Source organism: Scylla paramamosain, chromosome 46 (assembly GCF_035594125.1).
Source record: "Scylla paramamosain isolate STU-SP2022 chromosome 46, ASM3559412v1, whole genome shotgun sequence".
Taxonomy (NCBI): Eukaryota; Metazoa; Arthropoda; class Malacostraca; order Decapoda; family Portunidae; genus Scylla; species Scylla paramamosain.
The window spans coordinates 2,306,772-2,378,860 of record NC_087196.1 but is presented as its reverse complement, the minus strand read 5'-3'; positions in this window follow the sequence as shown (position 1 = coordinate 2,378,860).

Below are 72,089 nucleotides of genomic sequence, written 5' to 3'. Positions count from 1 at the left end.
TATATATATATATATATATATATATATATATATATATATATATATATATATATATATATATATATATATATATATATATATATATATATATATATATATATATATATATATATAAAAGCTCCTTATATACCAAAACACTAAAACGCATGCAAAACACTCTTTATGGTGAAACAGAATAATATTACCAAAAACATATATTTTGAGTGTTTTTGATCATGTTACCAATGAAAACGCTAAAATACATGCAAAGAACTCTATTTTTAGGAAAGGAAAGGAGATTACGAGAAACGTGTATTATGAGTGTTTTTAAGTTCATTAATTACCAAAAAGCTAAAAGCCACAAATAACACTCTTTATTGAGAAACAATGAATAAATATAAAAAAATAGGATATTTTTTTTTTCTTATTCATCTTCACAGGTACCAAGATGCCAAAATTCGGGCAAAATTCAGGAAATTATGTGAAATAAGAACATTATCAAAAAAGAAAAGTTTAGTTTTTTTTTTTTTTTCGGACTATTATGTACCAAACCCCTAAAGTGCATGCAAAGCCACCCATATGGGGAAATTAAACGTCTTTGCCAGAAAACGGTCTTATGAGAGTTTTTCATTATCTTAGGAACCAACACGATAAATAACATGGAAGTCAATCTATATGGAAATCCAAAACAATATAACTAAAAACGTGTTTTTTCGGTGTTTTACGTAGGAAAATGCTAAAACGGATGCAAACCAACCAATATGAAGGAATAGAATAACATTACCAAAAAGGTATATTTTGAGTGTTTTTGAAATTGTTAACTACAAAAAACCTGAAAATAGATGGAAAGCTCTCTATATTGGGAAGCAAAAGGACATTACGAAAAACGTGTATAATGAGTGTTTTATAGTTTCACAAGAACTACAAGGCAAAAAACGCTAAAACTCGTGTATATAGAGAAGTTTCTTACATTCCAAAATGCTGAAACTCTGGAACAACACTTTTAATTGAGAAACAGAACAATCTTACTAAATGCGTGTATTTTGAGTGCTTTTCACATCCTTAGTTACCAAAACCCGAAATTGCATGCGAAACCAGCTTTATGTGGGAAAAAAATGACATTACCAGAAAAATGTCTTTTGAGTGTTTTTGAGCGTGTTAGGCAATAAAGCACTAAAAAGCAGGGCAATCACATTACATTGAAATAAAACCAATTTTTCACAAGAACTTGCCTTTAAATGTATTTGAGCTCCTTATATACCAAAACACTAAAATGCATGCAAAATACAATTTAGGGTGAAACAGAATAACATTACCAAAAACATGTATTTTGAGTGTTTTTGATCATGTTACCAATAAAAACGCTTAAATACATGCAAAGAACCCTATTTTTGGGAAACGAAAGGACATTACGAGAAACGTGTATTATGAGTGTTTTTAAGTTCATTAAGTACGAAAAAGCTAAAAGCCACAAATTACACTCTTTATTGAGAAAAAATAAATAAATAAATAAAAAAATACGATATTTTTTTTCATTCTTATTTATTTTCACAGGTAAGGAGGTGCCAAAATTCGGGCAAAGTTCAGGAAATTATATAAAATAAGAACATTATCAAAGTTACATTTAGCTTTTTTTTCGGACTGTTATGTACCAAACCCCTAAATTCCATGCAAAGCCACCTATATGGGGAAATTGAACGTCTTTCCCAGAAAACTGACTTATGAGGGTTTTTCAGCATGTTAGGAACCAACACGATAAAACACAAGGAAGTCAATCTATATGGGAATCCAAAAATAAATTATTGAAAATGCGTCTTTTCTGTGTTTTACGTAGAAAACGCTAAAACGGATGCAAACCAACCAAAATGAAGAAATAGAATAACATTACCAAAAAGGTACATTTTGAGTGTTTTTGATATTGTTACCTACAAAAAACGCGAAAATGGATAGAAAGCACTCTATATTGGGAGGCAAAAGGCACGAAAATGCATTTTAGGCACCAAAACGATAAATAATATGAAAGTCACTCTATATGGAAATCGAAAGCAATATTACTGGAAACGTGTCTTTTAAAAAGATTTACGTAGAAAAACGCTAAAACAGATGCAAACCAACCAATATGAAGAAAAAGAATAACATTACCAAAACATATATTTTGTGTCTTCTTGAGCTTGTTACATAAAAAAAAATGCGAAAATATATGCAAAGCACTCTATATAAGTAAAAAAAAAAAAAAAAGGCCATAACGAGAAACGTGTATAATGAGTGTTTTATAGGTTCACCAGAATCACAAGGCAAAAAACGCAAAAACTCGACTATATGGAGAAGTTTCTAAGGTACTAAAATACTGAAACTCATGAATAACACTCTTAATCAAGAAACAGAACAACCTCACTATATGCGTGTATTTTGAGTGTTATTTTACATTCTTAGTTACCAAAACCCCAAATTCCATGCGAAACTAGCTTTATGTAGGAAAAAAATGACATTATCAGAAAAGTGTCTTTGAGTGTTTTTGAGCGTGTTAGGCAATAAAGCACTAAAAAGCAGGGCAATCACATTACATGGGAATAAAACCAACTTTTACGAAGAACTTGCCTTTTAGTGTTTTTGACACGCATTTAGTAAGGTTGCTCTGTTTCTCAATTAAGAGTGTTATTCAAGAGTTTCAGCATATACACGAGTTTTTGCGATTTTTGCCTTGTGGTTTTTTGAACTATAAAACATTCATTATACACTTTTCTCGCAATGTCCCTTTGTTTTCCAATATAGAGTGCTTTGTATCAATTTTCGCGTTTTTTTTTTTTTTTTGTAGGAAACAAGCACAAAAACACTCAAAATATACATTTTTGGTAATGTTATTCTGCTTCTTGATATTGGTTGGTTTTTATCAATTTTAGCGTTTTTCTACGTAAAACACTAAGAAGACACGTTTTCAGTAATTTTCTTTTGGATTCCCACATAGAGTGAGTTCCTTATTATTTATCGTTTTGGTGCTTAACATGCTGAAAAACACTCAAAAGACATATTTCTTGTTAGGTCTTTAATTTCCTCATATGGGAGGCTTTGCATGTCTTTTAAGTGTTTGTGAGCGTGTTACGCAATAAAGCCCTAAATGCCAGGGCAATCACATTACATGGGAATAAAACCAAATTTTACCAAGAACTTACCTTTAAGTGTTTTTCAGCTCCTTACGTACCAAAACGCTAAAATGCATGCAAAATACATTTTTTGGAGAAACAGAATAACATTACAAAATACATGTATTTTGAGTGTTTTTGATCATGTTATGTATAAAAACGCTTAAATACATGCAAAGAACCTTATTTTTGGGAAACGAAAGAACATTACGAAAAAACGTATATTATGAGTGATTTTTAATTTCCTTCAGTACCAAAAAGCTAAAACACACAAATAACACTCTTTAAAAAAATAAATTAATTAAAAAAATGGGATTTTTTTTTTTTTTTGGTTATTCATCTTCATAGGTACCGAGATGCTAAACTTCTGCTAAAATTCACGGAATTTATGTGGAAAAAAAAATATTATCATAGAAGTTAATTATAGCTTTTTTTTCGGATTGTTATGTACCAAACCCTAAAATGCATGCAAAGCCACCTATATAAGGAAGTTAAAGGACTTTACCAGAAACCTGTCTTTTCAGTGTTTTTCAGCATGTTAGGCACCAAAACGATAAATAATATGGAAGTCAGTCAATATGTGAAACCAAAAGAAAATTACTGAAAACGTGTCTTCTCAGTGTTTTACCTACAAAAACGCTAAACCGGATACAAACCATCCTATATGAAGAAATAGAATAACATTACCAAAAAGATATATTTTGAATGTTTTTGAACTTGTTACCTACAAAAAATGCAAAAAATCGATGTAAAGCACTCTATATTAGGAAACAAAAGGATATTACGAGAAACGTGTATAATGAGTGTTTTATAGTGTTAAAAGAATCACAAGGCAATAAACGCAAAAACTCGTGTATATAGAGAAATTTTTTACATACCAAAATGAATAAATGCATGAATAACACATTTAATCGATTAACAGAACTACCTTACCAAATTGAGTATTTTGAGTGTTTTTCATATTCTTAGTTACGAAAATGCCAAATTACATGCGAAACTACCATCATTTGGAAAAAAAAAAATGACATTACCAGAAAAGTGTCTTTTGAGTGTTTTTCAGCGTGATATGCAACAAAGCACTAAAAAGTAGAACGATCACATTACATGGGAATAAAACCAACTTTTACTAAGAATTTGCCTTTAAGTGTTTTTTAACCCCTTATATACCAAACCGCTAAAACGCATGCAAAACAAACTTTATGGAGAAAAAGAATAACATTATCAAAAACATGTATTTTGAGTGTTTTTTATCATGTTATCTATAAAAACGCTAAAGTACATGCAAAGAACATTATGTTTGGGAACCAAAAGGATATTACAAGAATCGTGTATTATGAGTGTTTTTTTAAGTTCCTTAAGTACCAAAAAGCTAAAACCCACAAATAACACTCTTTATTTGGAAAATTTAAAAAAATAAAAAAAATAAAATAAATAGGATTTTTTTTTTTGTAATTCATATTCATAGGTACCGAGATGCCAAAATTCTGGGAAAATTCAGGGCAATTATGTGATAAAAGAATATTATCAAAAAAGTTAATTTTAGCTTCTTTTTTTTTCGAACTGTTATGTACCAAACCCTAAAGTGCATGCAAAGCCTCCTATATGAGGAAATTAAACGACCTTAAAAGAAATCTGTCTTTTGAGTGTTTTTCAGAATTTTAGGCACCAAAACGATAAATAAATAACTCACTTTATATGGGAATCACTTTTATATGGGAAAGAAAACTACTGAAAACGTGTCTTCTCAGTGTTTTACGTACAAAAACGCTAAAACGGATGCAAACTAACCAATATAAAGAAATAAAAAAACATTACCAAAAAGGTATATTTTGAGTGTTTTTGAGCTTATTACCTACACAAAACGCAAAAAATTGATGCAAAGCACTCTAAATTAGGAAATAAAAGGACATTGCAAGAAAAGTATATAATGAGTGTTTTATAGTTCAAAAGAACCAAAAGGCAAAAAACGCAAAAACTTGTGGATATGGAGAAGTTTCTTAGATACCAAAATGCTTAAACTAATGAATAACATTCCTAATTGAGAAACAGAACAACCTTACTAAATGCGTGTATTTTAAGAGCTTTTAACATTCTTAGTTACCAAAACCCCAAATTGCATGCGAAACCAGCTTTATGTGAGAAAAAAATGACATTACGAGAAAAATGTCTTTTGAGTGTTTTTGAGCCTGATAGGCAATAAAGCACTAAAAAGCAGGGCAATCACATTACATTTGAATAAAACTAATTTTTATCAAGAACTTGCCTTGAAGTGTTTTGGAGCTCCTTATATACTAAACCGCTAAAACGTATACAAAACAAACTTTATGGAGAAACAAAATGAAATTACCAAAAAAATGTATTTTGAGTGTTTTTGATCATGTTATCTATAAAAACGCTTAAATCCATAAAAAGAACTTTATGTTTGGGAAACAAAAGGACATTACGAGAAATGTATATTATGAGTGTTTTTAAGTTTGTTAAGTATCAAAAACCTAAAACCCACTCTTTATTTAGAAAAATAAATAAATGAATAAATAAATAAAAAAATCGGATTTTTTTTTTTTGTTATTCATCTTTATAGGTACCGAAATTCCAAAATTCTGGGAAAATTCAAGACAATTATATGATAAGAGAATATTATCAAAAAAGTTGATTTTAGCTTTTTTTCGGACTGTTATGTACCAAACCCTAAACTGCATGCAAAGCCTTTTATATAAAGGAAATTAAATGATCTTACCAGAAATCTGAAATAAAGCACTAAAAATCAGGGCAATCAATTTTCATTGGAAAAAAAAAAAAAACAATTTTTACCAAGAACTTGCCTTTAAAGGAAATTAAACGAACTTAACAGATATCTGTCTTTTGAGTGTTTTTCAGCATGTTAGGCACCAAAACGATAAATAATAAGGAACTCACTCTATATAAGAATCCAAAACAAAATTACTGAAAATGTATCTTCTTTGTGTTTTACATAGAAAAACGCAAAAACTCGTGTATATAAAAAAGTTTCTTAGATACCAAAATGCTGAAACTCATGAATAACAATCTTAATTGAGAAACAGAACAACCTAAGCAAATGCCTGTATTTTGGGTGTTTTTCATATTCCTAGTTAACAATACCCAAAATAGCATGCGAAAGTAGCTTTATAAGGGAAAAAAAAATGACATTACCAGAAGTGCCTTTTAATTGTTTTTTAGCGTGTTAGGCAATGAAGTACTAAAACGCAGGGCAATCACATTACATGGGAATAAAACCAACTTTTACCAAGATTTTGCCAATATATGTTTTTGAGCTCCTTACATACCAAACCGCTAAAACGCATGGAAAACAAACTTTATGGAGAAACAGAATAACATTACCAAAAACATGTATTTTGAGTGTTTTTGATAATGTTATCTATAAAAACGCTTAAATACATGCAAAGAACCTTATGTTTGGGAAACAAGGACGTTACGAGAAACGTGAATTATGAGTGTTTTTAAGTTCCTTGACTACTAAAAAGCTAAAACCCACAAATAACACTCGTTATTTAGAAAAAATAAAAAATAAAAAAATAATAAACAGAAGGATTTTCTTTTTTTTTTTTTTTTGTTATTCAACTTCATAGGTACCGAGATGCCAAAATTCTGGGAAAAATTAGGGCAATTATATGAAAAGAGAATATTATCAAAAAAAGTTGATATTAGCTTTTTTTCGGACTCTTATTTACCAAACACTAAAGTGCATGCAAAGCCTCCCATATGAGGAAATAAACGACCTTACCAGAAATCTGTGTTTTGAGTGTTTTTCAGCATGTTAGGCACCAAAACGATAAATAATAAGGAACTCTATATGGCAAACCAAAACAAAATTACTGAAAACGTGTCTTCTCATTGTTTTACGTAGAAAAACGCTAAAACGGATGCAAACCAATCAATATCAAGAAGTAGAAAAACATTATCAAAAAGGTATATTTTGAGTGTTTTTGAGCTTGTTACCTACAAAAAAAAAACGCGAAAATTGATACAAAGCACTCTATCCTGCTAAACAAAGGGACATTGCGAGAAAAGTGTATAATGAATGTTTTATAATTCAAAAGAACCACAAGGCAAAAAACGCAAAACTCGTGTATATGGAGAAGTTTCCTATATACCAAAATGCTGAAACTCATGAATAACACTCTTAATTGAGAAACAGAACAACTTTACAAAATGCGTGTATTTTGACTGCTTTTCACATTCTTAGTTACCAAAATACCAAATTGCATGCGAATCCAGCTTTATGTGGGAAAAATATGACATTACCAGAAAAGTGTCTTTTGAGTGTTTTTGAGCGTGATAGGCAATAAAGCACTAAAAAGCAGGGGAATCACTTTACATGGCAATAAAATCAATTTTTACCAAGAACTTGCCTTTAAGTGTTTTCAGCTCCTTATATACCAAAACGCTAAAACGCATGCAAAGCACACTTTATGGAGAAAGATAATAGCATTACCAAATCATATATTTTGAGTGTTTTTGATCATGTTACCAATAAAAACGCTTAAATACATGCAAAGAACCCTATTTTTGGGAAATGAAAGGACATTGCGAGAAACGTGTATTACGAGTGTTTTTAAGATCATTATTTACCAAAAAGCAAAAAGACACAAATATGACTCTTTATTGAGAAAAAAAATAAATAAATAAAAAAAATATACGATATTTTTTTTCTTTCTTTTTCATCTTCACAGGTACCGAGATGCCAAAATTTGGGCAAAATTCAGGAAATTATGAGTCAATTATTAAAAAAGTTAATTTTAGCTTTTTTTTTCGTACTGTTATGTACCAAACCCTAAAGTGCATGCAAAGCCACCTATATGGGGAAATTAAACGTCTTTGCCAGAAAACTGTCTTATGAGTGTTTTTCAGCTTCTTAGGCACCATAACCGTAAATAACATGGAAGTCACTCTATATGGGAATCTAAAACAAAATTACTGAAAACGTGTCTTTTCGGTGTTTTACGTAGAAAAACGCTAAAACGGATGCAAACCAACCAATAAGAAATAAAATAACATTACCAAAAAGGTACATTTTGAGTGTTTTTGAGCTTGTTACCTACAAAAAACGCGAAAATAGATGCAAAGCACTCCCTATTGGGAAACAAAAGGACATTACGAGAAACGTTTATAATGAGTGTCTTATTATTTTTGAGTCAAAAAAACGCAAAAACTAGTGTACATAAAGAAGTTTCTTAGATACCAAAATGCTGAAACTCTTGAATAACAATATTAATTGAGAAACAGAACAATCTTACTAAATGCATGTATTTTGAGTGTTTTTTTTCACATTCATAGTTAGCAAAACCCCAAATAGCACGCGAAACTATGTTGGAAAAAAAATGACATTACCAGAAGTGTCTTTTGAGTGTTTTTGAGCGTGTTAGACAATAAATCACAAAAAAACAGGGCAATCACATTACATGGGAATAAAACCAACTTTTTACCACGAACTTGCCTTGAAGTGTTTTTGACTTCCTTACAAACCAAAACGCTAAAACGCATGCAAAAAATCCTTTATGGAGATGCAGAATAACATAACTAAAAACATGTGTTTTAAGTGTTTTTGATCATGTTACCTACAAAAAAACGCTTAAATACATGCAAAGAACCCTATGTCTGTGAAACGAAAGGACATTACGAAAATCGTGTATTATGATTGTCTTTAAGTTCCTTAAGTACCAAAAAACTAAAACTCAAAAATAGAGAAAAAATAAAACACTAAAAAAATAGAATTTTTTTTTTTGTTATTCATCTACATAGGTATGAAGATGCCAAAATTCAGGCAAAATTCAGCGAATTTTTATAAAAAAAAAAAAATTTAGCTTTTTTCCGGAATTATGTACCAAACCCAGAAGTGCATGCAAAGCCACCTATGTGGGGAAATTACACGATTTTACCACAAATCTTTCTTTTGAGTGTTTTTCCAGCAAATTCAACAATATTACTGAAAACGAGTCTTTTTCTCGTCCTAAACCTTCTAAATCTTGGTTTAACACAGCTTGTTCTCGTGCTATACATGATAGAGAGGTGGCCCAGAGAGGGTACTTAAGCCTTCCATCACCAGAATCTCATGCACTTTATATTTCTGCCCGGAACCATGCCAAGTCTGTTCTCCAACTAGCCAAAAACTCCTTCATTAACAGAAAGTGTCAAAACCTTTCAAGATCTAACTCCCCTCGTGATTTCTGGCATCTAGCCAAAAATATCTCCAATAACTTTGCTTTTTCTTCTTACCCTCCTCTAATTCAACCAGATGGCACCACTGCTATCACATCTGTTTCTAAAGCTGAACTCTTTGCTCAAACCTTTGGTAAAAACTCAACCTTGGACGATTCTGGGCTTGTTCCTCCCTCTCCTCCACCCTCTGACTACTTCATGCCACCTATTAAAATACTTCGTAATGATGTTTTCCATGCCCTCGCTGGCCTAAACCCTCGGAAGGCTTATGGACCTGATGGGGTCCCTCCTATTGTTCTCCGAAACTGTGCCTCCCTGGCTTTTAGTGCTTTATTGCGTAACACGCTCAAAAAACACTGAAAAGACATACAAAGCCTCCCATATGAGGAAATTAAAGACCTTACCAGAAATCTGTCTTTTAAGTGTTTTTCAGTTTGTTAGGCACCAAAATGATAAATAATAAGGAACTCACTCTATGCGGGAATCCAAAAGAAAACTACTGAAAATGTGTCTTCTCGGTGTTTTACGTAGAAAAACGCTAAAACTGATGCAAACCAACCAATATCAAGAAGCAGAAAAACATTACCAAAAATGTATATTTGAGTGTTTTTGAGCTTGTTACCTACAAAAAAAAAAACGCAAAAAATTCATGCAAAGTACTCTATATTTGGAAACAAAGGGACATTGCGAGAAAAGTGTATAATGAATGTTATATATTTAAAAAAAACACAAGGCAAAAAACGCAAAAACTCGTGTGTATGGAGAAGTTTCCTAGATACCAAAATGCTGAAACTCATGAATAACACTCTTAATTGAGAAACAGAACAACCTTACTAAATGCAAGTCAAAAACACTAAAAGGCAAGTTCTTCGTAAAAGTGTGTTTTATTCCCATGTAATGTGATTGCCCTGCTTTTAGTGCTTTATTGCCTAACACGCTCAAAAACACTCAAAGACACTTTTCTGGTATTGTCATTTTCTTCCCTTATATAGCTAGTTTCGCATGAAATTTGGGGTTCTGGTAACTAAGAATGCGAAAAAACACTCAAAATACATGCATTTACTAAGGTTGCTCTGTTTCGTGATTAAGAAAGTTATTCATGAGTTTCAGCATTTTGGTATCTTGGAAACTTCTCCACACATACAAGTTTTTGCGTTTTTTGCCTTTTGATTCTGGTGAAACTATAAAATGCACGTTTCTCGTTATGTTCTTTTTTTTCCCTAATATACAGTGCTTTGCATCCATTTTTGCGTTTTTTTTTATGTAACAAGCTCAAACACACACAAAATATACTTTTCTGGTAATATTATTCTATTTTTTTCATATTGGTTGGTTTGCATCCGTTTTAGCGTTTTTCTACGAAAATCTTTTAAAAGACACGTTTTCAATAATTTTGTTTTGGATTTCCATATAGAGTGACTTTAATATTATCTATCGTTTTGGTGCCTAACATGCGTAAAAACACTCAAAAGACAGATTTCCTGTAAAGACGTTAAATTTTCCCAAATAGGTGGCTTTGCATACACTTTATGGTTTGGTACATAACCAAAAAAAAAGGTATAATTAACTTTTTCGATAATGTTCTTTTTTCGACATAATTTCCCTGAATTTTGGCAGAATTTTGGCATCTTGGTACCTATTAACATGAATAACAAAAAAATAAAAATGCTATTTTTTTATTTATTTAATTTTTTTCTCTATAAAAAGTGTTATTTGTAGGTTTTAACGTTTTTGTACTTAAGCAACTTAAAAACATTCATAATACACATTTCTCGTAATGTCCTTTCGTTTCCCAAATATAGGGATCTTTGCATGTATTTAAGCGTTTTTATAGGTAACATGATAAAAAAACACTCAAAAACACTTGTTTTTCGTAATGTTATCCTGCTTCTCCATAAAGGAGTGTTTTGCATGCGTTTTAGCGATTTGGTATGTAAGGAGCTGAAAAACACTTCAAGGCAAGTTCTTTGTAAAAGTTGGTTTTATTCCAATGTAATATGATTGCCCTGCTTTTTAGTGCTTTATTGCCTAACACGCTCAAAAACACTCAAAAGACACTTCTGGTAATGTCATTTTTTTCCCTCATAAAGCTAGTTTCGCATGCTGTTTGAGGTTTTGCTAAGAATGTGAAAAAAAAAAAAACACTCAAAATACACGCATTTGGTAATGTTGTTCTGGTTCTGAATTAAGATTGTTATTCATAAGTTTCAGCATTTTGGTGTCTAAGAAACTTCTTTATATACACGATTTTATGCGCTTTTTGCCTTGTGGTTCTTGTGAACCACAAATTCTTTTGCCCGAATATAAAAAGACACTCATTATAGACGTTTCTCGTAATGTCCTTTTGTTTCCCAATAGGGAGTGCTTTGCATTCATTTTCGCGTTTTTACTAGGTAACAAGCTCAAAAACACTCAAAATATACCTTTTTGGTAATGTTATTCTATTTCTTCATATTGGTTGGTTTGCATCCGTTTTAACGTTTTTTTTACGTAAAACACCGAAAAAACACGTTTTCAGTAATTTTGTTTTCGATTCCCAAAGAATATTGCCAGAATTTTTGCATCTTAGTACCTATGAAGATGAATAACAACAAAAAAATATTATTTCATTTATTTTTTTTTCTCTATAAAGAGCTTTATTTGTGGATTTTAGCTTTTTTAGTACTTAAGGAACTTAAAAACACTCATAATACACGTTTCTCGTAATGTCCTTTCGATTCCCAAACATAAGGTTCTTTGCATGTATTTAAGCGTTTTTATAAATAACATGATCAAAGACACTCATAATACATGTTTTTGGTAATGTTACTCTGTTTCTCCATAAAAGGTGATTTTGCATGCGTTTTAGCGTTTTGGTATGTAAGGAGTTAAAAAAAAAACCTTAAAGGCAAGTTCTTCGTAAAAGTTGGTTTTATTCCCATGTAATATGATTGTTCTGCTTTTTAGTGCTTTGTTGCATATCACGCTCAAAAACACTCAAAAGACACTTTTTTGGTAATATCTAGTTTTTTGCATTTTTTTGCCTTGTGGTTCGTATGAAACTATAAAACACTCATTATACACGTTTCTCGTTATGTTCTTTTGTTTCCCAATATTGAGTACTTTCCATCCATTTTCGCATTTTTTCTAGGTAACTAGTTGAAAAACACTCAAAATATATCTTTTTGGTAAAGTTATTCTATTTCTTCATATTGGTTGGTTTCCATCCGTTTTAGCGTTTTTCTTCGTAAATCACTGAAAAGACACGTTTTTAGTAATATTGTTAAAATTGCTGAAAAACACTCAAAAGACAGATTTCTGGTAAAGTCGTGTAATTTCCTCATATAGGTGGCTTTGCATGCTCTTCTGGGGTTGGTAAATAATTCCGGAAATAAGCTATTTTTTTTTTTATATGTCCTTTCATTTCACAGACATAGGGTTCTTTGCATGTATTTAAGCGTTTTTATACATAGCGTTTTTTTACATAGGTAAAAACACTCATAATACATATAGGTAAAAACACTCATAATACACGTTTCTCGTAATGTCCTTTCGATTCCCAAACATAAGGTTCTTTGCATGTATTTAAGCGTTTTTATAAATAACATGATCAAAAACACTCAAAATACATGTTTTTGGTAATGTTATTCTGTTTCTCCATAAGGGGTGTTTTGCATGCGTTTTAGCGTTTTGGTATGTAAGGAGTTAAAAACATTTAAAGGCAAGTTCTTCGTAAAAGTTAGTTTTATTCCTATATAATGTGATTATTCTGCTTTTTAGTGCTTTTTTGCATATCACGCTCAAAAACACTCAAAAGACACTTTTCTGATAATGTCATTTTTTTCCCACATAAAGTTAGTTTCGCATGTAATTTGGGATTTTCGTAACTAAGAATGTGAAAAAACACTCAAAATACATACATTGTGTAAGGTAGTTCTGTTTCTCAATTAAAAGTGTTATTCATGAGTTTAACATTTTGGTATGTAAGAAACTTCTCAATATACACGATTTTTTGCGTTTTTTGCCTTCTGGTTCTTATGAAACTATAAAACAATCATTATACACTTTTCTCTAAATGTCCTTTTGCTTCCCAATATAGAGTGCTTTTACATCCATTTTCGCGTTTTTTGTAGGTAAAAAGCATTATAAACGTTTCTCGTAATGTTTTTTTGTTTCTCAATATATAGAGATTTGCATCCATTTTCGCTCAAAACACAAAAAAATACCTTTTTGGTAATATTATTTTATTTCATGATATTGGTTGATTTGCTTTCTTTTTAGCATTTTTCTACGTAGAACACTGAAAAGACACGTTTTCAATAATTTTGTTTTGGATTCCCATACAGAGTGATTTCCATATTATTTATTGTTTTGGTGCCTAACATACTGAAAAACAGGCAAAAGACAGGTTTCAGGTAAAGTCGTTTAATTTCCTTATATAGGTGGCTCTACATGCACTTTAGGGTTTGGTACATAACAGTCTGAAAAAAGCTAAATTTAACTTTTATGGTATTCTTTTTTTCACATAATTTCCCTGAATTTCGCCAGAATTTTTGCATCTCGATAGCTATGAAGATCAATAAAATAAAATGCTATTTTTTCATTTATTTATTTTTTCTCTATAAAGAGTGTTATTTGTGGGTTTAAGCTTTTTGGTACTTAAGGAACTTAAAAATACTCATAATACTCGTTTCTCGTAATGTCCTTTTGTTTCCTAAAGATAAGGTTCTTTACATGTATTGAAGCGTTTTTATAGGTAACATGATAAATAACACTCAAAATATAGCTTTTCGGTAATGTTATTCTATTTCTTCATATTGGTTGGTTTCCATCCGTGTTTAGCGTTTTTCAACGTAAACATAGAAAAGATAAGTTTTCAGTAATTTTTGGATTCCCATATAGAGTGACTTTTATGTTATTTATCGTTTTGATGCCTAACATGCTGAAAAACACTCAAAAGACAGGTTTCTTGTAAAGTCGTTTAATTTCCCTATATAGGTGGCTTTGCTTTAGGGTTTGGTACATAACAGTTCGAAAAAAAGCTAAAATTAACCTCTTTCATAATATTCTTTTTTCACGTAATTTTCCTGAATTTTGCCAGAATTTTGGCATCTCGTTGCCTATGAAGATCAATAAAAAAAATGTTATTTTTTAAATTTATTTTTATTTATTTTTTTCTGTATAAAGAGTGTTATTTGTGGGTTTTAGCTTTTTGGTACTTAAGGAACTTATAAACACTCATAATACACATTCCTCGTAATGTCCTTTTATTCCCAAACATAGGGTTCTTTGCATGTATTTAAGCGTTTTTATTGGTAACAAGCTCAAAAACACTCAAAATACATGTTTTTGATAATGTTATTCTGTTTTTCCATACAGGGTGTTTTGCATGGGTTTTAGCGTTTTAGTATGTAAGGAGCTCAAAAAAAACTTAGTCAAGTTCTTGGTAAAAGTTGGTTATAATCCCATGTAATGTGATTGCCCTGCTTTTTAATGCTTTATTGCCTAACACGCTGAAAAAACACTAAAAAGACACTTTTCTAGTAATTTCATTTTTTTTTCCACACTTTTGTATGTAATTTGGGGTTGGACCACTAAGAATGTGAAAAAAAAAACAATCAAAATACACTCATTTCCTAAAATTGTTCTGTTGCTCAATTAAGAGTGTTATTCATGAGTTTCAGCATTTTGGTATCTAAGAAACTTCTCCATATATACGAGTTTTGCGTTTTTTGCCTTATGGTTTTTGAAAACTATTAACACATTCATTATACAATTTTCTTGTAATATCCTTTTGTTTCCCAATATAGACTGCTTTGCATTCATTTTTTTATTTGTTTTTTGTAGGTAACAAGCTCAAAAACACAACTTTTTTGTAATGTTATTCTGTTTCTTCATATTGGTTGGTTTGCATCCGTTTTAGTTTTCTACGCTAAAACTGAAAAGACACGTTTTCAGTAATATTCTTGAAATTGCTGAAAACACCCAAAGACACGTTTCTTGTAAAGTCGTGTAATTTCCCCATATAGGAGGCTTTACATGCACTTCCGGGTTTCATACATAACTCCGGAAAAAGCTAAAATCATTTTTTTTATGTTTTTTTTTTCACATAATTTCCCTGAATTTTCTCAAAATTTTGGCATCTCGTTACCTTTGAAGATGAATAAGAAAAAAAATCTATTTTTTTAATTATTTTTTTCTCTCTAAAGAGTGTTATTTGTGGGTTTTAGATTTTTGGTACTTAAGGAACTTAAAAATACTTATAATACACGATTTTCGTAATGTCCTTTCGTTTCACAAACATAGGGTTCTTTGCATGTATTTAAGCGATTTTATAGGTAACATGATCAAAAACAATCAAAATACATGTTTTTGGTAATGCAAAAGGTTGTTTTGCATGCGTTTAGCGTTTTGGTATGTAAGGAGTTAAAAAACACTTAAAGGCAACTTCTTCGTAAAATTTGGTTTTATTCCAGTGTAATGTGATTGTTCTGCTTTTTAGTGTTTTGTTGCATATAACGCTCAAAAACACTCAAAACACACTTTTCTGGTAATGTCATTTTTTTCCCCCATACAGGTAGTTTTGCATGTAATTTGAGATTTTCGTAACTAAGAATGTGAAAAACACTCAAAATACACACATTTGGTAAGGTAGTTCTGTTTTTCAATTAAAAGTGTTATTCATGAGTTTTAGCGTTTTGGTATGTAAGAAACTTCTCTATATACACGAGTTTTTGCGTTTTTTGCATTGTGGTTCTTGTGAAACTATAAAACACTCATTATACACGTTTCTCGTAATGTCCTTTTGCTTCCCAATATAGAGTGCTTTCCATCGATTTGCGCGTTTTTTTTGTAGGTAAAAACACTTTTTGGTAATGTTATTCTTTTTCTTCATATTTGTTGGTTTGCATCCGTTTCAGCGTTTTTCTACGTAAAACACTGAAAAAACACGTTTTCAGTAATTTTGTTTTGGATTCACATATTGACTGACTTCCATATTATTTATCGTTTTGGTGCCTAACATGCTGGAAAACACTGAAAAGACAGGTTTCTGGTAAAGTCGTTTAACTTCTTTATATAGGTGGCATGCACTTTAGAGTTTGGAACATAAAAATCCGAAAAAGAGCTATAATTGACTTTTTTGATAATGTTCTTTTTTCCAGATAAATTCCCTGAATTTTGGCAGAATTTTGGCATCTTGGTACCTGTGAAAATCAATATAAAAAAAACTATTTTTTTATTTATTTTTTTTTCTCTATAAAGAGTGTTATTTATGGGTTTTAACGTTTTGTTACTTAAGGAATTTAAAAACGGTCCTAATACACGTTTCTCGTGATATCCTTTCGTTTCCCAAACATCGGGTTCTTTGCATGTATTTAAGCGTTTTTATAGATAACATGATCAAAAGGACTTAAAACACATGTTTTTTGTAATGTTATTCTGCTTCTCCATTAAGGAGATTTTTACTTGCGTTTTGGTTCGTAAGGAGGTCAAAAACACTTCAAGGCAAGCTCTTGGTAAAAGTTGGTTTTATTCCCATGTAATGTGATTGCCCTGTTTTTTTTTATATAATTTATTGCCTAAAACGCTCAAAAACACTCAAAAGACCCTTCTTGTAATGTCATTTTTTTTCCAACATAGATTCGCGTTCTATTTGGGGTTTTGCTAAGAATGTGAAAAACACTCAAAATACACGCATTTGGAAAGGTTGTTCTGTTTCTCAATTAATATTGTTATTCATGAGTCAGCATATTGGTATCTAAGAAACTTCTTTATATACACGAATTTTTTGAGTTTTTTGCCTTGTAGTTCTTGTGAACCACAAATTCTTTTGCTCAAAAATAATAAGACACTCATTATACACGTTTCTCGTAATGTCATTTTGTTTCCCAATAGGGAGTGCTTTGCATCCATTTTTGCGTTTTTTTTTGTAGGTAACAAGCTCAAAAACACTCAAAATGTACATTTTTTGTAATGTAGTTTTATTTCTTCTTATTGGTTGGTTTGCATCCGTTTAAGCGTTTTTCTACGTAAAACACCGAAAAGACACGTTTTCAGTTATTTTGTTTTAGATTCCCATATAGAGTGACGCATGTTATTTACCGTTATGGTGCCTAACAAGCTGAAAAAACACTCATAAGACAGTTTTCTGGCAAAGACGTTTAATTTACACATATAGGTGGCTTTGCATGCACTTTAGGGTTTGGTACATAACAGTAGAAAAAAAAAAGCTAAAATTAACTTTTTTTGATAATTGACTCATAATTTCCTGAATTTTGCCCAAATTTTGCCAAAAACATGCAAAATGTATGTTTTTGGTAATATTATTCTCTTTGTCCATAAAGTGTGTTTTGCATGCGTTTTAGCGTTTTGGTACATAAGGAGCTGAAAACACTTAAAGGCAAGTTCTTCGTAAAAATTTATTTTATTGCCATGTAAAGTGATTCCCCTGCTTTTTAGTGCTCTATTCCCTATCACACTCAAAAACACTCAATAGACACTTTTCTCGTAATGTCATTTTTTTCCCACATAAAGCTGGTTTCCCATGCAATTTGGGATTTTGGTAACTAAGAATGTGAAAAACACTCAAAATACACGCATTTAGTAAAGTTGTTCTGTTTTTCAATTAAGAGTATTATTCAGGAGTTTCAGCATTTTGGTATCTAGGTAACTTCTCCATATACACGAGTTTTTGCGTTTTTTGCCTTTTGGTTCTTTTGAACTATAAAACACTCATTATACACTCTTCTGGCAATGTCCTCTTGTTTCCCAATACAGAGTGCTTTGCATCAATTTTTGCGTTTTTGTAGGTAAAAAGATCAAAAACACTCAAAATATACCTTTTTGGAAACGTTTATCTATTTCTTGATATTGGTTGGTTTGCATCCGTTTTTCTACGGAAAACACTGAGAAGACACGTTTTCTGTAACTTTGTTTTGGATTCCCATATAGAGTGAGTTCCTTATTATTTATCGTCTCGGTGCCTAACATGCTAAAAAAAACACACAAAACACAGATATCTATTAAGATCGTTTAATTTTCTCATAATGAAGGCTTTGCATACACTTTAGGGTTTGGTACATAACTCCGAACAAAAAAAGCTGAAATTAACTTTTTTGATAATATTCTTTTATCACATAATTGCCCTGAATTTTCCCAGAATTTTGGCATCTCGATACCTATGAAAATGAATAACAAAAAAAAAAACCATATTTATTTTATTTTTTTATTATTTATTTTTTAAATAAAGAGTGTTATTTGTGGGTTTTAGCTTTTTGGTACTAAAGGAACTTAAAAAAACACTCATAATACATATTTCTCGTAATGTCCTTTCGTTTCCCAAATATAAGGTTCTTTCCATGTATTTAAGCGTTTTTATCAATAACATGATCAAAAACACTGAAAATACTTGTATTTGGTAATATTTTTCTGTTTCTCCATAAAATGTATTTTGCATACGTTTTCGCGTTTTGGTATATAAGGAGCTCAAAAACACTTAAAGGCATGTTCTTGGTAAAATCTGGTTTTATTCCCATGTAATGTGATTGTCCTGGCTTTTAGTGCTTTATTTTCATAACACGCTCAAAAAACACTAAAAAAAAACATGCAAAGCCTCCCATGTGAGGAAATTAAAGACCTTACCAGAAATCTGTCTTTTGAGTGTTTTTCAGCTTGTTAGGCACCAAAAAGATAAATAATAAGGAACTCACTCTATATGGGAATCCAAAAAAAAAAATACTGAAAATGTGTCTTCTCAGTGTTTTACGAAGAAAAACGCTAAAATTGATGGAAACCAACCAATATCAAAAAGCAGAAAAACATTACCAAAAATGTATATTTTGAGTGTTTTTGAGCTTGTTACCTACAAAAAAAAAAAAAACGCAAAAAATTGATACAAAGCACTCTATATTGGGAAACAAAGGGACATTGCGAGAAAAGTGTATAATGAATGTTTTATAGTAAAAAAAAACACAAGGCAAAAAACGCAAAAACTCGTGTATATGGAGAAGTTTCCTAGATACCAAAATGCTGAAACTCATGAATAACACTCTTAACTGAGAAACAGAACAACCTTACTAAATGCGTGTCAAAAACACTAAAAGGCAAGTTCTTCGTAAAAGTTGGTTTTATTCCCATATAATGTGATTGATCTGCTTTTTAGTGCTTTATTGCCTAACAGTCTCAAAAACACTCAAAGACACTTTTCTGGTAATGTTATTTTCCCATATAAAGCTAGTTTCGCATGGAATTTGGGATTCTGGTAACTAAGAATGTAAAAAAAAAAAAAACACTCAAAATACACGCATTTAGTAAGGTTGCTCTGTTTCTTGATTAAGAAAGTTATTCATGAGTTTCAGCATTTTGGTATCTTGGAAACTTCTCCACACATACGAGTTTTTGCGTTTTTTGCCTTGTGATTCTGGTGAAACTATAAAACACTCATTATACACGTTTTTCGTTATGTCCTTTTTTTTCTTAATATACAGTGCTTTCCATCCATTTTTGTGTTTTTTTCTATGTAACAAGATCAAAAACACACAAAATATACTTTTTCTGGTAATATTATTCTATTTTTTCATATTGGTTGGTTTACATCCGTTTTAGCGTGTTTCTACGTAAATCTTTTAAAAGACATGTTTTCAGTAATTTTGTTTTGGATTTCCATATAGAGTGACTTTCATATTATCTATCGTTTTGGTACCTAACATGCGAAAAAAACACTCAAAAGATAGGTTTCTTGTAAAGTCGTTAAATTTTCCCAAATAGGTGGCTTTGCATACACTTTATGGTGTGGTACATAATTCCGAAAATAGGTAAAATTATCTTTTTCGATAATATTTTTTTTTTCCACATAATTTCCCTGAGTTTTGGCAGAACTTTGGCATCTTGGTACCTATGAACATCAATAACAAAAAATAAAAATGCAATTTTTTTTCTCTATCAAGAGTGTTATTTGTAGGTTTTAACGTTTTGGTACTTAAGGAACTTAAAAACATTCATAATACACATTTCTCGTAATGTCCTTTCGTTTCCCAAATATAGGGATCTTTGCATGTATTTACGTGTTTTTATAGGTACATGATAAAAAAACACTCAAAAACACTTGTTTTAAGGTAATGTTATTCTGCTTCTCCATAAAGGAGTGTTTTGCATGCGTTTTAGCGATTTGTTATGTAAGGAGCTGAAAAACACTTCAAGGCAAGTTCTTGGTAAAAGTTGGTTTTATTCCAATGTAATATGATTGCCCTGCTTTTTAGTGCTTTATTGCCTAACACGTTCAAAAACACTCAAAAGACACTTCTGGTAATGTCAGTTTTTTTTCACACATAAAGCTAGTTTCGCATGCTATTTGGGGTGTTGCTAAGAATGTGGAAAAAACATTTAAAATACACGCATTTGGCAATGTTGTTCTGTTTCTCAATTAATATTGTTATTCAAGAGTTTAAGCATTTTGGTATCCAAGAAACTTCTTTATATACACGAGCTTTTGCGTTTTTTGCCTTGTGGTTCTTGTGAACCACAAGTTCTTTTACTTAAAAAATAATAAAACACTCATTATACACGTTTCTCGTAATGTCCTTTTGTTTCCCAATAGGGAGTGCTTTGCATCCATTTTCGCGTTTTTTGTAGGTATCAAGGTCAAAAACACTCAAAATGTAACTTTTTGGTAATCTTATTTTATTTCATCCTATTGGTTGGTTTGCATTCGTTTTAGCGTTTTTCTACGTAAAACACCAAAAAGACACGTTTTCAGTAATTTTGTTTTAGATTCCCATATAGAGTGACTTGCATGTTATTTACCGTTATGGTGCCTAACAAGTTGAAAAACACTCATAACACAGTTTTCTGGCAAAGACGTTTAATTTCCCCATATAGGTGGCTTTGCATGCACTTTAGGGTTTGGTACATAACAGTACGAAAAAAAAAGCTAAATTTAACTTTTTTGATAATGTTCTTATTTCACATAATTTCCTGAATTTTGCCCAAATTTTGGCATCTCGGTACCTGTGAAGATGAAAAAGAAAGAAAAAAATAGCGTATTTTTTTATTTATTTTTTTTTCTCAATAAAGAGTGTTATTTGTGGCTTTTAGCTTTTTGATAAATAATGATCTTAAAAACACTCGTAATACACGTTTCTCGCAAAGTCCTTTAATTTCCTAAAAATAGGGTTCTTTGCATGTATTTAAGCGTCATGCACTTTAGGGTTTGGTACATAACAGTACGAAAAAAAAAGCTAAATTTAACTTTTTTGATAATGTTCTTATTTCACATAATTTCCTGAATTTTGCCCAAATTTTGGCATCTCGGTACCTGTGAAGATGAAAAAGAAAGAAAAAAATATCGTATTTTTTTATTTATTTATTTTTTTCTCAATAAAGAGTGTTATTTGTGGCTTTTAGCTTTTTGATAAATAATGATCTTAAAAACACTCGTAATACACGTTTCTCGCAGTGTCCTTTAATTTCCCAAAAATAGGGTTCTTTGCATGTATTTAAGCGTTTTTATTGGTAACATGATCAAAAACACTCAAAATATATGTTTTTGGTAATGCTATTCTCTTTCTCCATAAAGTGTGTTTTGCATGCGTTTTAGCGTTTTGGTATATATGGAGCTCAAAACACTTAAAGGCAAGTTATTGGTAAAAATTGATTTTATTGCCATGTAAAGTGTTTCCCATGCTTTTTAGTGCATTATTGTCTATCAAGCTCAAAAACACTCAAAAGACACTTTTCTGGTAATGTCATTTTTTTTCCAAATAAAGCTGGTTTCGCATGCAATTTGGGATTTTGGTAACTAAGAATGTGAAAAGCACTCAAAATACACGCATTCAGTAAAGTTGGTCTGTTTTTCAATTAAGAGTGTTATTCATGAGTTTCAGCATTTTGGTATCTAGGGAACTTCTCCATATACACGAGTTTTTGCGTTTTTTGCCTTGTGGTTCTTTTAAACTATAAAACATTCATTATACACTTTTCTCGCAATGTCCCTTTGTTTTCCAATATAGAGTGCTTCATATCAATTTTCGCGTTTTTTTTTTTTTTAGGTAACAACCTCGAAAACACTCAAAATATACCTTTTTTCGCAATGTTTTTCTACTTCTTGATATTTGTTGGTTTCCATCCGTTTTAGCGTTTTTCTACGTAAAACACTGAGAAGACACGTTTCCAGTAATTTTGTTTTGGTTTGCCATATAGAGTGAGTTCCATATTATTTATCGTTTTGGTGCCTAACATGCTGAAAAACACTCAAAACACAGATTTCTGGTAAGGTCGTTTAATTTCCTCATATGGGAGGCTTTGAGTGCACTTTAGTGTTTGGTAAATAACAGTCCGAAAAAAAGCAACTATTTTTTATAATATTCTCTTATCATATAATTGCCCTAATTTATCCCGGAATTTTGGCGTCTCGGTATCTATGAAGGTGAATAACAAAAAAAGAAAACCTTTCATTTATTTTTTTTATTTTTTATTTTTTTTCTAAATAACGAAAGTTATTTGTGGGTTTTAGCTTTTTGGTAATTAAGGAACTTAAAAACACTCATAATACACGTTTCTCGTAATGTCCTTACGTTTCCCAAACATAAGGTTCTTTGCATGTATTTAAGCGTTTTTATAGATAACATTATCAAAAACACTCAAAATACATCTTTTTGGTAATGTTATTCTGGTTCTCAATAAAGTTTGTTTTGCATGCGTTTTAGCGGTTTAGTTTATAAGGAGCTCAAAAACACTTAAAGGCAAATTCTTGATAAAAATTGGTTTTATTGAAATGTAATGTGATTGCCCTGCTTTTTAGTGCTTTATTGCCTATCAGGCTCAAAAACACTCAAAAGATATTTTTCTCGTAATGTCATTTTTTTCTCACATAAAGCTGGTTTCGCATGCAATTTGGAGTTTTGGTAACTAAGAATGTGAAAAGCTCTCAAAATACACGCATTTAGTAAGGTTGTTCTGTTTCTCAATTAAGAATGTTATTGATGATTTTAAGCATTTTGGTATCCAAGAAACTTCTCCATATCCGCAAGTTTTTGCCTTTTTTCCTTTTGGTTCTTTTGAACTATAAAACACTCATTATATACTTTTCTTGCAATGTCCTTTTATTTCCTAATATAGAGTGCTTTGCATCAATTTTTTTGCGTTTTTTGTAGGTAATAAGCACAAAAACACTCAAAATATACCTTTTTGGTAATGTTTTTTTATTTTTTTATATTGGTTAGTTTGCATCTGTTTTAGCGTTTTTCTACGTAAAACACTGAGAAGACACGTTTTCAGTAGTTTTTTTTTCCATATAAAAGTGATTTCCATATAAAGTGAGTTATTTATTTATTGTTTTGGTGCCTAAAATTCTGAAAAACACTCAAAAGACAGATTTCTTTTAAGGTCGTTTAATTTAATCATATAGGAGGCTTTGCATGCACTTTAGGGTTTGGTACATAACAGTTCGAAAAAAAAAAAAGCTGAAATTAACTTTTTTTAATAATATTCTTTTATCACATAATTGCCCTGAATTTTCCCAGAATTTTGGTATCTCGGTACCTATGAATATAAATTACAAAAAAAAAATCCTATTTATTTTATTTATTTTTATTTTTTTTTATTTTCTAAATAAAGTGTTTTTTGTGGGTTTTAGCTTTTTGGTACTTAAGGAACTTAAAAAACGCTCATAATACACGTTTCTAGTAATGTCATTTTGCTTCCCAAATATAATGTTCTTTGCATGTACTTTAGCGTTTTTATAGATAACATGATCAAAAAACACTGAAAATACTTGTTTTTGGTAATGTTATTCTGTTTCTCCATAAAGTTAGTTTTGCCTGCGTTTTAGCGGTTTGGTATATAAGGGGTTAAAAAAACCCTTAAAGGCAAATTCTTCGTAAAAGTTGGTATTATTCCCATGTAATGTGATCGTTCTGCTTTTTAGTGATTTGTTGCATATCACGCTGAAAAACACTCAAAAGACACTTTTCTGGTAATGTCATTTTTTTTTTCCAAATGATGGTAGTTTCACATGTATTTTGGCATTTTCGTAACTAACACTCAAAATACTCAATTTGGTAAAGTAGTTCTGTTAATCGATTAAAAGTGTTATTCATGCATTTATTCATTTTGGTATGTAAAAAAATTCCCTATATACACGAATTTTTGCGTTTATTGCCTTGTGATTCTTTTAAAACTATAAAACACTCATTATACACGTTTCTCGTAATATCCTTTTGTTTCCTAATATAGAGTGCTTTACATCGATTTTTTTTTTGCATTTTTTGTAGGTAACAAGTTCAAAAACATTCAAAATATATCTTTTTGGTAATGTCATTCTATTTCTTCATATAGGATGGTTTGTATCCGTTTTAGCGTTTTTCTACGTAAAACACTGAAAAGACACGGTTTCAGTAATTTTCTTTTTGATTCACTTATTGACTGACTTCCATATTATTTATCGTTTTGGTGCCTAACATGCTGAAAAACACTGAAAAGACAGATTTCTGGTAAAGTCCTTTAAATTCCTTATATAGGTGAGTTTGCATGCATTTTAGGGTTTGGTACATAAAAATTCGAAAAAAAGCTATAATTAACTTCTATGATAATATTCTTTTTTCCACATAAATTCCGTGAATTTTGGCAGAATTTTAGCATTTCGGTACCTATGAAGATGAAAAACCCCCCAAAAAAATCCCATTTTTTTATTTATTTATTTTTGTAAAGAGTGTTATTTGTGGGTTTTAGCTTTTTGGTACTGAAGGAAATTAAAAATCACTCATAATAAACGTTTCTCGTAATGTTCTTTCGTTTCCCAAAAATAAGGTTCTTTACATGTATTTAAGCGTTTTTATACATAACATGATCAAAAACACTCAAAATAAATGTGTTTTGTAATGTTATTCGGTTTCCCTATAAAATGAATTTTCCATACGTTTTAGCGTTTTGGTACGTAAGGAGCTCAAAAACACTTAAAGGTAAGTTTTTGGTAAAATTTGGTTTTATTCCCATGTAATGTGATTGCCCTGGCATTTAGGGCTTTATTGCGTAACACGCTCACAAAGACTTAAAAGACATGCAAAGCCTCCCATATGAGGAAATTAAAGACCTAACACGAAATATGTCTTTTCAGTGTTTTTCAGCATATTAGGCACCAAAACGATAAATAATAAGGAACTCACTCTATGTGGGAATCCAAAAGAAAATTACTGAAAACGTGTCTTCTCAGTATTTTACGTAGAAAAACGCTAAAACTGATACAAACCAACCAATATCAAGAAGCAGAATAACATTACCAAAAATGTATATTTTGAGTGTTTTTGTGCTTGTTTCTTACAAAAAAAAAAAAAAAAACGCGAAAATTGATACAAAGCACTCTATATTGGGAAACAAAGGGACATTGCGAGAAAAGTGTATAATGAATGTTTTATAGTTCAAAAAAAACACAAGGCAAAAAACGCAAAAACTCGTGTATATGCTGAAACTCTTGAATAACACTCTTAATTGAGAAACAGAGCAACCTTACTAAATACGTGTCAAAAACACTAAAAGGCAAGTTCTTTGTAAAAGTTGGTTTTTATTACCATGTAATGTGATTGCCCTGCTTTTTAGTGCTTTATTGCCTAACACGCTCAAAAACACTCAAAGACACTTTTCTGATAATGTCATTTTTTTCCTACATAAAGCTAGTTTCGCATGGAATTTGGGGTTTTGGTAACTAAGAATGTAAAATAACAGTCAAAATACACGCATATAGTAAGGTTGTTCTGTTTCTTGATTAAGAGTGTTATTCATGAGTTTCAGTATTTTGGTATCTTAGAAACTTCTCCATATAGTCGAGTTTTTGCGTTTTTTGCCTTGTGATTCTTGTGGAACTATAAAACACTCCTTATACACGTTTCTCGTTATGTCCTTTTTTTTTTTTTACTTATATAGAGTGCTTTCCATATATTTTCGCATTCTTTTTATGTAACAAGCTCAAGAACACACAAAATATGTTTTGGTAATGTTATTCTATTTCTTCTTATTGGTTGGTTTGCATCTGTTTTAGCGTTTTTTTACGTATATCTTTTAAAAGACACGTTTCCAGTAATATTGCTTTGGATTTCCATATAGAGTGACTTTCATATTATTTATCGTTTTAGTGCCTAAAATGCTTTTTGGTGCCTTTTGCCTCCCAATATAGAGTGCTTTCCATCCATTTTCGCGTTTTTTGTAGGTAACAATATCAAAAACACTCAAAATATTATTTTTTGGTAATGTTATTCTATTTCTTCATTTTGGTTGGTTTGCATCCGTTTTAGCGTTTTCAGTAATTTATTTTTGGATTCCCATATAGATTGACTTCCTTGTGTTTTATCGTGTTAGTTCCTAACATGCTGAAAAACCCTCATAAGTCAGTTTTCTGGCAAAGACGTTCAAATTCCCCATATATGTGGGTTTGCATGCAATTTAGGGGTTTGGTACATAACAGTCCGAAAAAAAAGCTAAATGTAACTTTCTTTATAATGTTCATTTTTTAATTTCCTGAACTCTCCCGAATTTTGGCACCTCCTTACCTGTGAAGATAAATAAGAATGAGAAAAAATACCGTATTTTTTTATTTATTTCTTTATTTTTTCTCAATAAAGAGTGTAATTTGTGGCTTTTAGCTTTTTTATACTTAATGAACTTAAAAACACTCATAATACACGTTTCTCGTAATGTTCTTTCGTTTCTCAAAATAGGGTTCTTTGTATGTATTTAAGCGTTTTTATTGGTAACATGATCAAAAACACTCAAAATACATGTTATTTTGTAATGTTATTCTGTTTCACCCTAAAGTGTATTTTGCATGCATTTTAGTGTTTTGGTATATTAGGAGCTCATTTGCACTTAAAGGCAAGTTCTTGTTAAAAATTGGTTTTATTTCAATGTAATGTGATTGCCCTGCTTTTTACTGCTTTATTGCCTAACACGCTCAAAAACACTCAAAAGACATTTTTCTGGTAATGTCATTTTTTTCCGACATAAAGCTGGTTTCGCATGCAATTTGGGGTTTTGGTAACTAAGGATGTGAAAAGCACTCAAAATAGACGCATTGAGTAAGATTGTTCTGTTTCTCAATTAAAAGTGTTGTTCCAGAGTTTCAGCATTTTGGAATGTAAGAAACTTCTCTATATACACGAGTTTTTGCGTTTTTTGCCTAGTAGTTCTTGTGAAACTATAAAACACTCATTATACACGTTTCTCGTAATGTCCTTTTGCTTCCCAATATAGAGAGCTTTCCATCTATTTTTGCGTTTTTTGTAGGTAAAAATTTCAAAAACACTCAAAATATACCTTTTTGGTATTGTTATTCTATTCCTTCATATTGGTTGCTTTGCATCCGTTTTAGCATTTTTCTACGTAAAACACCGAAAAAACACGTTTTTAGTAATATTGTTTTGGATTCCCATATAGATTGACTTCCATGTTATTTAGCATGTTGGTTCCTAAGATAATGAAAAACTCTTATAAGACCGTTTTCTGGCAAAGACGTTTAATTTCCCTATGCAATTTAGGGGTTTGGTACATAATAGTCCGAAAAAAAAACTAATCTTCGCTTTTTTGATAATGTTCTTATTTCAGATAATTTCCTGAATTTTGCCCGAATTTTGGCACCTCGGTACCTGTGAAGATGAAAGAAAAAAATATCGTATTTTTTTATTTATTTATTGTTTCTCAACAAAGAGTGTTATTTGTTGCTTTTAGCTTTTTGGTAATTAATGAACTTAAAAACACTCATAATACACGTTTCTCGTAATCTCCTTTCCTTTTCTAAAAATAGAGTTTTTTGCATGTATTTTAGCGTTTTCATTGGTAACATAATCAAATACACTCAAAATATATGTTTTTGGTAATATTATTCTGTTTCACCATAAAGAGTGTTTTGCATGCGTTTTAGTGTTTTGGTATATAAGGAGCTCAAAAAACACTTAAAGGCAAGTTCTTGGTAAAAATTCGTTTATCTCCAATGTAATGTGATTGCCTTCCGTTTTAGTGCTTTATTGCCTATCACGCTCAAAAACACTCAAAAGTCACTTTTCTGGTTGTCATTTTTTTTTTCCCACAAATCTATTTTCGCATGCAATTTGAGGTTTTGGTAACTAAGAATGTGAAAAGCACTCAAAATACACGCATTTATTAAGGTTGTTCTGTTTCTAAATTAGGAATGTTATACATAAGTTTTAGCATTTTTGTATCTAGGAAACCTCTTCATATACACGACATTTTGCGTTTTTTGCCTTGTGGATCTTTTGAACTATAAAACACTCATTATACACTTTTCTTGCAATGTCCTTTTGTTTTTCAATGTAGAGTGCTTTGCATCAATTTTCGTGTTTTTTTGTAGGTAAAAAGCTGAAAAACACTCAAAATATACCTTTTTAGTAACGTTTTTCTATTTCTTTATATTGGTTGCTTTGCATCCGTTTTAGCGTTTTTCTATGTAAAACACGGAGAAGACGTTTTCAGTAACTTTGTTTTGGAACCCCATATAGAGGTGAGTTCCTTATTATTTATCGTTTTGGTGCTTAACATGCTAAAAAAACACTCAAAACACAGATTTCTGGTAAGGTCGTTAAATTTCTTCATATAGGAGGCTTATGCACTTTAGGGTTTGGTACATAACAGTTCGGAAAAAAAAAGCTGAAATTAACTTTTTTTATAATATTCTTTTATCATACGATTGCCCTGAATTTTTCCTAGAATTTTGGCATCTCGGTACTATGAAGATGAATAACAAAAAAAAAAAAATCAAATTTTTTATATTTTTTGTTTTATTTTCTAAATAAAATGTGTTATTTGTGGGTTTTAGCTTTTTGGTACTTAAAGAACTTAAAAAAAACACTCACAATACACGTTTCTCGTAATGTTCTTTTCTTTCCCAAACATAATGTTCTTTGCATGTATTTAAGCGTTTTTATAGATAACATGATCAAAAAACGCTCAAAATATATGTTTTTGGTAATGTTATTCTGTCTCTCTATAAAGTTTGTTTTCCATGTGTTTTAGCGGTTTGTTATACAAGGAGCTCAAAAACACTTAAAGGCAAGTTTTTCATATAAATTGGTGTTATTCTAATGTAATTTCATTGCCGTGCTTTTTAGTGCTTTATTGCCTATCACGCTCAAAAACCCTTAAAAGACACTTTTCTGGTAATGTCATTTTTTCCTCACATAAAGGTGGTTTCGCATGTAATTTGGGGTTTTGATAACTAAGAATGTGAAAAGCACGCAAAATACAGGCATTTAGTAAGGTTGTTCTGTTTCTCAGTTAAGAGTGTTATTCATAAGTTTCAGCATTTTGGTATCTAGGAACATTCTCCATATACACGAGTTTTTGTGTTTTTTGCCTTTTGGTTCGTTTGAACTATAAAAAGCTCATTATACACTTTTCTTGCAAAGTCCTTTTGTTTTCTTATGTAGAGTGCTTTGCATCAATTTTCCCGTTTTTTTGTAGGTAACAAGCACAAAAACACTCAAAATATACATTTTTGGTAATGTTTTTCTATTTGTTGATATTGGTTGGTTTGCATCCGTTTCAGCGTTTTTCTACGTAAAACACTGAAAAGTTTTCAGCAATTATGTTTTGGATTTTCATATAGTGTGAGTTCCTTATTATTTATCGGTTTGGTGCCTAACATGCTGAAAAACACTCAAAAAACAGATTTCTGGTAAGGTCGTTTAATTTCCTCATATAGGAGTCTTTGGATGCACTTTAGGGTTTTTTATATAACAATCCGAAAAAAAAGCTAAAATTAACTTTTTTGATAATTTTCCTTTATCATATAATAGCCCTGAATTTTCCCAGAATTTTGGAATCTCGGTACCTATGAAGATGAATAACAAAAAAAAAAAATCCTATTTTTTATTTTCTTACTTTTTTTTCTAAATAAAGAGTGTTATTTGTGGGTTTTATCTTTTTGGTACTTAAGGAACTTAAAAACACTTATAATACACATTTCTCGTAATGTCCTTTCGTTTCGCAAACATAAGGTTCTTTATATGTATTTAAGCGTTTTTATAGATAACATGATCAAAACCCAAAAAATATATGTTTTTGGTAATTTTATTCTGTTTCTCCATAAAAGGTGTTTTGCATGCGTTTTAGTGTTTTGGTATGTAATGAGCTCAAAAACACTTAAAGGCAAGTTCTTGGTAAAAGTTGTTTTTATTCCCATGTAATATTATTACCCTGCTTTTTAGTGCTTTATTGCCTAACGCGCTCAAAACACTCAAAAGACACTTTTCTGGTAATATCATTTATTTCCCACATAAAGCTAGTTTTGCATGGAATTTGGGAATTTCGTAACTAAGAATGTGAAAAAAAAAACTCAAAACACAGGCATTAATAAGGTTTTTCTATTTCTTAATTAAAAGTGGTATTCATGAGTTTCAGCATTTTGGTAGGTAAGAAACTTTTCTAATACACACATATGGTAAGGTATTTCTGTTTCAAAATTAAAAGTGTTATTCATGAGTTTCATCTTATTGGTATGTTAGAAACTTCTTTATGTACACGAGTTTTTTAGTTTTTTACCTTGTGGGTCTTGTCAAACTATAAAACACTTATACACGTTTCTCGTAATGTCCTTTTCTTTGCCAATATAAAGTGCTTTCCATCCATTTTTTGCTTTTTTTGTAACAAGCTCAAAAACACATCAAAATATATCTTTTTGGTAATGTTATTCTATTTCTTCTTATTGGTTGGTTTACATCCGTTTTAGCGTTTTTTTAAGTAAATCACTGAAAAGACACGTTTTCAGTAATATTGTTGAAATTGCTGAAAAACACTCAAAAGACAGGGGTCTGGTAAAGTCGTGTAATTTCCTCATATAGGTGGATTTGCATGCACTTTAGGGTTTGTACAAAACTCCGGAAAAAGGCTAAAATTATTTTTTTTTATAAACATTTATTTTACAAAATTTCCATGAATTTTGCCATAATTTTGGGATCTCGGTACCTATGAAGATGAATAAAAAAAAAAAATAAAAATTTTCTCTCTATAAAGAGTGTTATTTGTGGGTTTTAGCTTTTTGGTACTTAAAGAACTTAAAAACACTACACTACACTTAAAAACAATACACGATTTTCGTAATGTCATTTTGTTATACAAACATAGGATCCTTTACATGTATTTAAGCGTTTTTATAGGTTACATGATAAAAAAACTCAAAATACATGTTTTTGGTAATGTTAATCTGTTTCTCCATAAAGGTTGTTTTGCTTGCGTTTTAGCGATTTGGTATGTAAGGAGTTAAAAAACACTTAAAGGCAAGTTCTTCGTAAAAGTTGGTTTTATTCCCATGTAATGTGATTGTTCTGCTTTTTAGTGCTTTGTTGCATATCACGCTCAAAAACACTAAAAAGACACTTTTTTGGTAATGTCATTTTTTTTTTCCACATAAAGGTAGTTTCGCATGTAATTTGGGATTTTCGTAACTAAGATTGTGAAAAACACTCAAAATACACACATTTGGTAAGGTAGTTCTGTTTCTCAATTAAAAGTATTATTCATGCATTTCAGCATTTTGGTATGTAAGAAACTTCTCTATATACACGAATTTTTGCGTTTTTTGCCTTGTGGTTCGGGTGAAACTATAAAACACTCATTATACACGTTTTTCGTTATGTTCTTTTGTTTCCCAATATAGAGTGCTTTCCATCCATTTTCGCTTTTTTTGTAGGTAACAAGATGAAAAACACTCAAAATATATCTTTTTGGTAATGTTATTGTATTTCTTCATATTGGTTGGCTTGCATCCGTTTTAGCGTTTTTCTTCGTAAATCACTGAAAAGACACGTTTTCAGTAGTATTGTTGAAATTGCTGGAAAAAACACTCAACTCAAAAGACAGATTTCTGGTAAAGTCGTGTAATTTCCCCATATAGGTGGCTTTGCATGCACTTCTGGGTTTGGTACATAATTCCGGAAAAAAGCTAAATTTTTTTTTATGTGTTTTTTACATAATTTCCCTGAATTTTGCCTGAATTTTGGCATCTTCATACCTATTTAGATGAATAACAAAAAAAAATATATATATTTTTTTAGTTATTTATTTTTTCTCTATTTGTGGGTTTTAGTTTTTTGGTACTTAAGGAACTTAAAAACAATCATAATACACGATTTTCGTAATGTCCTTTCGTTTCACAGACATAGGTTTCTTTGCATGTATTTAAGTGTTTATATAGGTAACATGATCAAAAACACTCAAAATAATGTAACAAAATAATGATTAAATGTAATTTGGGATTTTCGTAACTAAGAATGTGAAAAACACTCAAAATACACACATTTGGTAAGGTAGTTCTGTTTCTCAATTAAAAGTGTTATTCATGAGTTTTAGCATTTTGGTATGTAAGAAACTTCTCTATATACACGAGTTTTTGCGTTTTTTGTCTTGTGGTTCTTGTGAAACTATAAAACAATCATTATACACGTTTCTGTAAATGTCCTTTTTTCTTCCCAATATAGAGTGCTTTTACATCCATTTTCGCATTTTTTTTGTAGGTAAAAAGCCCCAAAACACGTTTTGCTAATGATATTCTATTTCTTTATATTCGTTGCTTTGCATCCGTTTTAGCGTTTTTTCTACGTAAAACGCTAAAAAGACACGTTTTTCAGTAATATTGTTTTTGATTCACATATTGACTGACTTCCATATTATTTATCGGTCTGGTGCCTAACATACTGAAAAACACTGAAAAGACAGGTTTCTGGTAAAGTCGTTTAATTTCCTCATATAGGTGGCTTTGCATGCACTTTAAGGTTTGGTAAATAACAATCCGAAAAAAAGCTATAATTAACTTTTTTGATAATGTTTTTTTTTTCACATAAATTCCCTGAATTTTGGCAAACTTTTTTTATTTTTTCTATTTTTTTTTTTCTTTAAAGAGTGTTATTTGTGGGTTTTAACGTTTTGGTACTTAAGGAACTTCAAAACAGTCATAATACACATTTTTCGTAATGTCCTTTCGTTTCCTAAAGATAGGGTTCTTTGCATGTATTTAATCGTTTTTATAGGTAACATGATCAAAAACACTTAAAACACATGTTTTTTGTAATGTTTTTTTTTTTCTGCTACTCCATAAAGGAGTGTTTTGCATGCGTTTTAGCATTTTGGTATGTAAGGAGCTCAAAAACACATAATGGCAAGTTCTTGGTCAAAGTTGGTTTTATTCCCATGTAATGTGATTGCCCTGCTTTCTAGTGCTCTATTGCCAAACACGTTCAAAAACACTCAAAAGACACTTCTGGTAATGTCATTTTTTTCTCACATAAAGCTAGTTTCGCATGCTTTTTGGGATTTTGCTAACTAACAATGTGAAAAACAATGAAAATACACGCTTTTGGTAAGATTGTTCTGTTTCTCAATTAAGATTGTTATTCATGAGTTGCAGCATTTTGGTATCTAAGAAACTTCTTTATATACACAAGTTTTTGCGCTTTTTGCCTTGTGGTTCTTGTGAACCACAAGTTCTTTTGCTCGAAAATAATAAGACACTCATTATACACGTTTCTTGTAATGTCCTTTTCTTTCCCAATAGGGAGTGCTTTGCATCCATTTTCACCTTTTTTGTAGGTAACCAGCTCAAAAATACTGAAAATATAGTTTTTTTGTAATGTTATTCTATTTTTTTTTTTTCATATTGGTTGGTTTGCATCCGTTTTAGCGTTTTTCTACGTAAAAAACCGAAGTCACATTTTCAGTAATTTGGTTTGGATTCCCATATACAGTGATTTCCATGTTATTTATCGTTTTTGGTGCCTAACAAACTGAAAAACACTAAGACAGTTTTCTGGGAAAGACGTTTGATTTCCCCATATAGGTGGCTTTGCATGCATTTTATGGTTTGCTACATAACGGTCAAGAAAAAAAAAGCTAAAATAAACTTTTTTTGATAAAGTTCTTATTTCAGAAAATTTCATGAATTTTGCTTGAGTTTTGGCACCTCGGTACCTGTGAAGATGAAAAAGAAAGAAAAAAATATCGTATTTTTTTATTTATTTATTTATTTTTCTCAATAGAGAGTTATTTGTGGCTTTTAGCTTTTTGGTACTTAATGAATTTAGAAATACTCATAATACACGTTTCTCCTAATGTCCTTTCGTTTCCCAGAAATAGGGTTCTTAGCATGTATTTTAGCGTTTTTATTGGTAACATGATCAAAAACACTCAAAATACATGTTTTGGTAATGTTATTCTGTTTCTCCATAAAGTGTGTTTTGCATGCGTTTTAGCGTTCTGGTATATAAGGAGCTCAAAAACACTTAAAGGCAAGTTCTTGGTAAACATTGGTTATATTCCCATGTAATGTGATTGCCCTTCTTTTTAGTGCTTTACTGCCTATCACGCTCAAAAACACTCAATAGACACTTTTCTGAAAATGTCGTTTTTTTTTTTTTTACCACATAAAGCTGGTTTCGCAATCAATTTGGGTTTTGGGTAACTAAGAATGTGAAAAGCACTCAAAATACACGCATTTGGTAAGGTTTTTCTGTTTCTCAATTAAGAGTGTTATTCATGAGTTTCGGTATTTTGGTATCTAGGAAACTAGCTAATTTCGCATGTAATTTGTGATTTTCGTAACTAAGAATGTGAAAAACACTCAAAATACACACATTTTCTAAGGTAATTCTGTTTCTCAATTAAAAGCGTTATTCATGAGTTTTATCATTTTTGTATCTAAGAAACTTCTCTAGGTACAGGAGTTTTTGCGTTTTTTGCCTTTTGGTTCTTGTGGAACTATAAAGCACTCATTATACACGTTTCTCAGAATATCATTTGTTTTGCAATCCATTTTTTGCATTTTTTTTTTAGGTAACAAGCTCAAAAACATTCAAAATATACATTTTTGGTAATGTTATTCTATTTCTTCATATTGGTTGGTTTGCATCCTTTTTAGCGTTTTTCTACGTAAAACACTGAAAAGGCACGTTTTCAGTAATTTTGTTTTGGATTCCCATATTGATTGACTTCCTTGTTATTATCGTTTTGGTGCCTAACATACTGAAAAACACTCAAAAGTAAGGTTTCTCGTGAAATCGTTTAATTTCTTCATGTAGGTGGCTTTGCATTCACTTAAGAGTTTGGTACATAACATTCCGAAAAAAAAGCTAAAATTAACTTTTTTGATAATATTTTTTATCACATAATTGCCCAGAATTTTCCTAGAATTTTGGCATCTCGGTATCTATGAAGATGAATAACAAAAAAAAAATAAAAATTACCGTTTTCTTATATATTTATTTATTTTTTCTTTATAAAGAGTGTTATTTGTGGGTTTTAGTTTTTTGGTTCTTAAGGAATTTAAAAACACGTTTCTCGTAATAAACGTTTCTCGTAATGTCCTTTTGTTTCCCAAACATAGGGTTCTTTGCATGTATTTTCGCGTTTTTATAGGTAGCATGATCAAAAACACTCAAAATACATGTTTTTGGTAATGTTATTCTAATTCTCCATAAAGGGGATTTTGCATTCGTGTTAGCGTTTTGGTATGTTTTCAGTATGTTAGGCACCAAACCGATAAATAATATGGAAGTCAGTCAATATGTAAATCCAAAACAAAATTACTGAAAACGTGTCTTTTCAGCGTTTTACGTAGAAAAAAACGCTAAAACGGATGCAAAGCAACGAATATGAAGAAATAGAATAATATTACCAAAACGTGTTTTGGGGCTTTTTACCTACAAAAAAAACGCATAAATGGATGTAAAAGCACTCTATATTGGGAAGAAAAAAGGGCATTTAGAGAAACGTGTATAATGATTGTTTTATAGTTTCACAAGAACCACAAGACAAAAAACGCAAAAACTCGTGTATATAGAGAAGTTTCTTACATACCAAAATATCATGAATAACACTTTTAATTGAGAAACAGAACTACCTTACCAAATGTGTGTATTTTGAGTGTTTTTCACATTCTTAGTTACGAAAATCCCAAATTACATTTATACATTATTTTGTTACATTATTTTGAGTGTTTTTGATCATGTTACCTATAAAAACGCTTAAATACATGGAAAGAAACATATGTCTGTGAAACGAAAGGACATTACGAAAATCATGTATTATGATTGTTTTTAAGTTCCTTAAGTACCAAAAAACTAAAACCCACAAATAGAGAAAAAATAAATAACTAAAAAAATAGATTTTTTTTTTTGTTATTCATCTAAACAGGTATGAAGATGCCAAAATTCAGGCAAAATTCAGGGAAATTATGTAAAAAAAACACATTATAAAAAAAGAAATTTTAGCTTTTTTCCGGAATTATGTACCAAACCCAGAAATGCATGCAAAGCCACCTATATGGGGAAATTACACGACTTTACCAGAAATCTGTCTTTTGAGTCTTTTTCAGCAATTTCAACAATTTTACTGAAAACGTGTCTTTTCAGTGATTTACGAAGAAAAACGCTAAAACAGATGCAAGCCAACCAATATGAAGAAATACAATAACATTACCAAAAAGATATATTTTTAGTGTTTTTCAGCTTGTTACCTACAAAAAAAGCGAAAATGGATGGAAAGCACTCTATATTGGGAAACAAAAGAACATTACGAAAAAACGTGTATAATGAGTGTTTTATAGTTTCACACGAACCACAAGGCAAAAAACGCAAAAAATCGTGTATATAGAGAAGTTTCTTACATACCAAAATGCTGAAATGCATGAATAACACTTTTAATTGAGAAATAGAACTACCTTACCAAATCTGTGTATTTTGAGTGTTTTTCACATTCTTAGTTACGAAAATCCTAAATTACATGCGAAACTACCTTTATGTAGAAAAAAAATGACATTACCAAAAAAGTGTCTTTTTAGCGTTTTTGAGCGTGATATGCAACAAAGCACTAAAAAGCAGAACAATCACATTACATGGGAATAAAACCAACTTTTACGAAGAACTTGCCTTACATACCAAATCGCTAAAGCGCATGGAAAACACCCTTTATGGAGAAACAGAATAACATTACCAAAAACATGTATTTTGAGTTTTTTTTATCATGTAACATAAAAACGCTTAAATACATGTAAAGGACCCTATGTTTGTATAACAAAAGGACATTACGAAAATCGTGTATTATGAGTGTTTTTAAGTTCCTTAAGTACCAAAAAGCTAAAACCCACAAAGAACACTCTTTATAGAGAGAAAAAAAAACTTTTTTTTTTTTTTTTTGTTATTCATCTTCATAGGTACCGAGATGCCAAAACTCTGGCAAAATTCATGGAAATTTTGTAAAAAAATCTTTATAAAAAAAATAATTTTAGTCTTTTTCCGGAGTTGTTTTTTTTTTTTTATGTAGGAAGGATACTGGCCAAGGGCAACAAAAATCTAATAAAAAAAAATGCCCACTGAAATGCCAGTCCCTTAAAAGGGTCAAAGCAGTGGTCAAAAATTGGTGGATAAGTGTCTTGAAACCTCCCTCTTGAAGGAATTCAAGTCATAGGAAGGTGGAAATACAGAAGCAGGCAAGGAGTTCCAGAATTTACCAGAGAAAGGGATGAATGATTGAGAATACTGGTTAACTCTTGCGGTAGAGAGGTGGACAGAATAGGAGTGAGAGAAAGAAGAAAGTCTTGTGCTGCGAGGCCGCGGGAGGAGGGGAGGCATGCAGTTAGCAAGATCAGAAGAGCAGTTGGCATGAAAATAGCGGTAGAAGACAGCTAGATATGCAACATTGCGGAGGTGAGAGAGGGGCTGAAGACAGTCAGTTAGAGGAGAGGAGTTGATGAGACGAAAAGCTTTTGATTCCACCCTGTCTAGAAGAGCAGTATGAGTGGAACCCCCCCAGACATGTGAAGCATACTCCATACATGGACGGATAAGGCCCTTGTACAGAGTTAGCAGCTGGGGGGGTGAGAAAAACTGGCGGAGACGTCTCAGAACACCTAACTTCATAGAAGCTGTTTTAGCTAGAGATTTGATGTGAAGTTTAAGGTTCAGATTATAAGTAAAGGACAGACCGAGGATATTCAGTGTAGAAGAGGGGGACAGTTGAGTGTCATTGAAGAAGAGGGGATATTTGTCTGGAAGATTGTGTCGAGTTGATAGATGGAGGAATTGAGTTTTTGAGGCATTGAACAATACCAAGTTTGCTCTGCCCCAATCAAAAATTTTAGAAAGATCAGAAGTCAGGCGTTCTGTGGCTTCCCTGCGTGATATGTTTACCTCCTGAAGGGTTGGACGTCTATGAAAAGACGTGGAAAAGTGCAGGGTGGTATCATCAGCATAGGAGTGGATAGGACAAGAAGTTTGGTTTAGAAGATCATTAATGAATAATAAGAAGAGAGTGGGTGACAGGACAGAACCCTGAGGAACACCACTGTTAATAGATTTAGGAGAAGAACAGTGACCGTCTACCACAGCAGCAATAGAACGGTCAGAAAGGAAACTTGAGATGAAGTTACAGAGAGAAGGATAGAAACCGTAGGAGGGTAGTTTGGAAATCAAAGCTTTGTGCCAGACTCTATCAAAGGCTTTTGATATGTCCAAGGCAACAGCAAATGTTTCACCAAAGTCTCTAAAAGAGGATGACCAAGACTCAGTAAGGAAAGCCAGAAGATCACCAGTAGAGCGGCCTTGACGGAACCCATACTGGCGATCAGATAGAAGGTTGTGAAGTGATAGATGTTTAAGAATCTTCCTGTTGAGGATAGATTCAAAAACTTTAAATAAGCAGGAAATTAAAGCAATAGGACGGTAGTTTGAGGGATTAGAGCGGTCACCCTTTTTAGGAACAGGTTGAATGTAGGCAAACTTCCAGCAAGAAGGAAAGGTAGATGTTGACAGACAGAGCTGAAAGAGTTTGACTAAGGAAGGTGCAAGCACGCAGGCACAGTTTCGGAGAACAATAGGAGGGACCCCATCAGGTCCATAAGCCTTCCGAGGGTTTAGGCCAGCGAGGGCATGGAAAACATCATTGCGAAGAATTTTAATACGTGGCATGAAGTAGTCAGAGGGTGGAGGAGAGGGAGGAACAAGCCCAGAATCGTCCAAGGTAGAGTTTTTAGCAAAGGTTTGAGCAAAGAGTTCAGCTTTAGAAATAGATGTGATAGCAGTGGTGCCATCTGGTTGAAGTAGAGGAGGGAAAGAAGAAGAAGCAAAGTTATTGGAGATATTTTTGGCTAGATGCCAGAAATCACGAGGGGAGTTAGATCTTGAAAGGTTTTGACATTTTCTGTTAATGAAGGAGTTTTTGGCTAGTTGGAGAAGAGACTTGGCATGGTTCCGGGCAGAAATATAAAGTGCATGAGATTCTGGTGAAGGAAGGCTTAAGTACCTTTTGTGGGCCACCTCTCTATCATGTGTAGCACGAGAACAAGCTGTGTTAAACCAAGGTTTAGAAGGTTTATGACGAGAAAAAGAGTGAAGAATGTATGCCTCCATGCCAGACACTATCACCTCTGTTATGCGCTCAGCACACAAAGACGGGTCTCTGACACGGAAGCAGTAGTCATTCCAAGGAAAATCAGCAAAATACCTCCTCAGGTCCCCCCAACTAGCAGAGGCAAAACGCCAGAGGCACCTTCGCTTAGGGGGATCCTGAGGAGGGATTGGAGTGATAGGACAAGATAAAGATATGAGATTGTGATCGGAGGAGCCGAACGGAGAAGAAAGGGTGACAGCATAAGCAGAAGGATTAGAGGTCAGGAAAAGGTCAAGAATGTTGGGCATATCTCCAAGACGGTCAGGAATACGAGTAGGGTGTTGCACCAATTGCTCTAGGTCATGGAAGATAGCAAAGTTGCAGGCTAGTTCACCAGGATGGTCAGTGAAGGAAGCCAAAGCTGGTGGTGAACATTGAAGTCTCCAAGAATGGAGATCTCTGCAAAAGGGAAGAGGGTCAGAATGTGCTCCACTTTGGAAGTTAAGTAGTCAAAGAATTTCTTATAGTCAGAGGAGTTAGGAGAGAGGTATACAGCACAGATAAATTTAGTATGAGAATGACTCTGTAGTCGTAGCCAGATGGTGGAAAACTCGGAAGATTCAAGAACGTGGGCACGAGAGCAGGTTAAGTCATTGCGCACATAAACGCAGCATCCAGCTTTGGATCGAAAATGAGGATAGAGAAAGTAGGAGGGAACAGAAAAGGGGCTACTGTCAGTTGCCTCAGACACCTGAGTTTCAGTGAGGAAAAGAAGATGAGGTTTAGAAGAGGAGAGGTGGTGTTCTACAGATTGAAAATTAAATCTTAGACCGCGAATGTTGCAGAAGTTAATGAAGAAAAAGTTGAGGGGGGTGTCAAGACACTTAGGGTCGTCGACAGAAAGGCAGTCCGACCTGGGGACATTTATGGTCCCCTCCCCAGATGGGGACTCCGAGGCTGGTATAGGAGTCGCCATGATTTTAAAATTTTTTGAGTGAAGGGTGTGTGTGTTATTAGGTGCTTGTAGTTTTGTGTGGAGGAAGAGAGTTGTCTTTAGAGGGCAGGCTGTGACTACCCCCTTGTGTTGTGAGACATAAAGGGAAACGTTCAGTGAGGTCACAGCTGGGTTTAATGATAAGTTCACAGCACCACCTGAACAGTGCTTTAGACCTCACTGGGAGTAATTATCGTTTCGGCAGGTGTCTACTACCTCCTCCTGTACAAACCCTAAAGTGCATGCAAATCCACCTATATGGGGAAATTACACGACTTTACCAGAAACCTGTCTTTTGAGTGTTTTTCAGCAATCTGAACAATATTACTTAAAACGTGTCTTTTCAGTGATTTACGTAGAAAAACGCTAAAACGGATGCAAACCAACCAATATGAAGACATAGAATAACATTACCAAATAGATATATTTTGTTGTGTTTTTGAGCTTATTACCTACAAAAAATGCAAAAATGGATGGAAAGCACTTTATATTGGCAAAGAAGAGGACATTACGAGAAACGTGTATTAGTGTTTTATAGTTTGACAAGAACCACAAGGTAAAATACTCAAAAACTCGTGTACATAAAGAAGTTTCTAACATACCAAAAAGCTGAAACTCACCAATAACACTTTTAATTTTGAAACAGAAATACCTTACCAAATGTGTGTATTAGAAAAGTTTCTTACATACCAAAATGCTGAAACTCATGAATAACACTTTTAATTAAGAAATAGACTAAACGTCTGTATTTTGAGTTTTTTTTTCACATTCTTAGTTACCAAAACCCGAAATTCCATGTAAAACTAGCTTTATGTGGGAAAACAAATAATATTACCAGAAAAGTGTCTTTTGAGTGTTTTTGAGCGTGTTAGGCAATAAAGCACTAAAAATCAGGGCAATCACATTTCATGGGAACAAAAACAACTTTTACCAAGATCTTGCCTTTAAGTTTTTTTGAGCTCATTACACACCAAAACGCTAAAACGCATGTAAAACACTTTTTATAGAGAAACAGAATAATATTACCAAAAACATATATTTTGAGTGTTTTTGATCATATCTATAAAAACGCTTAAATACATGCAAAGAACCTTATGTTTGCGAAACGAAAGGACACTACGAGAAATGTGTATTATAGGTGTTTTTAAGTTCCTTAAGTACCAAAAAGCTAAAACCCACAAATAACACTTTTTATTTAGAAAAAAAAAGTAAGAACATAAAAAAAATAGGATATTTTTTTTTTTTGTTATTCATGTACATAGGTACCGAGATGCCAAAATTCTGGGAAAAGTCAGGGCTATTATATGATAAAAGAAAATTATCAAAAACGTTAATTTTAGTTTATTTTTTTTCGGACTGTTATGTACCAAACCCTAAAGTGCATCCAAAGAGGAAATTAAACGACCTTAACAGAAATCTGTTTTTTGAGTGTTTTTCAGCATAAAAAACGATAAATAGCACCAAAATGATAAATAACATAATAAGGAACTCACTCTATATTTCAATCCAAAACAAAATTGCTGAAAACGTGTTTTTTCTGTGTTTTACGTAGAAAAACGCTGAAACGGATGCAAACCAACCAATTTTAAGAAATAGAAAAACATTACCAAAAAAAGGTATATTTTGAATGTTTTTGAGCTTGTTACCTACAAAAAACGCAAAAATTTATGCAAAGCACTCTATATTAGAAAACAAAAGGACTTTGCAAGAAAAGTGTATAATGAGTTATTTATAGTTCAAAAGAACCAAAAGGCAAAAAACACAAAAACTCGTGTATATGGAAAAGGTTCTTAGATACCAAAATGCTGAAACTCTCTTAATTGAGAAACATAACAACCTTACTAAATGCGTGTATTTTGAGTGCTTTTCACATTCTTAGTTACCAAAACCCCAAATTGCATGCTAAATAACCTTTATGTGAAAAAAAGTGACATTACCAGAAAAGTGTCTTTCAAGTGTTTTTGAGCGTGATAGGCAATAAAGCACTAAAAAGCAGGGTAATCATATTACATTGGAATAACACCAATTTATACCAAAAACTTGCCTTTAAGTGTTTTGAGCTCCTTATATATCAAACCGCTAAAACGCATGCAAAAAACAAAAAATATGTATTTTGAGTGTTTTTGATCATGTTATCTATAAAAACGCTTAAATACATGGAAAGAACCATATGTTTGGGAAACGAAAGGACATTACGAGAAATATGTATTTTGAGTGTTTTTTTGTTCCTTAAGTACCGAAAAGCTAAAACCCACAAATAACACTTTATTTACAAAAAATAAATAAATAAAAAATAAAAAAATATGATTTTTTTTTTTTTTTTGTTATTCATCTTTATAGGTACCGAGATGCGAAAATTCTGGGAAAATTCCGGGCTATTATATGATAAAAGAAAATTATAAAAAAAGTTTTTTTTGCTTTCTTTTCGGACTGTTATATACCAAACCCTAAAGTGCATGCAAAGCCTCTTATATGGGGAAATTAAACGACCTTACCAGAAATCTGTCTTTTGAGTGTTTTCAGCATGTTAGGCACCAAAATGATAAATAATAAGGAACTCACTTTATATGAGAATCCAAAACAAAATTACTGAAAACGTGTCTTCCCAGTGTTTTACGTAGAAAAACGTTAAAATGGATGCAAACCAACCAATATCAAGAAATAGAAAAAACAACTAAAAAGGTATATTTTGAGTGTTTTTGAGCTTGTTACCTACAAAAAAAAGCTAAAATTGATACAAAGGACTCTATTTTAGGAAACAAAAGGACATTGCGAGAAAAGTGTATAATGAGTGTATTATAGTTCAAAAGAACAACAAGGTAAAAAACGCAAAAACTCGTGTATATGGAGAAGTTTCCTAGATACCAAAATGCTGAAACTCATGTATAACACTCTTAATTGAGAAACAGAATAACTTTACTAAATGCGTGTATTTTGAGTGCTTTTCACGTTCTTAGTTACCAAAATCCCAAATTGCATGGGGAACAAGCTTTATGTGGGGAAAAAAATGACATTATCAGAAAAGAGTCTTTTGAGTGTTTTTGAGCGTGATAGGCAATAAAGCACTAAAAAGCATGGGAATCACTTTACATGGCAATAAAATCATTTTTTACCAAGACTTGCCTTTAAGTGTTTTGAGCTCCTTATATACCAAAACGCTAAAATGCCTGCAAAACACACTTTATGGAGAAAGAGAATAGCATTACAAAAAACATATATTTTGAGTGTTTTTGATCATGTTACCAATAAAAACGCTTAAATACATGCAAAGAACCCTATTTTTGGGAAACGAAAGGACTTTACGAGAAACGTGTATTATGAGTGTTTTTAAAATCACTATTTACCAAAAAGCTAAAAGCCACAAATAACACTCTTTATGGAGAAAAAAAAATAAAATAAATACGATATTTTTTTCTTTATTTTTTTCATCTTCACAGGTACCGAGATGCCAAAATTTGGGCAAAATTCAGGAAATTATGAGTCAATTATCATAAAAGTTAATTTTAGCTTTTTTTTTCGTACTGTTATGTACCAAACCCTAAAGTGCATGCAAAGCCACTTATATGGGGAAATCAAACGTCTTTGCCAGAAAACTGTCTTATGAGTGTTTTTCAGCTTGTTCGGCACCATAACGGTAAATAATATGCAAGTCACTCTATATGGGAATGTAAAACAAAATTACTGAAAACGTGTCTTTTCGGTGTTTTACGTAGAAAAACGCTAAAACGAATGCAAACCAACCAATAAGAAGAAATAAAATATCATTACCAAAAAGGTACATTTTGGGCGTTTTTGAGCTTGTTACCTACAAAAAACGCGAAAATGGATGCAAAGCACTCTCTATTGGGAAATAAAAGGACATTACAAGAAACGTGTGTAATGAGTGTCTTATTATTTTTGAGCTAAAGAACTTGTGGTTCACAAGAACCAAAACGCAAAAAACGCAAAAACTCGTGTATATAAAGAAGTTTCTTAGATACCAATATGCTGAAACTCAATTAATTTCTCAATTAATTGAGAAACAGAACAACCTTACCATATGCGTGTATTTTGAGTGTTTTTCACATTCTTAGCAAAACACGAAATAGCACGCGAAACTGTGTTGGAAAAAAAATGACATTACCAGAAGTGTCTTTTGAGTGTTTTTGAGCGTGTTAGGCAATAAATCACAAAAAAAAAAAACAGGGCAATCACATTACATGGGAATAAAGCCAACTTTTACCAAGAACTTGCCTTGAAGTGTTTTTGACCTCCTTAGAAACCAAAACGCTAAAACGCATGCAAAAAACTCCTTTATGGAGAAGCAGAATAACATTACTAAAAACATTTGTTTTAAGTGTTTTGATCATGTTACCTATAAAAACGCTTAAATACATGCAAAGAACCCTGTGTTTGGGGAACGAAAGGACATTACAAGAAACGTGTATTAGGACAGTTTTTTTAAGTTCCTTAAGTACCAAAACGTTAAAACCCACAAATAACACTCTTTACAGAGAAAAAAATAAATAAAAAAATAAAAAAATAGCTTTTTTTTATATTGATTTTCATAGGTACCAAGATGCCAAAATTCTGCCAAAATTCAGGGAATTTATGTGGAAAAAAGATCATTATCAAAAAAGTTAATTATAGCTCTTTTTCGGATTTTTATGTACCAAACTCTAAAGTGCATGCCACCTATATAAGGAAGTTAAACGACTTTACCAGAAACCTGTATTTTCAGTGTTTTTCAGCATGTTAGGCACTAAAACAATAAATAATATGGAATTCAGTCAATATGTGAATCCAAAACAAAATTATTGAAAACATGTCTTTTCAGTGTTTTACGTAGAAAAACGCTAAAACGGATGCAAACCAACAAATATGAAGAAATATAATAACACTACCAAAAAGTGTTTTTGAGCTTTTTACCTACAAAAAACGCGCAAATGGATGGTAAGCACTCTATATAGGGAAGCAAAAGACGTTACGAGAAACGTGTATAATGAGTGTTTTATAGTTTCACAAGAACCACAAGCCAAAAAACGCAAAAATTTGTGTATATAGAGAAGTTTCTTACATACCAAAACGCTAAAACTCAAGAATAACACTTTTAATTGAAAAACAGAATTACCTTACCAAATGTGTGTATTTTGAGTGTTTTTCAGATTCTTTGTTACGAAAATCCCAAATTACATGCGAAACTAGCTTTGTGTGGGAAAAAAATGACATTACCAGAAAAGTGCCTTTTGAGTGTTTTTGAGCGTTATATGCAACTAATTACTAAAAAGCAGAACTATCACATTACATTGGAATAAAACCAAATTTTACGAAGAACTTGCCTTTAAGTGTTTTTTAACTCCTTACATACCAAACCGCTAAACACATGCAAAACAACCTTTATGGAGAAACAGAATAACATTACCAAAAACATGTATTTTGAGTGTTTTTGATCATGTTACCTATAAAATCGCTTAAATACATGCAAAGAACGCTATGTTTGTGAAACGAAAGGACATTACGAAAAACGTGTATTATGAGTATGTTTCAGTTCCTTAAGTACCAAAAATCTAAAACCCACAAATAACACTCTTTATAGAGAAAAAAAAAATTAAAAAAATAGATTTTTTTTGTTATTCATCTTCATAGGTACCGAGATGCCAAAATTCTGAGAAAATTCAGGGAAATTATGTGAAAAAATTTTTAGCTTTTTCCGGAGTTATGTACAAAACCCGGAAGTGCATGCAAAGCAACCTATATGGGGAAATTACACGACTTTACAAGAAACGTGTCTTTGTTTTCTGCTATTTCAACAATATTACTGAAAACGTGTCTTTTCAGTTTTAGCGTAGAACCCTAAAACGGATGCAAACCAACCAATATGAAGAAATAGAATAACATTACAAAAAAGTTGAGTGTTTTTGAGCTTGTTACCTACAAAAAACGTTAAAATGAATGCAAAGCAGTCTGTATTGGGAAAAAAAAATGGATATTACAAGAAAATTGTATAATGAATGTTTTAATAGTTTTCAAGAACCATAAGGCAAAAAACGCAAAAACTCGTATATATGGAGAATTTTCTTAGATACCAAAATGCTGAAACTCATGAATAATACTCTTAATTGAGAAACAGAACAATCTTAGGAAATGAGTGTATTTTGAGTGTTTTTTTTCACATTCTTATTGGTCCAACCCCAAATTACATGCGGAACTGTGGAAAAAAAAATTACTAGAAAAGTGTCTTTTTAGTGATTTTCAGCGTGTTAGGTAATAAAGCACTAAAAAGCAGGGCAATCACATTACATGGGAATATAAGCAACTAGAAAATTAGAAAAGTTTCTTACCTACCAAAATGCTGAAACTCATGAATAACACTTTTAATTAAGAAATAGAAAAACCTTATTAATGCCTGTGTTTTGAGTTTTTTTTTTCACATTCTTAGTTACGAAATTCCCAAATTCCATGCAAAACTAGCTTTATGTGGGAAATAAATGATATTACCAGAAAAGTGTCTTTTGAGTGTTTTGAGCGTGTTAGGCAATAAAGCACTAAAAAGCAGGGTAATAACATTACATGGGAATAAAAACAACTTTTACCAAGAACTTGCCTTTAAGTGTTTTTGAGCTCATTACATACCAAAACGCTAAAACGCATGCAAAACACCTTTTATGGAGAAAGAAAATAAAATTACCAAAAACATATATTTTTGGGGTTTTGATCATGTTATCTATAAAAACGCTTAAATACATATAAAGAACATTATGTTTGCGAAACGAAAGGACATTACGAGAAATGTGTATTATAAGTGATTTTAAGCTCCTTAAGTACCAAAAAGATAAAACCCACAAATAACACTCTTTATTTAGAAAAAAAGTAAGAAAATAAAAAAATTGGATTTTTTTTTGTTATTCATCTTCATAGGTACCGAGATTCCAAAATTCTGGGAAAATTCAGGGCTATTATATGATAAAAGAAAATTTAAAAAAAAGTTAATTTTAGCTTTTTTTTCGGATTGTTATATACCAAACCCTAAAGTGCATCCAAAGACTCCTATATGAGGAAATTAAACGACCTTACCAGAAATCTGTTTTTTGAGTGTTTTTCAGCATGTTAGGCACCAAAACGATAAATAATAAGGAACTCACCCTATATGAGAATCGAAAACAAAATTGCTGAAAACTTTTCAGTGTTTTACGTAGAAAAACGCTGAAACGGATGCAAACCAACCAATATCAACAAATAGAAAAACATTACCAAAAAGGTATATTTTGAGTGTTTTTGTGCTTGTTACCTACAAAAAAAAAACGGGAAAATTGATGCAAAGCACTCTACATAAGAAAACAAAAGGACTTTGCAAGAAAAGTGTATAATGAGTTTTTTTATAGTTCAAACGAACCAAAAGGCAAAAAACACAAAAACTCGTGTATATGGAGAATGTTCCTAGATACCAAAATGCTGAAACTCATGAATAACACTCTTAACTGAGAAACAGAACAAGCTTACTGTATTTTGCGTGTATTTTGCGTGATTTTCACATTCTTAGTTATCAAAACCCCAAATTTCATGCGAAACCACCTTTGTGTGGGAAAAAAATGACATTACCAGAAAAGTGTCTTTTAAGTGTTTATGAGCGTGATAGGCAATAAAGCACTAAAAAGCACGGCAATGAAATTACATTAGAATAACACCAATTTATACCAAAAACTTGCCTTTAAGTGTTTTTGAGCGGTTTGTTTTATAAAACAAACCGCTAAAACGCATGCAAAACAAACTTTATGGAGAAACTGAATAACATTACCAAAAACATATATTTTGAGCATTTTTTGATCATGTTATCTATAAAAACGCTTAAATACATGCAAAGAACATTATGTTTGGGAAACAAAAGGACATTACGAGAAACGTGTATTATGAGTGTTTTTTTAAGTTCTTTAAGTACCAAAAAGCTAAAACCCACAAATTTAGAAAAAAAAAAAAATAAAAAAAATATATAAAAAATTGGATTTTTTTTTTTTTGTTATTCATCTTCATAATACCGAGATGCAAAAATTCTGGGAAAATTCAGGGCAAACGTATGAAAAAAGAATATTATAAAAAAAGTTAATTTCAGCTTTTTTTTTCGAACTGTTATGTACCAAACCCTAAAGTGCATGCAAAGCCTCATATATGAAGAAATTTAACGACCTTACCATAAATCTGTGTTTTGAGTGTTTTTTAGCATGTTAAGCACCAAAACGATAAATAATAAGGAACTCACCTCTATATGGGGATCCAAAACTAAGTTACTGAAAACGTGTCTTCTCAGTGTTTTACGTAGAAAAATGCTAAAACGGATGCAAAGCAACCAATATAAAGAAATAGAAAAACGTTACTAAAAAGGTATATTTTGAGTGTTTTTGAGCTTATTACTTAGAAAAAAACGCGAAAATTGATGCAAAGTACTATATATTGAAAAACAAAAGGACATTGCAACAAAAAGTGTATAATGAGTGTTTTATAGTTGAAAAGAACCACAAGGCAAAAAACGCAAAATCTCGTGTATATAGAGAGGTTTCCTAGATACAAAAATACTGAAAATTATGTATAACATTCCTAATTTAGAAACAGAACAACCTTAATAAATGCGTGTATATTGAGTCCTTTTCACCCTAAATTCCATGCGAAAATAGATTTGTGGGGAAAAAAATGCAATAAAGTGCAATAAAGCACTAAAAAGGAAGGCAATCACATTATATTGGAGAAAAACGAATTTTTACCAAGAACTTGCCTTTAAGTGTTTTTTGAGCTCCTTATATACCAAAACACTAAAACGCATGCAAAACACTCTTTATGGTGAAAGATAATAATATTGCCAAAAACATATATTTTGAGTGTTTTTGATCATGTTACCAGTGAAAACGCTAAAATAAATGCAAAGAACTCTATTTCTAGGAAACGAAAGGAGATTACGAGAAACGTGTATTATGAGTGTTTTTAAGTTCATTAATTACCAAAAAGCTAAAAGCCACAAATAACACTCTTTAGTGAGAAACAATAAATAAATAAAAAAATGCAATATTTTTTTTCTTTCTTATTCATCTTCACAGGTACCGAGATGCCAAAATTCGGGCAAAATTCAGGAAATTATGTGAAATAAGAACATTATCAAAAAAGTTAAGTTTAGTTTTTTTTCGGACCATTATGTACCAAACCCCTAAAGTGCATGCAAAGCCACCTATATGGGGAAATTAAACGTCTTTGCCAGAAAACGGTCTTATGAGAGTTTTTCATTATCTTAGGAACCAACACGATAAATAACATGGAAGTCAATCTATATGGGAATCCAAAACAATATTACTAAAAACGTGTTTTTTTCGGTGTTTTACGTAGAAAAATGCTAAAACGGATGCAAACCAACCAATATGAAGGAATATAATAACATTACCAACAAGGTATATTTTGAGTGTTTTTGAAATTGTTACCTACAAAAAACACGAAAAAAGATGGAAAGCTCTCTATATTGGGAAGCAAAACAACATTACGAGAAACGTGTATAATGAGTGTTTTATAGTTTCACAAGAACTACAAGGCAAAAACTCGTGTATATAGAGAAGTTTCTTACATTCCAAAATGCTGAAATTCTGGAACAACACTTAATTGAGAAACAGAACAATCTTTACGAAATGCGTGTATTTTGAGTGCTTTTCACATCCTTAGTTACCAAAAATTGCATGCGAAACCAGTTTTATATGGGAAAAAAATGATATTACCAGAAAAATGTCTTTTGAATGTTTTTAAGCGTGTTAGGCAATAAAGCACTAAAAAAGCAGGGCAATCATATTACATTGAAATAAAACCAATTTTTAACAAGAACTTGCCTTTAAGTGTATTTGAGCTCCTTATATACCAAAACACTAAAATGCACGCAAAATGCACTTTAGGGTGAAACAGAATAACATTAACAAAAACATGTATTTTGAGTGTTTTTGATCATGTTACCAATAAAAACGCTTATATACATGCAAATAACCCTATTTTTGGGAAACAAAAGGACATTACGAGAAACGTGTATTATGAGTGTTTTTAAGTTCATTAAGTACGAAAAAGCTAAAAGCCACAAATTACACTCTTTATTGAGAAAAAAAAATAAATAAAAAAATACGATTTTTTTTTCATTCTTATTTATCTTCACAGGTAAGGAGGTGCCAAAATTCGGGCAAAGTTCAGGAAATTATATAAAAAAAAGAACAATATCAAAAAAGTTACATTTAGCTTTTTTTTCGGACTGTTATGTACCAAACCCCTAAATTGCATCCAAAGCCACCTATATGGGGAAATTGAACGTCTTTGCCAGAAAACTGACTTATGGGGGTTTTTCAGCATGTTAGCAACCAACACGATAAAACACAAGGAGGTCAATCTATATGGGAATCCAAAAATAAACTACTGAAAACACGTCTTTTCGGTTTTTTACGTAGAAAACGCTAAAACGAATGGAAACCAACCAAAATGAAGAAATATAATAACATTACCAAAAAGGTATATTTTGAGTGTTTTGGATATTGTTACCTACAAAAAACGCGAAAATGGATGGAAAGCACTCTATATTGGGAGGCAAAAGGCACGAAAAAGCATTCTAGGCACCAAAACGATAAATAATATGAAAGTCACTCTATATGGAAATCCAAAGCAATATTACTGGAAACGTGTCTTTTAATAGATTTACGTAGAAAAACGCTAAAACAGATGCAAACCAACCAATATGAAGAAATAGAATAACATTACCAAAACATATATTTTGTGTGTTCTTGAGCTAGTTACATAAAAAAAATGCGAAAATATATGCAAAGCACTCTATATAAGTAAAAAAAAAAAAAAAGGACATAACGAGAAACATGTATAATGCGTGTTTTATAGTTTCACCAGAATCACAAGTCAAAAAACGCAGAAACTCTACTATATGGAGAAGTTTCTAAGATACCAAAATACTGAAACTCATGAATAACTCTCTTAATCAAGAATGAGAACAACCTTACTAAATGCGTGTATTTTGAGTGTTATTTTACATTCTTAGTTACCAAAACCCCAAATTCCATGCGAAACTAGCTTTATGTAAAAAAAAAAAAAAATGACATTATCAGAAAAGTGTCTTTGAGTGTTTTTGAGCGTGTTAGGCAATAAAGCACTAAAAAGCAGGGCAATTACATTACATGGGAATAAAACCAACTTTTACGAAGAACTTGCCTTTTAGTGTTTTTGACACGCATTTAGTAAGGTTGCTCTGTTTCTCAATTAAGAGTGTTATTCAAGAGTTTCAGCATATACACGAGTTTTTGCGTTTTTTGCCTTGTGTTTTTTTTTTTCAACTATAAAACATTCATTATACACTTTTCTCGCAATGTCCCTTTGTTTCCCAATATAGAGTTCTTTGTATCAATTTTCGCGTTTTTTTTTTTTTTTTTGTAGGAAACAAGCACAAAAACAATCAAAATATACATTTTTGGTAATGTTATTCTGCTTCTTGATATTGGTTGGTTTGTATCAGTTTTAGCGTTTCTCTACGTAAAACACTGAGAAGACACGTTTTCAGTAATTTTCTTTTGGATTCCCACATAGAGTGAGTTCCTTATTATTTATCGTTTTGGTGCCTAATATGCTGAAAAACACTGAAAAGACATATTTCTTGTTAGGTCTTTAATTTTCTCATATGGGAGGCTTTGCATGTCTTTTAAGTGTTTGTGAGCGTGTTACGCGATAAAGCCCTAAATGCCAGGGCAATCACATTACATGGGAATAAAACCAAATTTTACCGAAAACTTACCTTTAAGTGTTTTTGAGCTCCTTACGTACCAAAACGCTAAAATGCATGCAAAATACATTTTATGGAGAAACAGAATAACATTACAAAATACATGTATTTTCAGTGTTTTTGATCATGATATGTATAAAAACGCTTAAATACATGTAAAGAACCTTATTTTTGGGAAACGAAAGAACATTACGAGAAACGTGTATTATGAGTGATTTTTAATTTCCTTCAGTACCAAAAAGCTAAAACCCACAAATAACACTCTTTAGAAAAAAAATAAATAAAAAAAATGGCATTTTTTTTTTTTGGTTATTCATCTTCATAGGTACCGAGATGCTAAAATTCTGCCAAAATTCACGGATTTTATGTGGAAAAAAGAATATTATCATAAAAGTTAAATATAGCTTTTTTTTCGGATTGTTATGTACCAAACCCTAAAATGCATGCAAAGCCACCTATATAAGGAAGTTAAAGGATCAGAAACCTGTCTTTTCAGTGTTTTTCAGCATGTTAGGCACCAAAACGATAAATAATATGGAAGTCAGTCAATATGTGAATCAAAAAGAAAATTACTGAAAACGTGTCTTTTCAGTGTTTTACGTAGAAAAACGCTAAAGCGGATACAAACCATCCTATATGAAGAAATAGAATAACATTACCAAAAAGATATATTTTGAACGTTTTTGAGCTTCTTACCTACAAAAAATGCAAAAAATCGATGTAAAGCACTCTATATTAGGAAACAAAAGGATATTACGAGAAACGTGTATAATGAGTGTTTTATAGTTTTAAAAGAATGACAAGGCAATAAACGCAAAAACTCGTGTATATAGAGAAATTTTTTACATACTAAAATGAATAAATGCATGAATAACACTTTTAATCGATTAACAGAACTACCTAACCATATTGAGTATTTTGAGTGTTTTTCACATTCTTATTTACGAAAATGCCAAATTACATGCGAAACTACCATCATTTGGGGAAAAAAATGACATTACCAGGAAAGTGTCTTTTCAGTGTTTTTTCAGCGTGATATGCAACAAATCACTAAAAAGCAGAACGATCACATTACATATGAATAATCACAACTTTTACGAAGAATTTGCCTTTAAGTGTTTTTTAACCCCTTATATACCAAACCGCTAAAACGCATGCAAAACAAACTTTATGGAGAAACAGAATAACATTACCAAAAACATGTATTTTCAGTGTTTTTTGATCATATTATCTATAAAAACGCTAAAGTACATGCAAAGAACATTATGTTTGGGAAGCAAAAGGACATTAGAAGAAACGTGTATTATGAGTGTTTTTTTTAAGTTCCTTAAGTACCAAAAAGCTAAAACCCACAAAAAACACTCTTTATTTAGAAAATAAAAAAAATAAAAATAAATAAAATAAATAGGATTTTTTTTTTTTTGTAATTCATATTCATAGGTACCGAGATGCCAAAATTCTGGGAAAATTCAGGGCAATTATGTGATAAAAGTATATTATAAAAAAAGTTAATTTCAGCTTTTTTTTTCGAACTGTTATATACCAAACCCTAAAGTGCATGCAAAGCCTCGTATATGAGGAAATTAAACGACGTTAAAAGAAATCTGTCGTTTGAGTGTTTTTCAGAATTTTAGGCACCAAAACGATAAATAAATAACTCACTTTATATGGGAATCACTTTTATATGGGAAAAAAAAAAACTACGTGTCTTCTCAGTGTTTTACGTAGAAAAACGCTAAAACGGATGCAAACTAACCAACATAAAAAAATAAAAAAAATATTACCAAAAAGGTATGTTTTGAGTGTTTTTGAGCTTATTACCTAAAAAAACGCAAAAAATTGATGCATAGCACTCTATATTAGGAAGTAAATGGACATTGCAAGAAAAGTATATAATGAGTGTTTTATAGTTCAAAAGAACCAAAAGCCAAAAAACGCAAAAACTTGCGGATATGGAGAAGTTTCTTAGATACCAAAATGCTTAAGATCATGAATAACATTCCTAATTGAGAAACAGAACAAGCTAACTAAATGCGTGTATTTTGAGAGCTTTTCACATTCTTAGTTACCAAAACCCCAAATTGTATGCGAAACCAGCTTTATGTGAGCAAAAAATGACATTACGAGAAAAATGTCTTTTGAGTGTTTTTGAGCCTGATAGGCAATAAAGCACTAAAAAGCAGGGCAATCACATTACATTTCAATAAAACCAATTTTTATCAAGAATTTGCCTTTAAGTGTTTTTGAGCTCCTTATATACTAAACCGCTAAAAAACATGCAAAACAAACTTTATGGAGAACCAGAATAACATTACCAAAAAAATGTATTTTGAGTTTTTTGATAATGTTATCTATAAAAACGCTTAAATACATGCAAAGAACCTTATGTTTGGGAAACGTAAGGACATTACGAGAAACGTGTATTTTGAGTGTTTTTTAAGTTCCTTTACTACCAAAAAGCTAAAACCCACAAATAACATTCGTTATTTAGAAAAAAAATAAAAAAATAAAAAAAATAAATAAAAGGTTTTTCTTTTTTTTTTTTTTTGTTATTCACCTTCATAGGTACCGAGATGCCAAAGTTCCGGGAAAAATTATGGCAATTATATGATAAGAGAATATTATAAAAAAAAAAGTTGATATTAGCTTTTTTTCGGACTGTTATGCACCAAACACTAAAGTGCACTCAAACCTCCCATAAGAGGAAATTAAACGACCTTACCAGAAATCTGTGTTTTGAGTGTTTTTCAGCATGTTAGGCACTAAAACGATGAATAATATGGAACTTACTCTATATGGCAAACCAAAACAAAATTACTGGAAACGTGTCTTCTCAGTGTTTTACATAGAAAAACGCTAAAACGGATGGAAACCAACAAATATTAAGAAGTAGAAAGACATTACCAAAAAGGTATATTTTGAGTGTTTTCGAGGTTGTTACCTAAAAAAAAAAAAAACGCGAAAATTGATACAAAGCACTCTATATTGGAAAACAAAGGGACATTGCGAGAAAAGTGTATAATGAATGTTTTATAGTTTAAAAGAACTACAAGGCAAAAAACGCATAAATTCGTGTATATGGAGAAGTTTCCTAGATACCAAAATGCTGAAACTCTTGAATAACACTCTTAATTGAGAAACAGAACAACTTTACTAAATGCGTGTATTTTGAGTGCTTTTCACATTCTTAGTTACCAAAATCCCAAATTGCATGCGAAACCAGCTTTATGTGGGAAAAAAATGACATTACCAGAAAAGTGTCTTTTGAGTGTTTTTGAGCTTGATAGGCAATAAAGCACTAAAAAGTATGGGAATCACTTTACATGGCAATAAAATAAATTTTTACCAAGAACTTGCCTTTAAGTGTTTTGAGCTCGTTATATACCAAAACGCTAAAACGCATGCAAAACACACTTTATGGAGAAAGAGAATAGCATTACCAAAAACATATATTTTGAGTGTTTTTGATCATGTTACCAATGAAAACGCTTAAATACAATCAAAGAACCCTATTTTTAGGAAATTAAAGGACATTGCGAGAAACGTGTATTAGGAGTGGTTTTAAGATCATTATTTATCAAAAAGATAAAAGCCACAAATAACACTCTTTATTGAGAAAAAAAAAGAATAAAAATACAATATTTTTTTCTTTCTTTTTCATCTTCACAGGTACCGACATGCCAAAATTTGGGCAAAATTCAGGAAATTATGTGAAATAAGAACATTATCAAAAAAGTTAAATTTACCTTTTTTTTTTCGTACTGTTATGTACCAAACCCTAAAGTGCATGCAAAGCCACCTATATGGGGAAATTAAACGTCTTTGCCAGAAAACTGTGTTATGAGTGTTTTTCAACTTGTTAGGCACCATAACGGTAAATAACATGCAAGTCACTCTATATGGGAATCTAAAACAAAATTACTGAAAACGTGTCTTTTCGGTGTTTTAAGTAGAAAAACGCTAAAACGGATGCAAACCATCCAATAGGAAGAAATAAAATAACATTACAAAAAAGGTACATTTTGAGTGTTTTTGACCTTGTTACCTACAAAAAACGCGAAAATGGATGCAAAGCACTCCCTATTGGGAAACAAAAGGACATTACGAGAAACGTGTATAATGAGTGTTTTATTATTTTTGAGCAAAAAAACTTGTGGTTCACAAGAACCACAAGGCAAAAAACGCAAAAACTCGTGTATATAAAGAAGTTTTTTGGATACCAAAATGCTTAAACTCTTGAATAACAATATTAATTGAGAAACAGAACAACCTTACCAAATGCGTGTATTTTGAGTGTTTTTCACATTCATAGTTAGAAAAACCCGAAAGAGTACGCGAAAATGTTGGAAAAAAAATGACATTACTAGAAGTGTCTTTTGAGTGTTTTTGAGCGTGTTAGACGATAAATCACAAAAAAAAAAACAGGGCAATCACGTTACATGGGAATACAACCAACTTTTACCAAGAACTTGCCTTGAAGTGTTTTTGACCTCATTACAAACCAAAACGCTAAAACGCATGCAAAAAACTCCTTTATGGAGATGCAGAATAACATTACTAAAAATATGTGTTTTAAGTATTTTTGATCATGTTACCTACAAAAACGCTTAAATACATGCAAAGAACCCTATGTTTCGGAAACAAAAGGACATTACGAGAAACGTGTATTAGGACCGTTTTTAAGTTCCTTAAGTACCAAAACGTTAAAACCCACAAATAACACTCTTTATAGAGAAAAAAATAAATAAATAGAAATAGCTTTTTTTTATATTGATTTTCATTGGTACCAAGATGCCAATATTCTGCCAAAATTCAGGGAATTTATCTGGAAAAAAGAACATTATCAAAAAAAGTTAATTATAGCTCTTTTTCGGATTTTTATGTACCAAACTCTAAAATGCATGCCACCTATATAAGGAAGTTAAACGACTTTACCAGAAACCTGTCTTTTCAGTGTTTTTCAGCATGTTATTCACCAAAACGATATGGAAGTCAGTCAATATGTGAATCCAAAACAAAATTACTGAAGACGTGTTTTTTTAGTGTTTTACGTAGAAAAACGCTAAAACGGATGCAAACCAACAAATATGAAGAAATAGAATAACATTACCAAAAAGTGTTTTTGAGCTCTTTACCTACAAAAAACGCACAAGTATTTGGAAAGCACTCTATATTGGGAAGCAAAAGGACATTTAGAGAAACGTGTATAATGATTGTTTTATAGTTTCACTAGAACCACAAGACAAAAAACGCAAAAACTCGTGTATATAGAGATGTTTCTTATATACCAAAACGCTAATACTCATGAATAACACTTTTAATTGAGAAACAGAACTACCTTACCAAATTTGTGTATTTTGAGTGTTTTTCACATTCATAGTTACGAAAATCCCAAATTACATGTGAAACTAGCTTTATGTGGGAAAAAAATGACATTATCTGAAAAGTGTCTTTTGAGTGTTTTTGAGCGTGATATGTAACAAATCACTAAAAAGCAGAATAATCACATTAAATAGGAAAAAAAACCAACTTTTGCAAAGAACTTGCCTTTAAGTGTTTTTAACTCCATACATACCAAAACGCTAAAACGCATGCAAAACACCCTTTATGGAGAAACAGACTAACATTACCAAAACATGTATTTTGTGTTTTTGATCATGTTACCTATAAAAACGCTTAAATACATGCAAAGAACCCTATGTCTGTGAAACGAAAGGACATTACGAAAATCGTGTATTATGATTATTTTTAAGTTCCTTAAGTACCAAAAAACTAAAACCCACAAATAGAGAAAAAATAAATAACTAAAAAAAATAGATTTGTTTTTATTCATCTACATAGGAATAAAGATGCCAAAATTCAGGCAAAATTCAGCGAAATTATGTAAAAAAAACATTAAAAAAAATTTAACTTTTTTCCGGAATTATGAACCAAACCCAGAAGTGCATGCAGAAGTGCATCGGGAAATTACACGACTTTACCAAAAATCTGTCTTTTGAGTGTTTTTCAGCAATTTCAATAATATTACTGAAAACGTGTCTTTTCAGTGATTTACGAGGAAAAACGCTAAAACGGATGCAAACCAACCAATATGAAGAAATAGAATAATATTACCAAAAAGATATATTTTGAGAGTTTTTCAGCGTGTTACCAACAAAAAATGCGAAAATGGATGGAAAGCACTCTATATTGGGAAACAAAAGAACATTACGAGAAACTTGTATAATGAGTGTTTTATAATTTCACAGGAACCACAAGGCAAAAAACGCAAAAACTCGTGTATATAGAGAAGTTTCTTACATACCAAAATGCTGAAAAACATGAATAACACTTTTAATTGAAAGACAGGACTACCTTACCAAATGTGTGTATTTTGCGTGTTTTTCACATTCTTAGGAAAATCCCAAATTACATGCGAAACTAGCTTTATGTGGGAAAAAAAAAATGATATTACAAGGAAAGTGTGTTTTGAGTGTTTTTGAGCGTGATGTGCAACAAAGCACTAAAAAACAGAACAATCACCTTACATGGGAATAAAACCAACTTTTACGAAGAACTTGCCTTTAAGTGTTTTTTTTATTTCCTTACATACCAAAACGCTAAAACGCATGCAAAACAACCTTTATGGAAAAACATTACCAAAAACATGTATTTTGAGTGTTTTTGATCATGTTATTTATAAAAACGCTTAAATACATGCAAAGAACCTTATGTTTGGGAAACGAAAGGACATTACGAGAAACGTGTATTATGAGTGTTTTTAAGTTCCTGAAGTACCAAAAAAGCTAAAACTCTCAATTAACACTCTTTATAGAGAAAAAAAATAAAATAAAATAATTATTTTTTTTATTCATCTTCATAGGTACTAAGATGCCAAAATTCTGGCAATATTCTTTGGGAATCGAAAACAAAATGACTGAAAACGTGTCTTTTCGTTGTTTTACGTAGAAAAACGCTAAAACGGATGCAAACCAACCAATATGAAGAAATAGAATAACATTACCAAAAAGGTATATTTTGAGTGTTTTTGAGCTTGTTACCTACAAAAAACGCGAAAATGGATGCAAAGCAATCCCTATTGGGAAAGAAAAGGACATTACGAGAAACGTCTATAATGAGTGTCTTATTATTTTCCGGCAAAAGAACTTGTGGTTCACAAGAACCACAAGGCAAAAAACGCAAAAACTCGTGTATATAAAGAAGTTCCTTAGATACCAAAAAGCTGAAACTCATGAATAACAATGTTAATTGAGAAACAGAACAATATTACCAAATGCGTGTATTTTGAGTGTTTTTTTCACATTCTTAGCAAAACCCCAAATAGCATGCGAAACTATCTTTATGTGTGAAAAAAAAACTGACATTACCAGAAGTGTCTTTTGAGTGTTTTTGAACGTGTTAGGCAATAAAGCACTAAAAAGCAGGGCAATCATATTACATTGGAATAAAAGCAACTTTTACCAAGAACTTGCCTTGAAGTGTTTTTCAGCTCCTTACATAACAAATTGCTAAAACGCATTTATGGAGAAGCAGAATAACATTACCTTAAAACAAGTGTTTTGAGTGTTTTTTTTTATCATGTTACCTATAAAAAACACTTAAATACATGCAAAGATCCCTATATTTGGGAAACGAAAGGACATTACGAGAAATGTGTATTATGAATGTTTTTAAGTTCCTTAAGTACCAAAACGTTAAAACCTACAAATAATACTCTTTATAGAGAAAAAAAAATAGCATTTTAATTTTTTTGTTATTCATGTTCATAGGTACCAAGATGCCAAAATTCTGCAAAAATTCAGGGAAATTATGTGGAAAAAAGAACATTATCGATAAAGATAATTTTACCTTTTTTCGGAATTATATACCAAACCATAAAGTGTATGCAAAGCCACCTATTTGGGAAAATTTAACGACTTTACAAGAAACCTGTCTTTTGAGTGTTTTTTCGCATGTTAGGTACCAAAACGATAGATAATATGAAAGTCACTCTATATGGAAATCCAAAATAAAATTACTGAAAACGTGTCTTTTAAAAGATTTACGTAGAAACACGCTAAAACGGATGTAAACCAACCAATACGAAAAAAATAGGATAATATTACCAGAAAAGTATATTTTGTGAGTTTTTTATCTTATTACATAAAAACAAAAACACAAAAATGGATGGAAAGCACTGTATATTAGGAAAAAAAAGGACATAACGAAAAACGTGTATAATGAGTGTTTTATAGTTTCACCAGAATCACAAGGCAAAAAACGCAAAAACTCGTATGTGTGGAGAAGTTTCCAAGATACCAAAATGCTGAAACTCATGAATAACTTTCTTAATCAAGAAACAGAGCAACCTTACTGAATGCGTGTATTTTGAGTGTTTTTTTTTTTACATTCTTAGTTACCAGAATCCCAAATTCCATACGAAACTAGCTTTATATGGGAAAATGACATTACCAGAAAAGTGTCTTTGAGTGTTTTTGAGACTGTTAGGCAATAAAGCACTAAAAAGCAGAGCAATCACATTACATAGGAATAAAACCAACTTTTACGAAGAACTTGCCTTTTAGTGTTTTTGACACGCATTTAGTAAGGTTGTTCTGTTTCTCAATTAAAAGTGTTATTCATGAGTTTCAGCATTTTGGTATCTAGGAAACTATTTCTCCATATACACGAGTTTTTGCGTTTTTTGCCTTGTGTTTTTTTTTTTAACTATAAAACATTCATTATACACTTTCTCGCAATGTCCCTTTGTTTCCCAATATAGAGTGCTTTGTATCAATTTTTTGCGTTTTTTTTTTTTGTAGGTAACAAGCTCAAAAACACTCAAAATATACATTTTTGGTAATGTTTTTCTGCTTCTTGATATTGGTTGGTTTGCATCAATTTTAGCGTTTTTCTACGTAAAACACTGAGAAGACACATTTTCAGTAATTTTTTTTGGATTCTCACATAGAGTGAGTTCCTTATTATTTATCTTTTTGGTGCCTAACAAGCTGAAAAACACTCAAAAGATAGATTTCTGGTAAGGTCTTTAATTTCCTCACATGGGAGGCTTTGCATGTTTCTTTAGTGTTTTTTGAGCGTGTTATGAAAATAAAGCACTAAAAGCCAGGGCAATCGCATTACTTGGGAATAAAACCAAATTTTATCAAGAACATGCCTTTAAGTGTTTTTGAGCTCCTTATATACCAAAACGCTTAAACGCATGCAAAATACATTTGATGGAGAAACAGAAAAACATTACCAAATACATGTATTTTCAGTGTTTTTGATCATGTTATTTATAAAAACGCTTAAATACGTGCAAAGAACCTTATATTTGGGAAACGAAAGGACATTACGAGAAATATGTATTATGAGTGTTTTTTTAAGTTCCTTTAGTACCAAAAAGCTAAAACCCACAAATAACACTCTTTATTTAAAAAATAAATAATAAAAAACTAAAATAAATATGATTTTTTTTTTGTTATTCATTTTTATAGGTACCGAGATGACAAAATTCTGGGAAAATTCAGGGCAATTATGTAATAAAAGACTATTATCAAAAAATTAATTTCAGCTTTTTTTGTTCGGACTTATGTACCAAACCCTAAAGTGCATGCAAAGCCTTCATTATGAGGAAATTAAACGATCTTACCAGAAATCTGTGTTTTGTGTGTTTTTTTAGCATGTTAGGCACCGAGACGATAAATAATAAGGAGCTCACTCTATATGGGAATCCAAAACAATGTTACAGAAAACGTGTCTTCTCAGTGTTTTACGTAGAAAAATGTTAAAACGGATGCAAACCAACCAATATCAAGAAATAGAAAAACGTTTCCAAAAAGGTATATTTTGAATGTTTTTGATCTTTTTACCTACAAAAACGCGAAAATTGATGCAAAGCACTCTATATTGGGAAACAAGAGGACATTGCAAGAAAAGTGTATAAGCAAACAACGCAAAAACTCGTGTATATGGAGAGATTTCCTAGATACCAAAATGCTGAAACTTATGAATAACACTTTTAATTGAGAAACAGAACAACCTTACTAAATGCGTGGATTTTAAGTGCTTTTCACATTCTTAGTTGCCAAAAACCCCAAATTACATGCGAAAATAGCTTTGTGGGGAAAAAAAAAGAATTTACCAGAAAAGTGTCTTTTGAGTGTTTTTCAGCGTGATAGGTAATAAACCACTCAAAAGCAGGGCAATCACATTACATTGGAATAAAATCATTTTTTACCAAGAACTTGCCATAAGTGTTTATGAGCTCCTTATATACAAAACTGCTAAAACGCATGCAAAACACACTTTATGGAGAAACAGAATAACATTACCAAAACCTAGTATTTTGAGTGTTTTTGATCATTTTATCTATAAAAACGCTTAAATACATGCAAAGAACCTTTTGTTTGGGAAACGAAAGGACATTACAAGAAACGCGTATTATGAGTGTTTTTAAGTTCCTTAAGTACCAAAAAGGTAAATCCCATAAATAACACTCTTCATTGAGAATAAATAAATAAATAAATAAATAATAAAAAAAATAGGATTTTTTTTATTTATCTTCATAGGTACCGAGATGCCAAAATTCCGGTAAAAATTCAGCGCAATTATATGATAAAAAAATATTATCAAAAAAGTTAATTTTAGCTTTTTTGGGGGGGACTTATGTAGCAAACACTAAAGTGCATGCAAAGCCTCCTATATGAGGAAATTAAACGAACTTATCAGAAATCTCTCTTTTAAGTGTTCTTCAGCATGTTAGGCACCAAAACAATAAATAATAAGGAACTTACTCTATATGCGAATTCAAAAAAAAATTCTGAAAACGTGTCTTCTCAGCGTTTTACGTAGAAAAACGCTAAAACGGATACAAACAAACCAATATAAAGAAATAGAAAAATATTACCAAAAAGGTATATTTTGAGTGTTTTTGAGCTTGTTACCTATAAAAAAAAAACAAGAAAATTGATGCAAAGCACTCTATAATGGGAAAGAAAAGGACATTGCAAGAAAAGTGTATAATGAGTGTTTAATAGTTCAAAAGACCCACAAGGCAAAATATGCAAAAACTAGTGTATATGAAGAAGTTTCCTAGATACCAAAATGCTTAAACTCATGAACAACACTCTTAATTGAGAAACAGAACAATCTTACTAAAAGTGTGTATTTTGAGTGCTTTTCACATTCTTAGTTACCAAAACCAAAACCAAAACCCCAAATTCCTTGCGAAACCAGCTTTATGTGGGAAAAAAATAACATTGCCAGAAAAATGTCTGTTGAGTGTTTTTGAGCGTGTTAGGTAATAAAGCACTAAAAAGCAAGGCAAAGACATTACATTGGAATAAAACCAATTTTTAATAAGAACTTGCTTATAAGTGTTTTTGAGCTCCTTATATACCAAAACAACTAAAACGCATGCAAAATACACTTTATTGTGAAACAGAATAACATTACCAAAAACATGTTTTTTGAGTGTTTTTGATCATGTTACCAATATAAACGCTTAAGGACATGCAAACAACCCTATTTTTGGGAAACGAAAGGACATTACAAGAAAAGTTTATTATGAATGTTTTTAAGTTCCTTAAGTACGAAAAAGCTAAAAGCCACAAATTACACTCTTTATTGAGAAAAAATATATAAAGAAATAAAAAATACGATATTTTTTTTTCATTCTTATTCATATTCACAGGTAACGAGGTGCCAAAATTCGCTGAAAGTTCAGGAAATTCTATGAAATAAGAACATTATGAAAAAAGTTAAATTTAGCTTTTTTTCGGACTGTTATGTACCAAATCCCTAAAGTGCATGCAAAGCCACATATATGGAAAAATTAAACCTCTTTGCCAAAAAACTGTCTGATGAGTGTTTTTCAGCATGTTAGGAACCAACACGATAAAACCCAAGGAAGTCAATCTATATGGGAATCCAACACACAATTACTGAAAACGTGTCTTTTCGAAGTTTTACGTACAATAACGCTAAAACGGATGCAAACCAACCAAAATGAAGAAATAGAATAACATTACCAAAAAGGTATATTTTGAGTGTTTTTCAAATTCTTACCTACAAAAAAGGCGAAAATGGATGGAAAGCACTCTATATTGGGAAGCAAAAGGACATTACGAGAAACGTGTATAATGAGTGTTTTATAGTTTCACAAGAACCACAAGGCAAAAAACGCAAAAACTCGTGTATATAAAGAAGTTTCTTACATTCCAAAATGCTGAAACTCATGAATAAGACTTTTAATTGAGAAACAGAACTATCTTACCAAATGTGAGTATTTTGAGTGTTTTTCACATTCTTAGTTACGAAAATCCGAAATTACAAGTGAAATTAGTTTTATGTGGGAAAAAAATGACATTACCAGAAAAGTGTCTTTTCAGGGTTTTAGAGGGTGATATACAACAAAGCACTAAAAAGCAGAACAATCACATTACGTGGGAATAAAACCAACTTTTACCAAAAATATGCCTTTAAGTGTTTTTAACTCCTTATATAACAAAACGCTAAAACGCATGCAAAACACCCTTTATGGAAAAAAAATTAACATTACCAAAAGCATGAATTTTAAGTGTTTTTGATCATATTACCTATAAAAACGCTAAAATACATGCAAGGAACCCTATGTTTGTGAAACGAAAGGATATTTCGAAAATTGTGTATTATGACTTTTATGTTCCTTAAGTACCAAAGAGCTAAAACACACAAATAACACTCTTTATAGAGAAAAAAAATAAAATAAATGAATACAAAATTTTTTTTTTCTTTTTCATCTTCATAGGTACCGAGATGCCAAAATTCTGGCAAAATTCAGGGAAATTAGGTAAAGAAAAAAAATTATATAAAAAAAATAATTTTAGCTTTTTTCCGGAGTTATGTACCAAACCCTAAGATGCATGCAAAGCCACCTATATGGAAAAATTACACAATTTTACCAGAAACCTGTACCAGAATTAATTTCAACAAAATTACTGAAAACGAGTCTTTTCAGAAATTTACGAAGAAAAAAGCTAAAACAGATGGAAACCAACCAATGTGAAGAAATAGAATAACATTACCAAAAAGATATATTTTGAGTGTTTTTATGCTTGTTACCTACAAAAAATGCAAAAATGGATGGAAAATACTCTATATTAGGAAACAAAAGAACATTACGAGAAACGAGTATAATTAGTGTTTTATAGTTTAACAAGAACCACAAGGCAATAAACGCAAAAACTTGTGTATATAGAGAAGTTTCTTACATACAAAAATGATGAAATGCATGAAAAACACTTTTAATCGAGAAACAGAACTACCCTACCAAATTGTGTATTTTGAGTGTTTTTCACATTCATAGTTACGAAATTGCCAAATTACATGCGAAACTAGCTTTATGTGGGAAAAAAATGACATTACCAGAAAAATGTCTTTTGAGTGTTTTTGAGCGTGATGCCACAAAGCACTAAAAAGCAGAACAATCACATTACTTGGGAATAAAACCAACTTTTACGAAGAACTTGTCTTTAAGTGTTTTTTTAACTCCTTACATACCAAAACGCTAAAACGCATGTAAAAACACCCTTTATGGAGAAACAGAATAACATTACCAAAAATATGTATTTTGAGTGTTTTTGGTCATGTTACCTATAAAAACGCTTAAATACATGTAAAGAACCCCATGTTTGTATAAGAAAAGGACATTACGAAAATCATGTATTATGAGTGTTTTTAAGTTCAAGTACCAAAAAGCTAAAACTCACAAATAATATTTTATAGAGAAAAAAAAAATTGTTATTCATATTCATAGGTACCGAGATACCAAATTCTGGAAAAATGCAAGGAAATATTGTAAAAAAAATCATTATGAAATAAATAATCTTAGCTTTTTGCCGGAGTTATGTTCCAAACCCTGAAGTGCATGCAAAGCCACCTATATGGAGAAATTTACTCGAATTTACCAGAAACCTGTCTTTTCAGTGTTTTTTTCAGCAATTTCAACAATATTACTGAAAACGTGTCTTTTCAGTGATTTATGTAGAAAAACGCTAAAACGGATGCAAACCAACCAATATGAAGAAATAGAATAACATTACCAAAAAGATATATTTTTATGTGTTTTTGAGCTTGTTACCAACAAAAAAATTTCGAAAATGGATGAAACGCACTCTATATTAGGAAAGAAAAAATCATTACAAGAAATGTGTATAATGAGTGTTTTATAGTTTCACAAGAACCACAAGGCAAAAAACTCAAAAACTCGTGTACATAAAGAAGTTTCTTACACACCAAAATGATGAAACTCATGAATAATACTTTTAATTGAGAAACAGAACTACCTTACCAAATGTTTGTATTAGAGAAGTTTCTTACATACCAAAATACTGAAGCTCATGAATAACACTTTTAATTAAAAAACAGAACAACCTTACTAAATGCCTGTATTTTGAGTGTTTTTCACATTTTTAGTTACCAAAACCCCAAATTCCATGCAGGAAAAAAATAATATTACCAGAAAATGTCTTTCGAGTGTTTTTGAGAGTGTTATGCAATAAACCACTAAAAAGCAGGGCAATCACATTACATGGGAATAAAACCAACTTTTACCAAGAACTTGCTTTTAGGTGTTTTTGAGCTCATTACATACGAAAACGCTAAAATGCATGCAAAACACCTTTTATGGACAAAAAGAATAACATTACCAAAAACATGTATTTAAATACATGCAGAGAACCTTATGTTTGGGAAACGAAAGGACATTACGAGAAATATGTATTATGAGTGTTTTTAAGTTCCTTAACTATTAAAAAGCTAAAACCCACAAATAACTCTCTTTATTTAGAGAAACTAAATAAATAAAAAATAAAAAAATAGGATTTAATTTATTTATTTTTTTGTTAATCATCTTCATAGATACCGAGATGCCAATATTCTGGGGAAATTCCGGGCTATTATATGATAAAAGAAAATTATCAAAAAAGTTAATTTTAGTTTTTTTTTTTCGGACTGGTATATACCAAACCGTAAAGTGCATGCAAAGCCTCCTATATGAGGAAATTAAACGACCTTAAAAGAAATCTGTCTTTTGAGTGTTTTTCAGAATGTTAGGCACCAAAAAGATAAATAAATAAGGAACTCACTTTATATAGGAATCCAAAACAAAATTACTTAAATCGTGTCTTCCCAGTGTTTTACGTAGAAAAACGCTAAAATGGATGCAAACCAAACAATATCAAGAAATAGAAAAAACATTACCAAAAAGGTATATTTTGAGTGTTTTTGAGCTTGTTACCTACAAAAAAATGCTAAAATTGATACAAAGCACTCTATATTGGGAAACAGAGGGACATTGCGAGAAAAGTGTATAATGAGTGTATTATAGTTCAAAAGAACAATAAGGCAAAAAACGCAAAAACACGTGTATATGGAAAAGTTTCCTAGATACCAAAATGATGAAAATCATGAATAACACTCTTAATTGAGAAACAGAACAACCTTACCATATTCGTGTGTTTTGAGTGTTTTTCATATTCTTAGTTACTAAAAACGCAAATTTCATGCGAAACCAGATTTATATGGGAAAACATGACATTTCTAGAAAAATGTCCTTTGAATGTTTTTGAGCGTGCTAGGCAATAAAGCACTAAAAAGCAGGGTAATCACTTTTCATTGGAATAAAACCAATTTTTACCAAGAACTTGCCTTTAAATGTTTTTGAGCTCCTTATATACAAAACCGCTAAAACGCATGCAAAACAAACTTTATGGAGAAACAGAATAACATTACCAAAAACATGTAATTTGGGTGTTTTTTATCATGTTATCTCTAACAAAAATCTAAAAAAAAGCACTTTATATTGGGAAACAAAAGGACATTGCGAGAAAAGTGTATAATTAATGTTTTATAGTTCAAAAGAACCAAAAGGCAAAAAACGCATAAACTCGTGTATATGGAGAAGTTTCCTAGATACCAAAATGCTGCAACTCATGAATAACACTCTTCATTGAGAAACAGAACAACTTTACTAAATGCGTGTATTTTGAGTGCTTTTCACATTCTTAGTTACCAAAATCCCAAATTGCATGGGAAACCAGCTTTATATGGGATAAAAATGACATTACGAGAAAAGTATCTATTGAGTGTTTTTGAGCGTGATAGGGAATAGAGCACTAAAATGCAGGGGAATCACTTTACATGGCAATAAAATAAATTTTTACGAAGAACTTGCCTTTAAGTGTTTTCAGCTCCTTATGTACCAAAACGCTAAAACGCATGCAAAACACACTTTATGGAGAAAGAGAATAACATTACCAAAAACATACATTTTGCATGTTTTTGGCAAAATTTGGGCAAAATTCAGGAAATTATGAGTCAATTATCAAAAAAGTTAATTTTAGCTTTTTTTTCGTACTGTTATGTACCAAACCCTAAAGTGCATGCAAACCCAAATATATGGGGAAATTAAACGTCTTTGCCAGAAAACTGTGTTATGAGTGTTTATCAGCTTGTTAGGCACCATAACGGTAAATAACATGCAAGTCACTCTATATGGGAATCTAAAACAAAATTACTGAAAACGTGTCTTTTCGGTGTTTTACGTAGAAAAACGCTTAAACGGATGCAAACCAACCAATAAGAAGAAATAAAACTACATTACCAAAAAGGTACATTTTGAGTGTTTTTGAGCTTGTTACCTACAAAAAACGCGAAAATGGATGCAAAGCACTCCCTATTAGAAAACAAAAGGACATTACGAGAAACGTGTATAATGAGTGTCTTATTATTTTTGAGGAAAAGAACTTGTGGTTCACAAGAACTACAAGGCAAAAAAACGCAAAAAAATTCGTGTATATATAAGAAGTTTCTTAGATACCAATATGCTGAAACTCATGAATAACAATATTAATTGAGAAACAGAACAACCTTACCAAATGGGTGTACTCGTATTTTGAGTGTTTTTTCACATTCTTAGTTAGCAAAACCCCAAATAGAACGCGAATCTATGTTGGAAAAAAATGACATTACTAGAAGTGTCTTTTGAGTGTTTTTGAGCGTTTTATGCAATAAATTATATATATATATATATATATATATATATATATATATATATATATATATATATATATATATATATATATATATATATATATATATATATATATATATATATATATATATATATATATATATATATATATATATATATATATATATATATATATATATATATATATATAAAACAGGGCAATCACATTACATGGGAATAAAACCAACTTTTACTAAGAACTTGCCTTGAAGTGTTTTTGACCTCCTTACAAACCAAAACGCATGCAAAAAACTCCTTAATGGAGAAGCAGAATAACATTACTAAAAACATGTGTTTTAAGTCCTTTTGATCATGTTATCTGTAAAAACGCTTAAATATATGGAAAGAACCCTATGTTTGGGAAACGAAAAGACATCACGAGAAACGTGTATTAGGACCGTTTTTAAATTCCTTAAATAAGAAAACGTTAAAACCCAGAAATAACACTCTTTATATAGAAAAAATAAAATAAATAAAAAAAATAGGTTTTTCATATTGATTTTCATAGGTACCAAGATGCCCAAATTCTGCGATTTTTGTGTTCCAAATTCTAAAGTGCACACCACCTATATAAGGAACTTAAACGACTTTACCAGAAACCTGTCTTTACAGTGTTTTCCATCATGTTAGGCACCAAACGATAAATAATATGGAAGTCAGTCAATATGTGAATCCAAAACAAAATTACTGAAAACGTGTCTTTTCAGTGTTTTACGTAGAAAAACGCTGAAACGGATGCAAACCAACAAATATGAAGAAATAGAATAACATTACCAAAAATTGTTTTTTAGCTTTTTACCTACAAAAAACGCGCAAATGGATGAAAACCACTCAATATTTGGAAGCAAAAGGACATTACGAGAAACGTGTATAATGAGTGTTTTATAGTTTCACAAGAACCACAATGCAAAAAACGCAAAAACTCGTGTATAAAGAGAAGTTTCTTACATACCAAAACGGTAAAACTCATGAATAACACTTTTAATTGAAAAAACAGAACTACCTTACCAAATGTGTGTATTTTGAGTGTTTTTCACATTCTTAGTTACGAAAATCCCAAATTACATGCAAAACTACCTTTATGGGGGAAAAAATGACATTACCAGAAAAGTGTCTTTTGAGTGTTTTTGAGCGTTATATGCAACAAAACACTAAAAATCAGAACAATCACATTACATTGGAATAAAACCAAATTTTACGAAGAACTTGCTTTTAAGTGTTTTTTAACTTCTTACATACCAAAATACCAAAATGCTAAACGCATGCAAAACAACCTTTATGAAGAAACAGAATAACATTACCAAAAACATGTATTTTGATTGTTTTTGATCATGTTACCTATAAAATCGCTTAAATACATGCAAAGAACCCTATGTTTGTGAAACGAAAGGACATTACGAAAATCGTGTATTATGAGTATTTTTAAGTTCCTTAAGTACCAAAAATCTAAAACCCACAATTAACACTATTTATAGAGAAAAAAATAATTAAAAAAATAGATTTTTTTTGTTATTCATACTCATAGGTAACGAGATGCCAAAATTTTGAGAAAATTAAGGGAAATTATGTGAAAAAAAAACATAAAAAAAATGATTTTAGCTTTTTCCGGAGTTATGTACGAAACCCGGAAGTGCATGCAAAGCCACCTATATGGGGAAATTACACGACTTTAGAAGAAACGTGTCTTTGGGTGTTTTCAGCAATTTCAACAATATTACTGAAAACGTGTCTTTTCAGTTTTAGCATAGAAAACTAAAACGGATGTAAACCAACCAATATGAAGAAATAGAATAACATTACAAAAAAGTTGAGTGTTTTTGAGCTTGTTACCTACAAAGAACGCAAAAAAGAATGCAAAATTGTCTATATTGGGAAACAAAAGGATATTACAAGAAAATTGTATAATAAATGTATTAATAGTTTTCAAAAACGATAAGGCAAAAAACGCAAAACTCGTATATATGGAGAAGTTTCTTAGATACCAAAATGCTAAAACTCATGAATAACACTCTTAATTGAGAAACAGAACAATTTTAGGAAATGAGTGTATTTTGAGTGTTTTTTTTTTCACATTCTTAGTGGTCCAACCCCAAATTACATGCGAAACTGTGGAAAAAAATGAAATTACTAGAAAAGTGTCTTTTTAGTGTTTTTCAGCGTGTTAGGCAATAAAGCATTAAAAAGCAGGGCAATCACATTACATGGGAATATAACCAACTTTTACCAAGAACTTACCTTTAAGTTTTTTTGAGCTCCTTACATACTAAAACGCTAAAACCCATGCAAAAAACCCTGTATGGAAAAAGAGAATAACATTATCAAAAACATGTATTTTGAGTGTTTTTCAGCTTGTTACCAATAAAAACGCTTAAATACAAGCAAAGAACTCTATGTTTGGGAATAAAAGGACATTACGAGGAATGTGTATTATGAGTGTTTATAAGTTCCTTAAGTACCAAAAAGCTAAAACCCACAAATAACACTCTTTATACAGAAAAAAATAAATTAATTAAAATAAATTTAAAAAATAACAATTTTTATATTGATCTTCATAGGTATCGAGTTGCCAAAAATCTGGCAAAATTCAGGGAAATTATGTGAAAAAAA